This window comes from Neovison vison, chromosome 13, assembly GCF_020171115.1.
Source record: "Neovison vison isolate M4711 chromosome 13, ASM_NN_V1, whole genome shotgun sequence".
NCBI lineage: Eukaryota > Metazoa > Chordata > Mammalia > Carnivora > Mustelidae > Neogale > Neogale vison.
The window spans coordinates 61,423,253-61,495,341 of record NC_058103.1 but is presented as its reverse complement, the minus strand read 5'-3'; the positions used below and the strand labels follow the sequence as shown (position 1 = coordinate 61,495,341).

The window sequence follows — 72,089 nt, the reverse complement described above, 5'->3', positions numbered from 1 at the left end:
ACATTTGGAAGTGTCACAGGAACATGACCCATTCTCTGCATTTTGGACATGTCTGTGGTGAAATGTCCCTGCCCTTTACTCTTGCCGCTCCAGAATGTGTGGACCATATGAAATTTTGAAATTGAAGTGTCTCAGCACTCTCCGTAGTTCCAAGAAAATTTGGAAGAAGTTGGGCAACATCCACTTTGAGCAAATGGCAGGAGATCAGAAACAATGGGGCACCTGCATTCCTTTTGCAGTCCCAGTCCCAGTGATGATAAACTCAAGGATCAATCACAGTGGGTTCCTCAATTCTGATAAGGTTTATCTGAGTTTAGTGATATGTTCTTTAAGCATAATTTGAAGCTTTTAAAATATTGTAATGGCAGCTCTTGACCTTTAAAAAAAAAAAATCACATGGAGCAAGAGGTGGTGAAAAATGTTTATTTACTCTGCATTAGTGGCTAAACTCCTGTACCCTTCTAGAACTGGTAGTTCTTTTATACTGGGGAACTCATGCATGTCACCCCTATTCTTCCAACCCGAACCAGACAGGCCCACTTGAGCTTTAGAAACAATGGCCTGCAGTCGGTCCTATGCCTCAGTGAGAAACAACAATGCAGGCCTCTTGACGGACGCTGGCGTTGCGAGTAGAATCTTGCAGTTCAACATGTCTGCTGAACAGAAGTTGGAAAAAGAAAAGATCATCTTGTAAACAATTAATTAATGTTTGTCATGAATTATCATTTTTACTTCCTTCTCAAGAGGCTCAAAGGGAATAAAAAGGCATTTTTGCAGGTGGTGGCATTCAAAGTAAGGGCAATCAAAGGTTTGAGAGCTGAGGCACAGCACTCTGAGTCTCTAAGGGTGAATGGTGCCAGGATTAGAGCACAGCGGGGGGCTGAGGGCTTCAGGTGTGAAGCTTAATGTTTGTGATCAGCAAAAAAAGTCTTGAATTTATCTAAACTGCTCTTCTGCTAACAGTACTTCTAGCACATAAATGTTCTGAAACTGACAAGTGTTCTCATTGCTCTTCTAATGCAAACATGATCTGCATTTGAAAGATTCATCCCTTTTGCCTAATTTAGAATGTGCATCACAAAGAGCGTTAGATGATGACCCCACAAAGAGATCTCACACACACACACACACACACACACACACACACACACTCTTCAGATGTGCATGCCTCATGTGAATACACACATGCAAACCGCCTCTTTCTTACCTGGATCTTCTCTGAAGCTCCCAGCAAGGATCCTGCAGGATTTTTTGTGGATTCCTAAACCAGATGTTGAAAACTAGGAGATTCAGTAGCCTTCTGACCAGTGAGTTTCTGTGAATGCTCTACAGGAATAATTCCTTTTCATTTGGTTTGGATAATTGCCTAGAATTTATCATGCTGCATTTTAATTTGCAGTCCCTCTCCTGCCTTCTCCCCACCCCTTCTATCAGGAGCAAGACATAAAAGGGTATCCAATATGTAGAAATTTTAAACATGCACACACATACACACACAACCAATGATACTAAAATTTCCTAAAGAATTCTAAGGAATATTGGCAACCCCTAGAACTGGTTACCAAGGCAGGCATTGTTGATGTTTAGAAGGTTGCTAATGTCCATGCAAATCTGATTGCTTAATGAATCCTTTCTATAAGTGCCATGGAAGTCTAACTAAATACCCATTTCTCCATATATATATCATAGATAGATGCCACCTACTTGAAGAGCTCCAAAAAGAAATACTAAGTGAAAGGTTGATAAGACAGGACTTAGTGAAAATCAGTCATAAGGAAAACTTGGAAAGACCAAGATGGATTTGAGATTCTTGAGTTAATTTTAACTCAATGGCAAAATTCTTTGCCATCCCCTTGGTACTCACCCATTTTCTTTTCTGCGTTTGTATTTTGTATTGCTTTTAGTATTCACTTACTACAGTCTGACAAACACAAGTTCTTGGGGCATCAGGTCTCCTCTTTCTTACTGGAGGCACTGAGATGTCTAAGATGACAAAGGGAAATGTAGGCACATGCTTGCCTCGACTCCTCTGGAGCTAACAAAGCCTAGTGTCACCCTGAGCTTTGTGGCCACCATCCTAGACCGTGTCATGGTGTTTTTCCTTGAATCCAAGCATGTGATAGAAACCTGTGGGTTAAATTTAGGGAAAGGTCCCTAGAAACTATAGTAAAATTTGGGCAGAAAAGACCAATCTGGAATATCATCAAGTAAGAGACATGAAAGGAGTTTAAGAAGGTTTAGAAGAGAAAGGGCCCTAGAAAGAAAAAAAACCACCACAACGTCTGAGACAGAATGGAGGTGAAGGAGCCCCTTTCCTGAAATTTCTGGCAACATCTGGTTTAAGTTAGTTTTGAAGAGTGAATAAAATGACTTACCAGAAAAAGTAAATTAATTTATCATAGTTATCACAGTTATTCAAACTCAGAAGTCTATCAAAGTATTGAGTTCGGCTCCATACTTTTTGTAAAGATGTTAAAATACCATTAAAAGCCTAATGGCACCTGCTTCAGAATCACATATAAAAATTGTACAAGTAGAAATGCCTGACTGGGGCACCTGGGTGTCTCAGTGGGTTAAGCCTCTGCCTTCAGCTCAGGTCATGATCTCAGGGTCCTGGGATGAAGCCCCACATTGGGCTCTCTGCTCAGCAGGGAGCTTGCTTCCCCCCCCCCTCTGCTGCCTACTTGTGATCTTGCTCTCTGTCAAATAAATAAATAAAATCATTAAAACACACACACACACACACACACACACACACACAAACTGCCTGGCTGCCTTGGACAATGCAACTCTTGAGTCAGTGTGCAATTCCTGATCTCAGGGTTGTGAGCTCCAGCCCTGCATTGGGCACAGAGTTTAAGAAAATTGTGCAAAGAAACTAGAAATGGTTGTGCTTAAACTGAAAAGGAAGAGAGTTCATGACCCCTAGTACCTGGTATGGAAAGGAACACCTCAAACTGACAGGTCTGTGGTTCTGCTTGGTGGCCTGGCCCATGCCCACAGTGTCTCTCTGAATCTATCCAATCTCCTCTAGCCCCTTGCTGAACGATGCTCTGGATGTGTCACTATCTCCAAGACCAATAATGTGGGGAGAGGAGGCCCGTCTTTATTCCATGCTTGCCTCATGTGAGGCTTGATGTCACACGCTGCCGTTCATTGTGGCAGCTTTGTGTTGAGATGGCACTCACTAGGGCTTGGTTGGAGGGGGTGGTGCAGCTGAAAAAGGGAAAAATTTAAAACCTGTGTGGCTTTTTATTGGTATTGGATCAAGTAGTCCAGATCTAACTGGAAAATGTTTTAGTGTAGGATGTTTTTACAAAATTAAGAGCATTTAGCTTTAAAATAAATGACATTGACAATCCAACCGTAGGAAAAAAATGTGCAAAGAATTATCAGTCTAATTCCCTCTCCCTGCCAGGAAAGACAGAAATAGATGGCAGTAGTTTCTCATATTCTTTTTTTTTTTTTTTTTTTCTCAAAGTACACAAATAGATTCCCCCCAGGTGTTTAGGGCCAAGTTGTGCTAACCCAGAGCAACGTAGTTTGAAAGAATGTTCCTAGGAATATATCTACTTTCTTCTGTAGCAGGAAAACAAGGTTTTTGAAATAAAGTCTTCCTTTAAATTGCTAATAAATGCCACCCCCAACCACCCAAGAATGAGTTGATGATGAAAGAATTAAAAATTACCACTTGAATGGCTCTCCTGGTTGGATCTCTCTTTTCCAAAGGGACTGACCTTTCTAGGACTTTTGTCTTCCTGAGAGGTCCCACCTACCCTGTTACTATTTTAAGGAGATCTGTGAAAGGCTCCTTCTTCTGCTTCCCTACCCCCACCCCCATTATGCCACCACTGTGTGCTAGTGCTTGAAATTAATCAAGGGCCCCTTCTGGGAAAGAGATTCCTCTTTAAGAGAAACGGAACTGGACACTTCTCTGCCTTCCCGCGTCCTCGCGCCTTGCCAGGACCTGCTCCCCAAACCTCCCCCAGACAAAGCCTCAGAATTCTGGGGGAAGCTGCTAGAAGCCTCAGACCTGTCTTTGCCAGACAGCTGCTGTTTGAACCCAGCTCTGACCGTAAAATCAAAAGTGGGTCCGAGGGAAGCGGTAAACACTGTGCAATGAGCCTTTTGAAGGCAGCTGATGCCTCATTTGGGGTGACATGTTGTGGCTGATGAGTGTGGATGATGTGGGGTTTTCGATAAGTGCCTCATCAGTATCCTCATCATGCCCGTGTTGCTCCGCCGCGGCGTGTGCCCTGACTTGATTGTAATTGCCCGAATCTGCTCCCGCTGCTCAGGCGCGCACAGTAATATGCAATAAAACAGCAAGAAGTGAATGTTAACCATCTGAGTTCTGACACGGCGGCTCTGCAGTTCAAGATCTCCATTAAGGACCAAAAAAAAAAAAAAAAGGCCTGTAAGAAAAGAAGGAATCGAAAAATTCCCAGGGTCTGCTTCTGTGATCAAAGGGAAAGTCTAGAAATTAAGGTGTTTAGCTTTCCTAGTCCTCCCAGGTAAAGCTCACAGATAGCTTGTTGGTGTTTGTACTTTAATTACCAGGTGCCCCTGTTTTGGGACATTCGCTTTATGAGTGGGCACTGCTGTTGCCTTTTTCCCAAGTGTCCACAAGGTCTATGCTCTTCAGGGCGTGAGAGCCCAGATCTGTCAATGCTCAGGTATGCAGTGGGTTGTTTCAGATGCTGAATTCCTCAGACCCAATTTTCAGCAACTAGAAGAGGCAGACACCTGAAACAGTGCTTAATCAAATCGCCCATGGCTGAATGGCTTGGTTGTCCACATCATTTCCATGCAGAATGACCGAAGTTGTCCCATCTTGCTTCTATTGCTGCACACCAATGGAGGCCCCACTCAGTACTTTTGAGATGAAACTCTGATAGTGTCCCAGGCAGCTGGGAAACCCAGTGCTTGGAAGGGTTAGATGAACCCCAGGACTGTGCATTTAGTCTTCAATTGTAAGAAAGACCGTCTGGAAAAGGAGACATTGGTCAAGTGTGTGTGGACTGAGCACCTTTCCCTTCTCAGGTGAAGGGTGGGTTGTGGTGGTGGTTGTATTTATTTTTAAAGAAATAAGTAATTTTCATAGCTACGTTAAGTTAGATATCATTTTCAGCCTGAATTTTAGCATAGGTCTAATGATAAATATGCACACTTAAAAACATAATTGTCATATTATAAACCTTCTTTTCTTATCCTTTTCTTCTACCCTGGAATGAACAGCAATTGCTTATCATTTGGAAGGAAAAGCTACTATCCAACCTCTTGTCTACTTAGGAGCATTTGTTAAAGCGTCTCAAAGAAGATATCATATTCTTGGCAGTTCCCTGTTAATTGAGTCCTCTGGAAGCCAGTGACAGTGCTAACTTCAGAATGAGATTTTAATTACATATGGAAACCTTTACCATTGTTTTTCATTTTAAACACAGAAGGGTTTGCTTGAAAGCATTTTTTTTCTCCCCATTTCTAGTAGCAGTGTCTTTTCAGAACTTTACAAATACTGTTTGTTCGAAACTGTGGGTTTTTTCCTTGCTTTAAGAAGAAGAAGAAAAAAAAAGCCTCACATCTGAAATTAATGAATTCAGCCCGCACTCTCACTTGCAAGCTCCTATACAGATGGAGTTTCATTAACTGTTTGAATATCTATCAGTAACTGCTCAAGAGAAACAGTTCCTGCCCACATGGATAATTAATAGAGCACTTCACAGGAAAAGACCATCTCTTACTGAAACTACCGGCCCTTGCTTAGCAGATCTGTCAGGTTTCACCTCTTCCCGCCTATGCCAGTCCTTCCCAAAAGTAGCCAGAAAGCTTCTCTTCTTTTGGAATGACTAACCGATCCCCTACAACTGCGGCAGCCCACCAGCTCTCACAAATGTTCCCAGTAGGTTCTACTTGGGTCTGTACAGAGAGAATGTAATTACCTTGCAGCGGTACCCTCAATAATGCTGTAGGAGGCAGCCTTTTCTCCCTGTGAAGGACATGCCCTAGCCTGCTGCTAGGCAGACCCTCTCTCTAATGATGGCCTTATCCATCTTTTATTGTAAGTATTCAATCTTGAACACTGAATTTTTGGTTCAGATTCATATGTAGGGTCATTGCATTCCAGCTTTTAAGCATCCCTTTTCCCCCTTCTTACCTTGCAAATTCAGGTAGAGAATTTCCATTTCTTGCCTGCCCAGGTGTGCAATGTTAGCAGCACTGCGCTTTCTGACAGCTGCTGCTGTTTATCCAAGGAGTGGCTGAATTTCAGAGGTGGGTGATTCCAGGATAGAGTTCTGGCTCTTCTAACTAGGCATTCTCTTGTAGTTTATAAAAGATACTCCCTTAACAGTTGACATACAAATAAAAGAGATGTAGGGTTTTTAAACTCTTAAAGACAGACACATTAGATGAGTTAGTTTTAAAACAAGGGCTTTTTTGTTTTTGTTTTTTGTTTGTTGTTTTTTTAGGGATGCCTAGGTCGCTCAGTCTTCGGCTCAGGTCATGATCCCAGAGTGCTGTGATAGAGCCCCACATCAGGCTCTCTGCTCAGCAGGAAGACTGCTTTTCTCTTTCCCACTTGTGTTCTGTTTCTTGTTGTCTCTCTCCCTCTGTGTCAAATAAATAAATAAAAACAAAAGGGTTTTTTTTTTTTTTTTTTTTTTTAGATTTCATTTATTTATTTGAGAGAGAGAGGATGAGCACAAGCGGGTTGGGAGTGAGGCAGAGAGAGAAGCAGACTCTCCACTGAGCAAGGAGTCTGATGCGGGGCTCGATCCCAGGATTCTGGGATCACGACCTGAGCTGAAGGCAGACAGATGCTTAACTGACTGAGCCACCCTGGGGCCGCTAAAATAAGGTTTAAAAAAGCTTAAAGAATAATTATTAGAGAAGCAAGAATGGAAAAATGAGTAAATATACCATTTCCAGTGAAAGTAAGAGTACTCTGAAGAAGGATACTACAGGGAAGAAAGTTAAAGCAGAAAATGTTATCAAATATATCAAATGTTACTTGGCACTAGCAAATTTCTTCACAGAAATTGATGTTTGTGTCATTTTTTCAGAAGCTGATAATAAAGAATTTGCAAATAAGTGACTTATAGAATATTTTGGTGCAGAGGGGGTTTCTAAGGTTCTGTCCTCAACCAATATCAATTGGTTAATATGATAGCCCAAAGAAATGGTAAATTGTAAAGAAACGACATAGAATTTTCTGGATGTAGAATATGAGCTTTAAAACGCTTATTCCTTCTAAGTATTGCATGTATGCATGTGCTTACATAGTGTGTGTGTGTGTGTGTGTGTTTTCACATAAATCGAAGGTAAGAGTTTGCAAGAGAGTTTGCTCCCAAAAGTAGTTTTCTGCTATGGCAATTAAGAAAAAATAGTGAAAGGAGGAAAGTGAGTTTTGAAATACAAAAACGCTTTTGTTAAATGGCAGGTTTAATCAGTAAGAAAGTATAAGTCAGCTTTTAGATGGTGTGTCTCAGAGAACTTGATTGGATTCAGGCTGGTAAGTTCCGGCTGTGAATTCTGCATAAGTTGAAGGATGTGCAAAAACTGCAGCATCAACAGTTCATTTCAGAACTGTTCTAGGAAAACAAAACAAAACAAAACAAAAAACCTGCAGTAACCTTTCAGCATTAATAGATGGGGTTGCCATGGGCACCAGAGAGAAGCTCAGGATCAGGACTGCTGTCTGAAGTTACTTGTGGGGGATGGGCACAAGCAGGAGGCACAGTATATGGGGTCTGGCCTCATCAGCTGAGCAGAGGTTTGTTCATTCCATGGGGCCTCAACGAATCCTGTGTACTGTTGGTCAATGGAAGAGAATGGCTCGATATGCTTGTAATATGCTTGTAAAGTGAGAAAAAACTGGTGCCCTTGGAGTTATAAAGAGAGAAACTGAGATCCCTTGCCCAGGTAATGGGACAATCACTTGGTGATCTGATTCAGTTGCCTCGATCTTGGTTCTGCTCCTAAGTGCGGTAGCTTAGGGAAGTGGCTGGCCAGATGTCCTTCCTGATTGCAGGTTAGCTCAGGGTAGAATTAGCTCCCAGCTGTAAATATGGACAGAATTCCATAAGCTTCCTTCATGCTGGGCCAAAACCAGCAAAAAAGGGAAAGATTTAGATTGTTCCAGAGTCAAATCTGGAATTTGACTTTATTCAAGAAGAGGTTTAGGGGGCCTGAATAAATCACCCCTCCTGATGGTTGGGTCTTCCTGCTGCAGCCTTGATTGACCCCAAATGGCCAGAAATATTTATATATCCTCAGATTAGAACCACAACCCTGGGGTTGAAAAGAGCAGTTCAACTTACTGTATTCGATTACATAAACATACAGAAGGAGTTTTCTTGATTAATGGTAAATTCATAAGAGTCTTTTAGTATTAGCTTCAGAAGGAGAGAGTCTTAAAGACAATGAAAATGGTGGTGGTTCTGTGTGCAGCAGAGAAAATGAGCAAATATGGAAGCTGATGACTAAGACATTCCCATCTTTCCAAAACTTGGGTCAAAAGAAACTAATCAAGGATCTGATTTTTATTCCTTTCTTTTAGCCAATAAGGCGAATTTTTTTTAAAGAAGATGAAATCCATGGAATAAACCAGAAATGTGCCTTTAGACAGACAAAGGGAATGCAAAATTAAATTCTTGATGTGAAAGGGAAGGCACAATGAAGCCTTCTAGATGAGATACCTTTGGAGAAAATTTCAATTTCACTGTTTCTTTTCTTGCTTGCTTGCTTTATTTTTTTCACAGACATGCTCTGTGGAACACCTGAAAGCCTTTTTATTATTTCTTATTTTCTTTTTCTATTACTATGTGGTATACATTTATTTTTTTATCTCCTTTCCAGTGTTGAAGCAGTTCCCATTTTTCTAGTTTTGTTTCTGACACCTAGCTGTGACCAACAATACCTTCCATTGAATCTTTTCTTTCACCTGCTCAGTTTTTCTTATTTCCCTCATCTCTCCTTTCTCTTCACCTCCTACTTACCTCTTATTAACTCTTGGAGTTCCAGGCATAGTGTGACTCTAGTAAAGATCTACTTCTCTCCCCTCCTCCCCCTGGCCTCCAAGCCTAACCTGTTTTTCTACATACACCCAAATTTCTATCCATGATTCTAATTAACTAGATTCATGGACTCAGTCTTTTTAGCAAACAGGGAATTCTATTAATTTATTATATATTACATAGTTTTGTATTTTGTTTTGAAGGTGTTTGTAAAATACTGTTTTCCTTAGAAGAATAGAGCATATTGTAGCCTGGGCATACAACAGCTCCACAAAATATTGTGTAACCTTGCTAAGACACTGACTTCCAATAATACTGAATTCTAATAATACTGGATTATGATATGATTTGAAATTGACATGATGTTCTCTGTCATTTTTTTCATATGGTTTTTCTTATGGGAAGGTGATGACTATACCATTGAATGTCACTTATATCAGGAAAACAGATCTTTAGGAAGCTAAACTTACGAGAGATGAACTAAAATTTTAAATCTGCCAGATAATTTTCGTATCTTAAGCTTTTCTTCCAGACACATAAATGGCCATGCTATTTGGGTGCATTTATAATTTCTCACCATTAAAATCCCAAATTTATGAAGGAGAGTTATCTCATTTTCAGTACCTTCCCTATTTGTGGATATTTGCTTTTTTATTGTATTCTTCCATGAGTTCGTATTTTGATGTTTATTTTTCTGTACAACGCTCTGAAACATAAGGAAAAAAATAGTGTTCTTAAAAACTAGGGAGTATGTTTACTTGTGGATATAAAAGTCATACTTTTTAAAATAATAAAAGTTTGAAAAAATTTTAAAATAAATAAAGTCAGAGAAGATGTAAAATCCCAGTGTGATTGTTTATCAAAAAAATGTTTTCCTTTAAGTCTACCCAGAGAGGATTTTTTTAAAAATTTATACTTAGACTAAATATTCAGAGTTTGTATAACACAAGAATCTCTGCAAGTTAGGAGTTTATTGAAGCATTGATGAATGGGACAATATATTTTGTATCAATCAACAATGAATTTTTTTACACACTTGGATATTTCTTTTTGGTGGTCTTTTCCACTTAGAAGTAAGGCTTAAGGCGAGCACTTTTATTTTTTTCTCTTCCAAGGCAAGACTTGCTTTTAGTACGACATAGAAGTGAATCTTTATTTTTTTTTAAACATTTATAGAGGTAAAGCGTTCAGTGAATGGAAACTTTGAAAAACTTAGGGAAAAACTTTCTGGGTGTATCTCAGTGACAAAGGAATGTTATTTTTGTAACAATACAGTCATTAATTCCACCCAACTTACTTTAGGTCATTAAGTAGAGCAAATTTAACAGAAATGAAGTAATTGATCTTGAGGAAAAGACGATAATCAGAATTGAATTGAAATGTGAAATATTTACGAAATCGTAGAGATTTTATGTAGTATTTTAAAAAACATTTTGAAAGTTAATGCAGGAAATGCATTCACTCTGCAGGCTCATGTACCCCTAAAAATCATAGAATTCAAAACTGATCTCCACCACACAATTTTAAAGTACTCATAAAGCCAAAAATAGAGTCATGCATCCAGAATCTTTTTCATGCATCTCATATGATTTTTTTGATCCAAGTGGCATATTTAACGTCAACATATGTATTTTTAAAAAGTTAGTAGAAAGTTATGGCAAATTATCTCTTTGTCTTAGAGACAGTTTCATTTTTCATTTTAGTATTCGCTTCCTGTATTTTCTTAGTTGTCAGTTACAGCGTCAACTTTCATTTTCATCAATTGGCCCTAAACAATAATATTTTTATTTCCACCATGTTCCAGGAGGGATTTTTAGCATAAATGAATTGCAAAGCTTGAGTTTGGGACATGGCTTTTCTTTTATTCATGAATTCGGAGGTATTGTTCCAGGAAAATATGCTTTCAGGATTGCTGAAGATATCATATTCTCTTAATAGGCAACAGTAATTTTCTCCATCTACATTATGTCTCTCTGTGTCAGTCTAATAATTATATGCTATCAGTTTTGTGTCATTTCCTCTGGGATTCCCTGTCTCCTGTGCACCACTTTTGGCTGTTTCACTTCATTCAGCATACTCTCTAATTGCCATATCAAAGGTTTACTTGAACTCATTTTTAAGTATAATGCATTTGACCATAAAATCATGCTTTTGCAGTTGAGTATGCATTTATATCAAACTTATAGCTTAAATTTCACTTAGGAGAAAAGCCTCATATTTTAATGCAGGTTTTGAATGCAGATTTACTATAAAATAAGTGAATAATAATGCCAGGTTATTTTGGAAAGTGTTCTTTTATGCAATTGCTGCATTTAATACAATCACAAAATGGCTGCCCAACAGGTGGTCTTTTCAGAATGTTAAGCCACAACAATCAGAACAAAAAGGACACCAGAATCTAATGTTCTTCAGAATTTAAAAAGCTGTTCACTTTCTTTTGTTAATTTTCAGATTTAGCCATGTTCATTATTGTTGAGCCCCAAATGCAGGACATTCTTTTTTGACATTTTGCCCTAAATAGACACTGACCGAGGCTGACTCTCCAACTAGCTGTTTTGTCACAAGCAAGCGGAAACTAGTCGTGAACAATGAGTGTGCATTCTTGGTACTTAAATGGCTAAGGAAAGGACCAGTTTTGACATGCTGCAAATCTGGCAAAGTCTGGGTTAACAAAAGTGTGTTTGACAAAAGATAAAGTTTCTTTTCCTATATTTTCCCCAGAAGTAAGTATTTAATTATGTCCTAACACATTTTCCTCTTCTTTGCCGGGAGGATTATATGCCTTAGTGACAAGCTCATTCACCCTCTGAGGTGATCGGCTGGCTTTATGGACCATACCATTCAAAAACCTTCTTAGGAAGAAACTATTCTTTAACTAGTCATTATTCATGTAAGGGAAAAGGATTACAAATACATAATTTCATTGTGGAGTTAGCATTACGTTGTGGTTTTAGCATTTTATAAGGTAAAGTTATTGGAACTACACATAAAATTGATGAATACTGCGACCTATTTTTCTAAGCATAAGTAAAAGATGAAGCTGTATTAAATACGAGAAGAAAAACATTCCAAGGATTTTGCATTTATAAATACTCAAGTGAATAAAAGAAAATAATTTTTAAACTTAAATGCTAGACTTAAAGTACACCTTAGAGGAAGTTGTTGAACATCTTATCTTTCCTGTAAAACCTGTAGCCTTTCAAAGTGAGGTTTTAAATATTAATATGTACAGAACATGGCATTGTTTATATTGCCATAAAGCTAAATAATCCTCCTTCACTTAGAGAAAGAGGCTAGTTACAGGTGTTCACAAGAAGGACATAAATATAGATCTTAGGATATGAATAAATTGAATTAATATATATTTAATAAATTTCCATTCATCTGCAGTAACTAGTAGGAAAGTTAAAATAACCAAAGTGTTTTTGTCTGGGTACTGTCACAGAAAGAAAGAAGCAATAAAAAAAAAAAAATCTTGCTTTTCAGGGTTTTGTTTAAAAATACAACATAAATGTCATGGGCTGCTCTGGATTCAGCCAAGTCACCCTTACCTTCTGCATCAGTTGTACTATTTAAAGAACACTGATGTGCAGAATGGTGAACAGCATTTAGAATTCTGACTTGTCTGCACAGTCATCAAAAAAAGATTGCATTACATCTGGTAGAGTTTTTAAAAACCTCTTTACATTATTGTATCTTAATCCTTGACACTCTGTAATGCATCATAAGTAGAACTTTCAGTTTTTACGATACACAGTCTTTAAAAAATGGGAGTTTATTGTGATGCTCATAGCTTTTATTAGACTGACCTAAACAACTTTAATTCTTTAAGGATTCCAAAGCTTTCTGGTTTTGAGAATGTCAGCCTAAAATTCTGTCTGGTTTTTAAAGTAGACCTACGTTTCCCCATGTTTATTGGATTGACCTCAGAGAAAATCTGGTAAGAAGAGGGTTATGCCAGAACAGAAAATGGCTCACATCATGTCCATGCCTTATATAACTTCTACCCACCCACATTTCCTTACCCAGAACTCATTCGCTTGATCCCTGTCTAACTGCATGGAGTCTGAAGAATGTAGTCTTCCCTCATGCCCAGAGAAATAAAATGATATTGGCAAATCTCTGACAGATCTCAGCCACGGGGATCTTTAGCAAAAGATCAGGATCATTTGCTTTTCCTCTTCATCACTTAGGGATACACATTTCACATTTCCAAACTTGGCGTTTTTGTGCACACATCTTAAGTGTCTTGACATCTCTGATCTGTCTCGTAGACTGAGTTGATTATTACCACTAGAGGAGAAAAAATTAAAACACCCAGTTTTTCCAAAGCATTTTTAACTGCTCTGGATTTTAGGGAAACCCCTTTAATTAGCATGGAGTGGCATAAAGAAAAAAGTGTCCTGCTATTTATGTAATAAACACTGACTCTTAAACTTATTTAGATTTATCCAAATACCAAGTCTAAACACCGGGGGGGGGGGGCGGGGGAATACACACATACACACACACACACACGTGTGTGTGTGTGTGTGTGTGTGTTTGTTTAGGAAAAAAACAGTGAAATGTTCTAAATAGACATTGTGGTATTTCAGTGGTACTAATTGTAACTCAAAGCAAGACTTTAAAGGTGTGAGGTTCAACATTACTAAAGTAGGTAAAAATCTATTCATTGAAAAAAATTAGAATCACTGCTATCTGTGAAGTATTCTAGTAGATTATGGCTCTCTGGATTATCAAGTGTATATCTCTTTACTTATTTTAAACAGATGATTATAATTTTTTATCCTCTGGTTTGAAAGTGTGAGAAGTGTAAGTCTTCAGTGTGAAATTTAATATCACGTAGCATTGGAGATGACCTTTTATTATGCTCTTGTAAAGTTTGCAGTCTATTGTAGAACTAGAACGCTGTGCCATAATTAATTTGGGTAGCTAGTCCAGGCGCACAGACAGAAGTAATTCACTTGCACTTATGAAACTGATTGGTAGAGGGAATCTATTTTACTGCTGAGACCAAATAGATTTTTCATGATATTGTTATGCTAAGTTGAACATCACACCTTTTATGTTCTCTCCATTTGGCCTTGAATAAACATCAGAACAAAATTAATCTAAATGGTTTGCAAGTGGTCATAAGCAGTTGCCCATCTGCTTTGGACAGAATTATACAAATCAATTACATGGACATAAAAGCCAAACAACTGTAGGGGAATCAACAACAAAAATAAAATGGATGAACTCTTAAGTTTTGTTCATCATATATAACCCCTTTAGTAACCAAAGATGGGTAAATTACACTCATTAACCTTGAAAAATTAGGTGATTTGTACATAATAGGTTTGAAACAATACCCTTCTATTCCTGATTATGATGAGTATTTTGTCTGTGACACAACATAGTTTAATGGGAGGTCTGCAAAGGGAATTGTTCTGATATGGTTTGTTCCTTCCCAGAGAATCTGTTCCATAAAACTAGCTTGTTACTTGTTTTTCCCTTTAGAACCCAAGCTTAAAACTTCAGTTGCCTAGGTGAAAATGGACATTGGCTATCTAGAGTGAAGTTCATATTTAGTGTAAAGAAATCAGCACTGGGGCGGCTGGGTGGCTCAGTTGGTTAAAGCGTCTGACTTCCTGATTTTGGCTCAGGTCGTGATCTCAGTTTCGTGAGGTAAAGCCCTACATCCAGTGCCATGCTGGGTGTGGAGCCTGCTTAAGATTCTCTTGCTCTCTTTTACTGTACCTCCACCCCTTTCTCTCTATAAAAAAATAAAAGAGGAAGGAAGGAAGGAGGGAGGGTGGGAGAGAAGAAAGAGAGAGAAAAGGCAGGAAAGGAAGGGAAGGAAGGGAGAGGGGGAAGGGAAAAAAAGAAATCACTGACCTTGCAGGCAGGGGCTTACCTTGAAAGAAGTCAAAGGAAACACTGTTTAATCTTTCAACTGGGTTTTGTCAAGAAAGTCTTAAAAGTGTTTATCACTGCTATGAAAAACCTATCAATGAAGAAAACTTGCAAGATGGTATGAAGTTAGGCAAAATCTGAAACATTTAGTTTTTCTGAGGCCGATCTTCTTCCATAAAAGTAAAATTTACTGAGATTACTTTTCTAGCCATGAGACTGTTGAAATCATTACTAGAGAGCCCTGAGGGACAGATTCTGAGTCCTGGTTCTCTCTTTTAAGATGAGACATTTCAGTATCACTGCATGTTGGTTGTCCCCGCCCCTGTCCGGGAAGCCTCCAATTTACGGGATCTGGACTGAAAATTCCAGAGACCATCTTCTCAGAATGCCTTTGGAGGAAGCAATTGGCTATAAGTTCTCCCAACTGAGAAAAGCCTGTGCATTAAAACACACACACACACACACACACACACACAACAGGGCTGTATTACAGAAAGAGAGTATTATGTTGACATAGGAAGAGTGATTTTAGTGCTTGACTGATTAAACGGAAATAAGGCTGTGTAAGTCAATAGTAATACTGTGATGGTTAGTTCTGTGTCAACCTGACTGGGCCAAGGCATACCCAGATAGCCAGTAAAATGTTTTTAGGTATATCTGTGAGGCTTTTTCCTAAAGAGATGAACATTTAAATTGGTAGACAGTAAAGATCATCTTTACTATTGTTCGGTGGCATCATCCATTCTATTGAAGAGTTAAAAGATAGGGGAAGGGCAAGTTTGTTTCCTGTTGAGCTGGTAAATCCATCTTCTCCTGCCTTTGGACATCAGTACTTGGGTTCTTAGTCTTTTGGGTTGGGAGAAGAACTACACCACAGACTTTTCTAAGCCTCTAGCTTGCAGAAGTCAGATCATGGGACCTCAGAGATACTCATCAGATGTTACCGACTTGAACAAAAAAAAAATGCCTTTCTGTGCTGCACTTCTACTTAAAATGACGATGGAAAAATTATTGTTTCCATCTCCATCTTTTGTCACTATTTTTTATTTGTTTCATGCTAACTTGTTTTGAGTATTTACTCTATCCTAGAAGCTTTGCATCTTTCATATGCTTCATACCCTCCTGCCTCCCACACTTTCTTCTAAAGTGAGATGTGATATAAATCTAGCATATTCGAAGACTTAAACTTTTAGTGTGTTCTGACATTATGTCTGGGCAATCTTTCTCATTTCCATTTGCCATCTTTCTGCATTTTTTTTTTTATCGGCATCTGCACACATCTTGATTTCTTAATCACCCTGGGTTATTGCTTACCATTGTTATGTTTTCAGAGCTCTTCATGCATCAGGAATAATCCAGAGGACTTAAACTTGGCACTGGGGGAGTTAAAACACTTGAGGAGTAGTGTACGTTCTTAATTAATACAGAAAGAAGAATCACTTATAATTTATTAAAAAATATCCAGTGCTGATCCAAATACTATTTTGGAGTAAATGGGTATGTAGTGAACAGTCTTCCAAGGTTCCTCATTCACTGATTCTTCCTGCTGGTGTGAGGGCTGTTCAAAATAGCACTTCACTTTTTGGTTTATTTATTAAGATCCTGCACTCAACTCTAAGAAATTAGCCTCCTAGAGGTGAATCACTTCCTACACAGCCAAGGAGAAATCTGTTCCTATAGCAAAGAAGAAAATCCTGCATGCATTCCTGAAACAGACAATAAAGAAAAGATCAAATAGATTTATTGTATAACCTGTTCCAAATGTGAAATATGGCAGCCTGATGTTTAAATAATGCGGACAGTAGCATCTGAAAGAGTGATCTCGTTACTACCCATTAGACAAGGGGTATGTCCGAAATAGGAACATGATGGGTTTTTTGGTGAACTTTTAAACTCAAAGCTCTGTAGTAATTGAAAAATGAAATAGCTCAAGGAAAAGTGTTTTTCCCCACATAGGATATTCTGAAAGCTAATAGCATAACTGCACTGGAAGAGACATTGAGAGAGCTCTAGTCAAGCCCCGTGTCAGGTGTGTTCAAATCATCCTGCTGTGAGTCAGTCTTGGCTTTAATTACCTGCAAAATGCTCTGGCAGTGGGAACGTTTCTCTTCCCTCCTGTTCTCATCCAGGGTACCGGCTGTTGGTTTATTGAATCAGAATTTTCAAAGACTTCCCACTTCCCTTTCCAGGTAGCTAATCCCAGTTAGATTCTGAGTTTCTCAGAAAAAAAATGTATTCCTCAGTAAAGTCCACCTCGGGGACAAAGGTGTACTGATTTGCCCTTGACTTGCCTGCTTAAGTGGTTCTGTCCCCAAGCCCAAAGAGGCCAGACAGGGGCTTAGAGAATTACTAAATTTTATCTTGCCTCTCTTCCCCTCCTCCTCTACCATCTTATTTTCTTTGCTTCTTTGTCCATTATAATAGAAGGACAAAAAAAAACTACCCATATTTAGAAGAGTATTAAAAAATTTAAATGAATAAATTTGAAGATCTAATTGGGTTTATTGAACGATTCATGAATCGGGCAGCGTCTGATCTGGCAAGGAAAAAGATGCTCTGAGGAGCTGTACAAAATGGATAGCTTTTATAGGTAGAAGAGGGGGAAAGAATGGATTGTCTCAGGAAAGATCATTTTGTTTTAGGGGATGAAAAGGATAGCAGATACCTCCTAGTGCTGACCAGGAAATTCCAGACTGACCCGTTAAGGTTATGTTCTTGGGAGGGACTGATGTTGTAATTAGGTTAGGTATTACTAAGTCTTGTGGAGCTCAGCACAAGTGACTCCATTTTATTTTGGACCTGTTGTTTCTTTTTAACAACAACAACAACAACAACAACAGAAAAAAGCACTCAACATAGCTCACACCATGCCGCATGGAAAGGGGCATTTATATATACACACATATATATAAAACTTACACTGCATCCTCACTTTGTTTGACTAAGCAGTTTTCTGCCTGTTTAGATATAGGCAGTAGAAAAGGTGTTAGTGTGAGGGCTCTCCCCTCATCCCTACTTCTCATAACACTTCAACAATTATTCAAGAAACACGGAGGGACACCTGGGTGGCTCAGTGGGTTAAAGCCTCTGCCTTCGGCTCAGGTCATGATCTCAGGGTCCTGGGATCGAGCCCCACATCGGGCTCTCTGCTCAGCAGGGAGCCTGCTTCCCCTCACCCCCCATGCTCCTAGCCAGCCTCTCTGCCTACTTGTGGTCTCTCTTTCTGTGTCAAATAAATAAATAAAATCTTTAAAAAAAAAAAAGGAAAGAAAAGAAACACCGAGTAGTGACTGTGGACAGAGCATTCCATGGTATGTTGAATACACAGACCATCTTCTTTACCTCAATAGCTTCACCTGCCTCCTGGCTAGCTAACCTTCTCTTTGAGATCTGTTGCCCTGCGCCAGCATTCTTCCCTTGCACCCTCCCTGTCAGAGTGCACCAAATCTCTGTTCCTTCCATTTCCCATTGTTTTTGGTAGGTGATTGGCCAGTTAATGAGTTAAGTGGGTACCGACACAACTATGCATATTAATCCAAGATCTATACCAAGTAGAGATTTCAGGAAGGAGTCATTGCCTGTGTTCCTCAAATCTTAGTATGTGAGTGACCATTGGCTGCCTAACTGGCCCCGGATTACACTGTGTCTTTGAAAGGACATGAAGTCATGCTACAGAGTGACTAGATCTCTCTCCGGAAACAGTTGCTGTCTTAGAATGTTTGACAGAAACCTGGATGAAAGTTTCTTTTGGTGACAAGAGACCCCTCTGTTCCTTGTACCAAGGAGTGTTACTTTGCCAGGCAACCGAATCTATGACGAGTAGCTGGCTTTCAGGGGTCTGTGTGCTGATCAAGCTTTCTTGGCCAAAAGCAAATACCAGGCTAGATGAGAGGGGTTGTATTAAATAAGTTAATAAGTGGATTTCTTTTCTATAGCATTTCATCTTTAACATGAGCACCTCAGCAAGAAGGCTACCTCTTGAATTCAGTAGAAAGTATGTTTGTGGTTGTACTTGTGGTATTCCAAAAATTGCAAAGTTGACATTTTCATAGCTTTATATCTCTCCATTTGGGAAGCAAAACAGCCTTTTTTTGTTCTTATCAAAAGGACAATTACTCAATTTTATTTTTCCAGTTAATTTTTTGCCTTTGCTCTAGCTGGCCATTTTCACTCTTTATTCTATTTTTATTCAAGGTTACCTCAGCCTTTCCCCTACCCAGCTGCTGTCTAACTTGGCCCTACCGTTAATATATTTGCAGCTTTTTGTAGAGGCAAGAACATGGGCTTGAGAGAGCAACCCTCTCTCAGGTTAACCAACCCTGCCTTATATGGAGGGTAGGACTCACTTTTCTGAGTCTCAAATCCCTTATCTGCAAAGAGGGGTAATAATACAATAACCTCTCATCTTATTATAAAAATTAAATGAAATAACGCATGAGAAAGCCTTTATCCTTTGTGTGGTTTGAGGAAGTACTCACAGTTGTTAGTTCATGCCAGCTTTTCCTTTTTCTTCATTCATTAGTAGAAATTCACAGGATTGAATGAAAATGCAGATGTTTGTTATACAGATAGTAACTTTAAAAAGTGCATTTAAATAGACCATGATAAGATATTTTAAACAGATCTACTGTGGTTTCTTCAAAGGGGTCCTTTTCTGAAATTTTTACTTTGAGGCCCAGAGGTGAAGGTTATGACCCTGTTTATAACAATAACTTCTTAATCAAGTGTAATGTACCTAAGCATAGTAATCTCTTCTCCACACTGTAGCCAGAAGCTAGAGTAATTTTTTCTAACCTGCAGGTCTGATGGGGCCGTCCCTCTGCTCCTCCCACGGGCTCTTTAAACTGATTTACCAGGCCCTTTGGACGTGAGCTCTTCTTCCCTTTCAAGGATATCTCTCCTACCCTACCCTCCTCAAGTGCCTGACAGTGCTCTGCACAAGGTGGTTACACAAGGACAGTGTGTTGAATGAATAAGTAAACGAATGAATCAACAAAGAACAAGGTGGGTGGTTACTTTTTCTAGAGCGCTTACTGAACTATAGAATCCAGCAGATGGCCTTTTCGCTGCTGCAGAAAAAAGTTTGTTAAAAAAAAAATATGTATTTGGGGCATCTGGGTAGCTCAACTGGTTAAGCAACTGCCTTCTGCTCAGATCATGATCCTGGGGTCCTGGGATCGAGCCTCGTGTCAGGCTCCTTACTCAGCGGGGAGCCGGTTTCTCCCTCTCCCTCTGCCTGCCACTCTGCCTGCTTGTGCTCGCTCTCTCTGTCAAATAAATAAATAAAATTAAAAAATATATATATGCATATATATGCTTGCTTTCAAAGAAAGGATCTAATTGGGAAACACCACAGTGTTTGAATTTTTTTTAAGGTAGTTTTCCCTCCATGGGAATTTTCTATCTTGACAGTTATGTGTCTGGTGCATTTCCTGGAGGACAGACTTCTACAGTTTCTAGCAAAGGGTTAGCTTTAAATGGGAATCAGTCACATTAACATATGTATACATATGTATACATATATAACATATATACATTAGATACGGAAGAATAGTAAGAGCGAAGAGATAGACATACCTAGTTTCCCTAAGAGTTTTCATGAAAAACTTCCAACTGTTTCAACTCTTCAGAACAGTGGAAAAGAAATATGCCAAAAAAATAAAATTCTTTGACCACTAATTCAATCTTACTTTTATCTTGGAACATGATTTTCCGCAGACAGTAAATCTGATATTTAAGTAAATTATGTAATTGGTTAGAAGAAACTGAGTGTTATGAGAAAAGAAAAATAGAGCAGGTGAGAGGAATCTGGAGTCTGCGGGGAGAGGGAAGACATGATATACTTGGATGGGTGTAGAACCCATTGTAGGGTTGCTAGATTCAGAAAAAAGCAAAACACAGGATTTCTAGTTAAATGTAAATTTCAGATAAACAATGAAAAGAAATTTTTTTTTTTTTTTTAAAGAGAGAGAGAGAGAGAGATCACAAGCAGGCAGAGAGGCAGGCAGAGAGAAGGGGAAGCAGGCTCACTGCTGAGCAGAGAGCCCGATACGGGGCTCGATCCCAGGACCCTGAGATCATGACCTGAGCCGAAGGCAGAGGCTTTAACCCACTGAGCCACCCAGGCGCCCCATCAATGAAAATTTTTTTAAATATATGGTCTTTTCCATGCAGTATTTGGGACACACTTAAGCTGAGATGCTATTCATTTCTTATCCAAAATTCTGAAATTCAAATGTAACCCGTGCCTTGTTGGTTTGCTGGCCCAACTGACCCCACTCCCCACATGAAGAGTGAGATTTGAGCACAGATATGAAGGGGCTCTGGGACACAGTCTAGCGGAAGGATGTTTCATGCTAATTGGCAGGAGTATGGCAGATGCATTCCGGGCAGCAAGGTGCTGAGGAATACTGAGGAGATGAGAAAGAATGGAGTGGGCATATCAGGGGACCTTTAGGCCTTTGGAGAGATTTTGCTGTCTCTCTTGAATGAACTAAATAAAAATCCATGGTAGAGTTTTCAGCAAAGATGTGATGTGAACTGAATTTTTATTTTAAAGAATCACTCTGGCTGATGTAAATACAGAACAGAGGGGCAAGGGCCAGAAGCAGGGGGACCCCTGGAGGACTTGGATGTAATCTAGGAGAGAATGGTGTGGGGTGTCTCATACTGAGGTGATAGTGATGTGGGAATGTTGGAGTTCAGAGCAAATGGTCAAGAAAGAATTCCTGAAGCGTCTTCCATGCAAAAGGTGGTTTCATTAAAGCACAGGAACAGGACCTGTGGGCAGGAAGAGCTGCACAGGGAGGGGGGACAGGTGACTGATTATATACTTTCAAGTTAGGAGGAGGTTCAGGATAGCATAAGTCTCTATGGAATTTTGGAAGCAAGATTTCCGGGACCTTGAGGGGGCTTGCTGTTGTTAGGAAAACATCATTTCCTATCACCTATCCATCACTTTTCAAAGATTTAAGGTAAGGGGTGATAGATTTAAAACATTTCTTCATTTTTTTAATCCTCCTGAAATCCAGGAAAGTAGGAAGAGTAGTTTTTCCTACACAAGGTCCTGTCTAGAGAGATTTTTCTCAAATTTGTCATTGAGGGTCTTATTATATATAATCCTTTTTTTTTTCCCTCTTTTTTTTTTTTTTCTTTTTCTTTCTATCTTTCTTTTTTGTAATCCTGTTCTTTTTTTAGATTTGACTTTGGCTCTTTCAGAATCAGGACATAAATAGAATTTAAAGTCAAAAGTGTCTAGGCCAAGGCCTGCTAGATTCTGAGTTTATATGAAATATAAAGCAGTTTCTAATAGGAGAGGTAATAGGACCATTTTTAAAATTTTATTATTTATTTATTTATTTATTTGATAGAACCATTTGAAAAAAAGCAACACTTTGAACCTAATATATCTAAGGCCCTGAGATTTCAGGGACCTAACAACTATGTCTAGGTTGAAAAAGATAAGATCTAAAAGATGTTATATTTTTATTTATTCACAGGAGAGATTCCAACTTTTTTTTTTTTTTACAGTTTTTTAACTAGGTTTTTAACAGTATCAAATAATTTTGAGTTACATGAAAGTTTGTTAAATAGCTCCAAAAGCATTGAATTAGGACTGAAGTAATTTGACTTTAATCCTGATTATTTAACTACTTAGCTGTAAAGTCTTTGGGCAGATCTTTTAACTTTTGACATGTCCCAGTTCTCACATTTAAAAAATGAGGAATTAATTTCACAGCTGTTTACCCCTTCCTAGACTAAGAATGAGATATAATTCAGATTAACATATGAGAAAGCACTTTGAAAGCATAAAGTACTCTACAAATTCAAGGGATTATTTCCCTATTGTCAGCTGTATTATTTAATCCAAGAAGAATTCCTTCTAATCATCCACATAAAACGTAAAATTTGGCTATTTGCAAAATATAAAACAGTCAGGAATGTACTTGTATTTCTTGAAAGAAGAAAGTGTTCTTTTGGTAATGGTGTTTCATTGATGAAATGAGTAGGAGTTTAAATATTGAGTGATGGCTAATTTCTGTTACATTTCCCATTTGGAATTTTAGATTTGTAGTTATTTTGCTGAGAGCAAGAAATTATCAGTAAGACTATTGGGGCATAGACACCTCCCAACGTTGATCTTGTTTCCCAGTAGCAGATAGCTAGTGTAGTCTGCTGGGAACACTAAAAACAAATTAGTCGATCAGTTTATTAACACAGAGATTTAAATCTTGCATCTATATCACTGTATGCATATTCCTGAGCTTTACCTAATACTTGGCCTTTGGTTTGTTTGTATTTGTCTTTTCAGTTAAAAATAAGAGAACATTTGGCATGTGTGTGCTCAATATTTTTTTTTTAAAGATTTTATTTATTTATTTGACAGAGAGAGACACACGCAGAGAGAGGTAACAGAAGTAAGGGTAGTGGGAGAGGGAGAAGCAGGCTTCTGGTCAAGCAGGGAGCCCAACATGGGCACAATCCCAGGAGCCTGGGATCATGACCAGAGCTGAAGACAGACGCTTAACGACTGAGCCACCCAGGCGCCCCTGTGCTCGATATTTTTAATTGAACTAAAGTAGTCTAAGCCAGGTATGGAAATGTAATTCCCCTTGCCAGTGATTGGTTTAGGAAGGCATGGGTGATACAGTTCTGGCCAATTAAATGTAAGAGAGCATCTCATAAGAAAAGAGACACCTGAAAAGAATTGCTGCCATTGTCCCACAATGCTTCTGCTGTCCTGCTGCAGATGTGACACCTGGAAGTATGGCAGCCATGCTGCCACTATGAAGACTTGAGGTGACAGCAGGGAGATGGGAAGAATCTAGGTCTTCAGTAACAGTTACTGAACTAGTGCATTAAGCAATCTTAATTTTTTTCTTTGTGTGTAATCATAAACCCTCATTGTTTAAGCCATTTGAGTAGACGTTTTCTGTAATTTTTATAAAAAGATTCTCTTGATTATGTTAGTTATTCTTCTTGAGCATTTCCAGATACCCCTAGTTTTCTTGAAAAGGAGCAACTGGGGCTGTTGTCAGTGCTGTGGAAAAGGGCATACATTGGTTATAGCTTGAGGGCAGAGATTCCATCAGTTTTATGTATCTGTGTATATGCAGCCCCACTGTAGTGCTTCTTATTCAATAAATGTTCAGTGAATAAATTTTCCATAATTCATTTTTTGTTATTTTTCCATCTTTGTACACTGGACTGACAGCTTCAGATGACAGGGTAAGGTTAAAAGAATGCCCTTTCAATTCTCTTTTCCCAACTTTACCTTATAAAGGCAAATAAAGGTCAGAGGCCAGAACTTTTCAAGCATCAGTCATTTTTTTTTTCTCTAGATTTGTTCATTGGCATGAGAGTTCATCTATGCTTGTCTTTGTATTGAGATCAGGATTCCAACAGCAAGAAGAAGAAAAAAGGCAGTGAATAGCAGCTATTTAATAGGCTGCTACATGAAGGCTAAAGTTCTTGAGCAACAGTGAATTTCAAAGCACACTTCCCATGCTATTAAGCCCTAAGTGTTAAAATCAGCCGAGACAGTACAGGAAAGAAACAGAATTGTCATAGTTAAACATGAACATACATTTTATGCTTCGTTATACTTTCCTGTCACCTGCTAGTTATGTCCAGTTCTGTCTGTAATATTTTTATTTAGAAATAATTTGCATCCCTTTTTAAAAATAACATTCAAGTAAACCTCTAGGGTAGCTCATTTTCCAAGGTAGGAAGCTATGTGCATGAAAAGCTACCACTCCAGAAGTTGCATTGCAAAGTTCGGGGTACTGTCCAAGAACTAAAAAGAGAAGCAGCAATTTTGGTGTCCCTCATGAGGTTCCCCAAATGAAGGACACAATCTAGTTTACATGTACATTTGCAATGTTAAATCATAGTTAAAATAGGCAAGATATAGTTACAAAAATCAATGTGGTTAAAACTCAAAAACAGGGGGCACCTGGGTGGCTCAGTGGATTAAAGCCTCTGCCTTCGCCTCGGGTTGTGATCTCAGGGTCCTGGGATCGAGCCCCGCATCAAGCCCCACATCGGGCTCTCTGCTCAGCGGGAGCCTGCCTTCCCCCTCTTTCTCTGTCTGCTTCTCTGCCTACTTGTGATTTCTGTCAAATAAAACAACAACAACAACAACAACAAACAAACCTCAAAAACAGTGTTCAGTGAAAAGTAGAAAATACAAGGATGATACAATTAATGTAATATGTTAAAAAACAGTAAAAAATGCATAAGAATGATGCCTACGAAATTTAGGATTATGGTTCCGTCTGATATAGAGACGGAGAGAGGGAGGACAGAGGAAGGAGTGAGGGGCAATTGGGTTTTGCTTTAACTGCACTTGGTCTGTTCCTTTAAAAATAAGAAGTGAGGGACACCTGGGTGGCTCAGTGGGTTAAAGCCTCTGCCTTTGGCTCAGGTCATGATCCCAGGGTCCTGGGATGAGTCCCACATTGGGCTCCTTGCTAGACAGGGAGCCTGCTTCTCCCTCTGCCTGGTGTGCGCTGGCGCACTCTCTCTCTCTCTCTGACAAATAAATAAATAATATTAAAAAAAAAAAAATATATATATATATAAACTTGATATATATAATGCAAGTGTTACATCTGTTAAAACTGGGTGGTGGTTTGATATTTATTATTGCCTATACTCTTCTGTATGTTTGAAATAGTTCATACTTTTAAAAAAAAAGAGCTAATTCCACACTTCTAGAGTAGCAAAATCTATAAATAACCCTTCTGTTTGATAATCTAAACTTATATCAATATTCATGCTTTTAAGATAACTTGGGGGGGTGGCTCAGTGGATTAAAGCCTCTGCCTTCAGCTCAGGTCATGATTCCAGGGTCCTGGGATGGAGCCCCGCATCAGGCTCTCTGCTCAGCGGGGAGCCTGCTTCTCTTTCTCTCTCTCACTCTTTCTCTCTTTTTCTCTCTTGCCTGCCTCTCTGCCTGCTTGTGGTCTCTGTCAAATAAATAAAATCTTAAAAGAAAATGACTTGGAAAAAAATTATTTTCTAGTGATTTATAGCAGTGTAAAGGACATCCTAGAAAGGCCATTTAAAGACACGAAAATAGTACTCACAGTAATAAATTCCTCTGACAGTTCTGTGCTTACCAAGAGCTGCAAGTTATAAGAGGTAAGTAAGAACATTTGAAGCATTTTGTCCTATAAGGATGGGTTGTTTTTGGAATGATCCCAACTTTTTACACAGGGAAAGCAGTGTGCCAGCTACTTAAATTACTTTTTTAAAAAGCAGAAGCATGCGGTCCTCTTGCAGTCTAAGGATTTTCTCAGTTTTATTCATTCCTTTTTACTAAAAAGTTTCCTAGAAGTGTGTGAGGAAGTGATCTCATAGGTCTTAAATTTCTTGGAACCATTTTTAAAAATTAAATCTTTGAAAGTAATTTTAGCTTGCCCCTTGCCTATGTATATGATTTTTTTTTTTTTTTTACTTTGGTATCATTATAAGAAATTGTTAGGCATATATGAATTTTACAAAGATCTTCAGATTTTAAAAATGCAGCTTAACTTTCAATATACCAGGAAAAATAATCATTGGCATTTACCATCTGGGTCCAGTGAATCTTCAAATAAAAATAAATATATATATATTTAATTCATTTAATAAATAATTTACCAAGTATAAGGGGGTAGTTCAATTGATAAAATTGAAACTTTAATAAGAATTTAAGCTATAAACACAATTTTTATTTCATATATTTTGGCTTTGAAGATATACACACACACACACACACACACACATTTTAGAGGCGTATGTATATGTGAAATAAAACATATATATATATATATATATATATATATATATATATATATATATGCAATGTCAGTTGAATGTGACCAACCACTCATCACTTGCCATGTGTGAACCTGGAATATATCCAGCTTATAAATAGTAACTCCAGATTTCAAATACATTTTTATTAGGTTCAAGCTTATTTCTACTGCTGGTTCTTCTTACACTTGTGTCATGAAAATGCAGAACTGATGACATGATTTTGTTGGAAGAAGGATAGCAATTATTGATAGCAATTTAGATTTATAAGCAATAACACTGACCAGTCCAGTAATATTTTCATTTCCACATCACTTGTTTCCTTTCAGTCACCTTTGTATACATAGCTGTCTTCAGCATTTTTCAACTTAAGAATTGTATCAAGTAAATTTTGGTGCATAAACATCATAAAAAGTGAAAGAATATAGCCACACTGCTCATTTAGCAAAATTAGATGGTCCAGGTCCTTGTAAAATTTGCATGATGAAGCCCATCCCGTTGAATAAGTGGATGGGAATACCAGATTTTCTAACTGTCCTTAGAAATATATGGTTCACTCATCCATTCGTAAGTTTGAGAAAACAGATTTAGAATATACACTCTATGAATATACTAAAAATAGGATAAAAATAATTTTTTAAAAAATAGAGTATACAACCTAGACTTCATAGTCTGAGATTTTGCTTACATGCCAATCTCATCAGCAATATTAGGGTGTCAAGTACTGCCCTCTGTCTCTTTGCATTTACTTTTTGATTCCTTTAATAACTGTAGAAATTCTGTTAATTTCCTTCTAGTCGCCACTGTCAAAACAAAGAATTCTAAAGTATTAACTATAATCAACCAAAAGCCTTAAAAAAAAACCCAAAACAATAAATTCTAAAGATCGTGTCTCTCCAAATTTTTATATCTTCTTGAAATATAATGCAATACTTTGGGCAATGCTATATGAAAACTGAAGGATGATCATTTATTTTACTATTTCATACTATTACATTCTTCTTCTAGGGTATTCCATCATTTTTCCATTTCCTTACTATTTTAGTCTTTTAAAGTCTAGTTAGAAATAATTGATTAGTAATGATTAAATAATTCCTGGAATGATGAAATAAAATATTTGAAAATATGTAGGAAGAATTAAATCACTGAGATCCCATAATGTATCTTAAAGAGTTATAAAAGGGTCCAGTGGACCTATATGGGAATTAAAGGATATTTTATTCTGTTTTTAAAAGCACATTTTCTCTTTATTCATTGGAGAATATTAAGACTAAAAGTAATGAAATACCAATCTTTATAAAGTTAGAACGGCTCAAAAAAAAGAAACCCAGAGCTAAAATTTTGTTCAGTGGACCCATGTAGTATCTCAGATAAAGTCATGGAGGTAAGGGAGTATTTCTTAGAGAACTAAAAACTTTATAAAGCCCTAGATCACAGGACTTTTCATCAGCCTGGATCACAGGGGCAGAGTTTTGGCCCATGCTTTCTTTGCTGGAAGTTCCCCTCATTCCTCAAAGGACTGGGTGCACATGCCTCTTTTTGTTCTTAGATATCCTAACACTCAGGCCACAGGTAATTGGTGCAGGGGTAGACAGTTTTGAATATAAATTCCTCTTTTTTCAGATTTTGAATCATAATAAACAAATATGGGGCACCAGAGCCAAAGAGCTAGATCAGAGATAGCAGCACCACAGAAAACTAGATTGCAAAACAGCATAAGACATTTTCAGAGAGGTCAAGCAAAATGAAAAGGATATTCAGAATCCAGACAACATGACCCAGTGAGGGGGAGATGGTGACAAAATCTGGCTGAACTTCCTACAACTTTAATTACTCATTCTTTATAACACCCCTTTACTTAAGTTAGAGCTGGGTTTCTTGAAAACAACAAATTCCTAAAACAGAAATTAGTGCTAGCAATGGGATTGCAAGTAATAGATTCTGAGTGAAAAGGAAGAACTAGCTGTGGAGTCAAGGCAGAGGGATGGGGCAAAGACAGGAGTGGCAGAAAGGATTCCCTATTCATGGAAAACTGGTAGAATGGAGGTAATAGACAGCACAGTAGCTAAGCAATTGTCCCAAAACTCTTGGGACCCCAAACCACGTCAGTAAAGACAAAGCTTCAGATTTAAAAGTTGTCAAATGTCGAAATGTATGAGTGGGTTAATTCCCTGTGGGTGTGATTAAAATGCAGTGGTGAAAAGTCTTCTATACCAGGTTGTGTGGCTAAAAGCAGATAGAGAAAGACAGGGCTTATGTATCTGTTTCATAAAGGGAAGTCTTTTCTACTAAGACTGTTGAAGGTGAGGTTCAGATACTCCTCATGAATTTGGAGCAGCTCAGGGCTCAGGAGCCTAGCAATTGAAGATATCTAGCAGTAACTACAAAAGCCTGTGAAACCTAGCCCTTTTCTGCAGGATAAACATGTTGATTACTATCACCCAAGCTAACTCCCGACCCCTAGTAAATCACTTCCTTAGATTGGAATGTAATCTGTGGAGGGAAGGGATTTTCAGGGCTAGACTATGGAAGAAGTGCTTCCTTTCTGCAGCCTTTTTCCACTTTGCCTCCTTTATTCTCTTGAGGACAAAGCCATTAAGAACAATGGGTCTAAGAAGAGCCAAAATAACAAGAATCCTGAGGGAATGGTCATTAGGTAGCCTGGTAATCAAGGAAGCAGGCTTAACCCTACAGAAATTCCTGGCATTGCCTTTTAGTCAAGGATGTACTACTCAAGAAGGACAATGACTGAAAGCTCACTAAAATTCTGGGGCAGTTATCAGAACAAGGCACCTATACCAACTCAAAGCAATATGGTGTTGGTCCTAGTCTCTTTTGGAGGTTCTGACTCAAGTAGAAAGAATGCTGGTCCCAGACAATACTTACTGAAGTGGAGAGATGTCAACTCTAATGCCTTTCAGAAGGCCTGAAGGAAGATGGGAAAAGGAAATCCTTCTAATGGACAGATCCTGGGACCATCAGGCATGATTTAGTAATTTATTCTAATGCCAAGAGGGTCAAGAAACAAACTGGGGACATTTATTTAAAGGCAGACTAGAGACCACTATTTGATCCTTTTTTCTAGATTTTTTTCCCTACCTCTGTCAACCTTTTTCTCTAATTGATAGTTTTTATGACGTCTTTCCTATTGTATCTTTGGCGTGGTGGTAGTAAAACGTGCTGATACCCCCAAGAGGAGGCCATTCAGGCAGGATGGTGATTACGACAACCAGATGGAGACTTGAGGAGCAGCCGCTTGTAGCTCACCTCTAAAACTGGATCACATCAGGCGAGACTGTGTCTTGAAGGATGAGTTGTTCTGCAGAGAATAAAGATGTTCAGGGAATATACCTAGTCCACATCCACTTCTTGGGAATGATTCCAAAACCCCCATTTTCTACCAGGTGACTCCACTGTCAAGGCTTCTGCAAATGCTTACGTGAGGTTGCATGCATACTGCCTATTTCTGTGAGAAGGTCCTGCCCCGTCATCCTGGCCACAACTGCCTGAGACCCCTGATCTCGCTGAGTGAGCTTCAGTCTCAGGAGCTGAGCTAAGAGATACCAAGAGGTAAGTGGGTCAGTGGAGTTGTGAGATTCTACAGAGCTGGTTCTACAGAGCTGAGTTTGCACCATGGCAACTCAAAGGCATGAATGCCAAGGCTATGGAGACAGGGCTAGCATGTTGCCCTGTGTGGAGAAGCAGTGATGTAGAGGCCTTCAGAGGAATGAGTCCACATAGAATAAACCAGACGCATAGATGCTTAGGTGTAAGAGAAAAAAGAACAAAGGAGAGAGAGAGGGGGAAAGAGACACAGGAAGAGGGCGAGCAAAAAAGAAGGAAGGTAGGAGACAGAGACAGAACTAGACATAGAAACAGCCAGAGGCCACTGCAGACACAGAGAAAGAGATGAACTATTGGTGACCTCCTAGACACCACAATGTCCGGCTATACTTCTTGCAGTTAAATTCCAGATTTCTGATTCTTCAACTTCCTATTTACAGGCTTTTTTAGGTAGATTTCTGATCTCTTGCAGCCAAACAATTCTTGACCTAAATATCTGCTCCTTGACTTTTTTAATTAAAAAGTTAATTTGCAACTATGGAAATACATACACTGACATAACTAAAAACACTAAAAAAAGTGAGGCTCTTGAGAGAGGGATGTTTATGACAGCTAAAGACTTTCAAAGACAGACTTGGTTTTATACAGTAGTAACAGCTAACGTTTACTGAGCACTTCCCTTGGGCCAGTTTCAAAAGCTGTGCATGCATGATCTCACCTGTTCATGACAACTCTTGGTTTTATTATTACTCCTGTTTTGTAGATATGGAAATTAAGGCAGAAAGAGATTAACTTGCTCAAGAACACACAGGAAGGGAATAAAGGTGGGATCTACTGTTTATTTACATTAAAACTGACATTTAAAAAATGTATGCATTCATTTAATATTCAGTTGATAAATTTTTGTGAATGCCTCTTATGTACAAAGTTGGATTTAAACTAACTGGTTAACGCTGATGTTACAAATATAAAGTCCTTTTAAATATTATTATTCAAAATAAATCTTGCTTTATGTGGTACACACACACACAGACACACACACAGATGTGCTTTCACTTTAAGTTTCTCAATTTCCAGAATACCTCCTTTGAAACAGAAGGGAACACATACTGACAATGCTGTTTCTAATGCCTAACCATTTCAAAATCCACTGGAATATCTGAAGATAACGTGCTGCACGCTGGACTCACATGAAAAGAAACACTGCCTCCCGAGGGAAGCTACACTGATGACCACATAGCCATTGAATTAACTGCAGGGTAAGTTACACGTATATAAAAAGTCAAGTGACAAGAATGAGAAGAGTTTTTCAGGGAAGGTGGTGAGTAGCCAGGGATTCTGCTTCTCTTGATTTTCTGAGCAGAGCTTGTTTGAGGGCACTAATTTTTTCATCAAGTTCAGCCAGTGAATAGTTCTGCTGTAAACAACAAGAATAAGATTGCTAAATATGACTCTGAAGTATCTTAATGCAGATAAAGTGCTAAATGAACTATATCTAAGATATGGTAAATGTCTTTTTTTTCCTTCATGAGAATAATTTTTAAACTGAACTATATATTTTGACTATATCATAAACTTAAAAGAATAAAATAACTAAGGTTATTAAGTTATTGATTTTAATAACTTAGTATTTCTTTCTCTTTTCTAATGACAAAGATCTGGACCTCTCTACTCTCTGAAAGGACTGTAAAAACTTTTTCTTTAACAAACTATTCTCATAATCAGCAGTAAAAAAATTAAACTTTAGGATTAGCTTAACTGCTAGAAATTCTCTTTTGATGGGTCAACTGCAAATCAATTAACTCTCCTGGAAAAAATAGATGCTCTCAAAAATATACTCAAAATTCTACAATTAAAATAATAAGTAGTATGCTACTCTTAAAAAATAAATCAAAGGCGGGGCACCTAGGTGGCTAAGTGGGTTAGGTCTCTGCCTTCAGCTTGGGTCATGATCTCAGGGTCCTGGGATCTAGCCCCACATCAGGCTCTCTGCTCAGCAGGGAGCCGTCTTCCCCCCTCTCTCTGCGTGCCTCTCTGCCTACTTGTGATCTCGGTCAAATAAATAAATAAAATCTTTAAAAAAGATAATCAAAGGGGCGTCTGGGTGGCTCAGTGGGTTAAGCATCTGCTTTCGGCTCTGATCAAGACCTCAGGGTCCGAGGATGGAGTCCTGCATCGAGTCCTCCATCGGGCTCCTTGCTCAGCGGGGAGCCCGCTTGTCCCTCTCCCCAGGCCTGCTGCTCCCCCTGCTTGTATTCTCACTCTCTGTCAAATACATAAGTAAAATCTTTCAAGGAAAAAATAAACAAATAAATAAAATTTTCAAAGTCTTCTCCAACTTTAATTTCACATTACTGCCGTTTATAGCTACCAGAACCTTACTATTTAAGATTCAACTAATTAACATAGTAGTACTATGGAAAGTGGTGGGCTGAAGTCAACATCACCCAAACACCCTTTTTTTATTTAGATGCGAATTGGTAGTGTCAGCAAAGCAGGGAGGGGGACAGGATGCCTGGCTGGCTCAGTAGATAGAGAATGCAGCTCTTGATCCTGGGGTCCTGAGTCTGACTGCCAAACTGGGTATAGAGATTACTTAAAAGGTTGGGGGGTGGGGGCGTTGTGCAGCAGGGTGCTGGGGCATCTATCAGTTAAATGTCAGACTCTTGGTTTTAGCTCATGTGATTTCAGGGTCATAAGATCAAACTTCACGGACACAGGGCTCTGGACTCTGCTCTCAGCAGTGGGGGTTGGGGGATGTCTGCTTGATATTCTCTCTCCCTCCTCTTCTGCCCCTCCTTCTTGTGCTCTCTTTCTATCTCAAATAAACAAATAAATCTTTTTTAAAAAGCGGGGGGAGTAAATCACCTGAGCATTTACTGTTTTTCAGCATTTTGTAACTGATAACCTTTTGCTCCAAGTAACAGCTAGATAGACACTTTCATATCTGGCCCCTCTGAATCATTCCATGCCCCTCAAATAAAATTTTTTCTTTAATTCAAGTTCATAAATTTATGCTGCCCCCCCTTTCCCCCCAGTCCTAAATGCCAGATATGATCTAAAAGCAACCAGAGTAAGAACTTTTATTGAGAAGGGAGGTATAAAACTAATCAAACTGCTTCAGAAGCCACAAAGAGAATTCAGTAACTTACCTGAGGTGGTTGAATTTTTCTTCTTTTTCCAGAAAAGCTCTAGATTAAGAGTGAAAAAAAGTAAGCAATCAATGCTTAAAAAATCTACACAATTTTCATTTACAGACTACTGAACAAAACACAGAGAACTCTGGCAGAAACAAAGCCCGTAAGTCTGAGCAAGCACTAGCTTCCACTAACATCTGCCTTCTTGTATCTTGGGAGGTACCCTCCAAACAGTGATATTAAAAGTACATAGTAGTAACACTGAAGCACTGTTTAAGTCACTTTGAGTAAAAATGTCTGTAACTTGAGCGGACAACATTCTCGCTGACATGCTGCTGAACCTTTTAAACCCTGACCAAGTGAATTTTTTTAGATTTTGTCCTTTGTCTCACAGAACCACAAAATTCAGAATAGCAAATTAGCATATTGGTATATTTGACAAAGAAACTGCCAGTGTAGGTGGCAAAATGTTCTCATGAACATTTCTGACCACTGGGATTTAGAAGGGAAGGTAAAAATTCACATTTCCTTTTGTGTCAAAAAGTGTTTCAAAGAATTTCAAGATATGCCTCTTATCAGTAGTTACAGTAAGTGGGAAATCATTAAGTGCTGGAATTATTAAATATGGGGGGAAAGGTGCTTATATAAACAGGTTCCTTCCTTTGCCAAACTGATCTGGCTACCTGTGATGGGGCCCACAGGCAGGTTAAGGGCTTAATGTTTAATTTTGGTCAGAAGGCTTCTCAGTCTTCTACCTTTCCAAGAGGTGTCTTTTTACACACCTGATTAAAATATACTTCCCCTTGTTTGTCTAAGAGTTTATAAGATATTGATAGTTTCCATGTCACTGAGCAATCAGATTATTATCATATCACAAAACCAAACTGAGAAGTATAAGAATGAGGAGAATAAGGACATCAATGATTCAGTACCTTGAAAACAGTAAAATGTGGTCTTTGGGGCTTATTTTAGGTGTAGTGTCTTAAATATTTCTTCCCTTTGAGTCCCATCCCACCACCCTGATTCAGATCTTCATTTCTCCCCAGTGTGGACAATGATATTTCCTAAACTATCTTCCTTGATTCTAATCTCTCTCCAACTCAGAGTTCATAATGCCACCATACAGGAACCTAAATTGCAGGTTTCTTTTTCTCAGAAACTTAATTGTGCACTAGTGACACTGGCATTATAAACTGGTTAGTGTGCCCTTCAAGGCCCTCCAAAATCTGTTTGCAATTTAATTTTCCACCCAGATCCAGCTCTCACCTCATGTTTCAGGCCCACCACGTACTTGGACACGTGGGCCTGTGCACATGCAGCTGACTCTCCCCTCCCTCATTATAGACTAGAGCTAAGAGTCTACCTAGTCAGTGCTTTGGAAGAAAGTTAACTGACCTTCAAAAGTCCAACAGTGAATTATCAGCCAAATGCTATTCATTTGTACATTTATTCAATGCCTACTATGGTCTCTGTGTTCAAAGATGAACACATAGTTGCCCTTCAGAGGTTCAAAATATAGTGTGAAAAACAGATGTTTAAACATATGATTATAAGTGATAAATGCTACAAAATGAACAAAGTACTATAAAAATGTACTTGTGAACATGTTATATTTACTGTTTCAAGGGTCATAATTTAAAATCAGTAAGTAATTCTTTGGAAATAAGTCATAAGGATTGTATGTTTTAAATGGTTTATTAAGTCAGGCCCTTAAAAATGTTTAAACATTACCACATTCAAGTCTTTCCATGTTAAATGTGAAGAGTAAAGTTCCTTAGAATGATTACATTAAAAGGTACAACAAAACACTAATCTTTGTTATAATTCCTGTTTTATATACATTTTTTTGGAGTTTTATGTCTGTTTCATAACTGAAAAGAAATTCATATAGTCAGTCTGCTTTTGTTCTATGAACCAAATACAATTTATTTTTCCTGTTAGCTTTTCCCTTTTCATATGCTATGCTTTAATGTTACCCATAATAACAAATCTCTATTCAACTATGAGTCTTCCCTGTGTTTAGAGTTCACCTACATTTCAATCTGAATTAAACACATTTCATTTAAAATCTTTTTTAGAGTTCAGAATTCAGTTTCTACAAAAATTCAATCCTTAAGAAATTCAATGGGCTCAAATTTTCCTTACTAACTTTAGAAGCTAGAAGACTGTACAGCCTATATAGTCTTTTCTGCACACCTTCAAAAGATATGTAAAAATATGTAATTGCCACACGTGTACTCCCAGCATGAGGATAGTAAGAGTGATAAATTACATGTTACGTCTTCTGCAGGGTATGTGTATAACTCCTCTCTTGCGCATGGACATTCCTAGTGCTGGAGCTACTGCAAGCAAGGAGTGCAGCTTCTAAAGATGGCACATTTGTTCTCTAATGGATGGGTGACTATGAGATCTTCCTTCCCTTTGGACCTGTGCCATATTTATTCAGAGGCCTTGAGGACAGAGTTAATCTGAATGTTTAAAGCTTTTCAGTGTTTTGTGCTTCCTTGCAGCTCACTATTGACTTGACATGTCACTTCCAATACTAATCCAAAAGTGATTCTTCTAATAAAATATATATTGTTTAATAGAATTGGAACTATTTTTTTAAAGTACCAGTTTTATTACAGGTATGGTAACCCAACACATCCAGGACAATTCTGGTTGTTTTTGTAATGCTAATTTTTGAAATGCTAATTTGTAATGCTGCCAGCTGCTGAAGTTACGCTGTCACTGAGTTGCAGACTTCAGGCCTCTGATAGTCTTAGTGTTCTTACCTATTCTGTGTTTAAATCGTCAGCTCTACAGACTTTCCCAATTATACAAATCCTACTCTTGAAAAGCTTACCTGATATTTCTATCTGCATATCCTGATAGGACTTTAAATTCACATCCTCCCCAAGTATCTCCTCCTTCAGATTTTATTTCTGTCAATGATGGTATATAATTTTTCCAATCAGAAAGTGGATTCACCCTTGCTCTATGTCTTTTTCCACAGCCAATCAATTATCAGTATTTGTCAACTTTATTTCCTACTATCTCCTGCATTAATCTTTTCTATTCTCACTCTCTTGTCCTTAGTTCGGGATCTCACTTCACATCTAAGCTAGTTTAATACTGTCTCCTCAATCTTAGCCTCTTCCTTCTCATCTACCTTCCAGAACAGTATTAGATAAATCTTCCAAATAATGTGCTCAAGTTACCTTCCTGCTCAAATGCTTTCAACAGCATTTAAACTTTAAATATTTTAAACTTCTGGGTATAGCAGTTAAGGTCCTCTATAAGCTGACTATTTTACCTCCAACCAAATACTCTAAACATTTTATGCTGTGTATAAGAGATCCCCCAAAAACAAGATAATGATTTGAAGGGCTGTTTTTTCGCTAACCAAGTTCAATAACAGGTAGATGTTAAGCTTTGTAAGTCAAAATCAAAGAGATTAACGAAGAAGCAAGATCTCTCTGGGGGCATCTAATACTGTGATACTTTGCTTTCTTGTAAGATCAATTCTATGTTAACAAGGACTACATTAACAAAGTATGAAATTGAACTAGAAAAGTAACCTGCGTAGGGATTATTTAAGGCAGCTTGAATGGAACAATGTTTAGTAGACTGTTATAAGAAAAAGCATACTTCACCAAGTTTTCTAGAAGATACATTCAAAGAATAATACTAAAATTGGAAAGATCTTTGTAATTATTTAGTACAACCAAGAAATCTAAATTAGATGACTGAGAGCCAGAGGAACTGTATGATCTATCTACATTTATATAGCTACTTCATATGTGGTTTCTGAAACTAAATAAATTTTTTTTTTTTGAAACTAAATAAATATTAATGGTTACTGAGGTTTTACCATGTGCTAGGCAGCATGCTAAGTGCTGGACTGGTATTATCTCATTTAATCCTTGCTTCAGCCCTTAGAACTCTAGTAAACCTCATTTGAGGGGAATAAATTACTGAAACTCTTTCTCTAAATTTTTCATCTTTGGGTTTCACTGCTCACCTTTGTTATATTACCTGACTTCTTCATCTGGAAATACTTCTTTTCTGTACCTTACTCTAATACCCAGTTTGCCACTTTGGAAAAATTGCTGGTACACTAAAATAATTTTAATTTTATTTTTACCAGTGACTTATAACTCATGCTAATGAGTTACTTTACATAGTTTCTCAGATAGGAGTTTTAGTAAAATTTTCACTAAAAACTTAGTAAATTAAAACATTTTGTTCCCTTTTACATGATTTAGTTTTTTAACATGGTGCTGCTTAAAAAAAGAAAGAAAACCAAAAATAAAGAAATAAAATTTAAAAATAACCAAAAAAAAAAAAGAAGAAGAAGAAGAAAGAAAGAAAACTAATCCTCAGAAAAGGCAGGTGTTATGTATAATCACCCCAAAAGATTGAGGAAAATAACACAATCAGCTCAGGATCGCTTGTCTAAAACCTGCTGATGCGACAAAGAGAGACTTATCAGCACAACATTGTTTCTTAATGTCCCTGGAAAAGGGAATAAGAATGAATGAATAAATAAATGCTAGAATGAGGAATTAGACAAATATTGACTAGTCTTTCAAAAAGTTTGGTGGTTAAGGTAAAGAAAAAGATAGGGTGGCAGATTCAGGTGTTTGTCTAGTATGGAGAATGCAAACATGTGTGAGCTGAGGGAAGGAGTCTGTGGACAGGGAGGGATTAAAGAGACAGAAGGATAACTGACAGAGCAGGGTCCCAGAGGAAGCCTTTGTTCTACAAGACAGCATGTTCATAGTGACAGGATCGACAACTACCTAGGCTGATTTATTATGCTATGGAAATGGCTCCAGTTTGAGAATCTGGGTAACATAAAATAAATATGTTTATTTATATTAAATATGTTATATTTAAAAAAATACAATTAAAAAAAAAGTGAGTCTACAAATAATACAATGTTTAGAATCACATTTTTAAAAACTATTTTTTAAAAAACTAGGTAACTCCCTACATAGGACTATGTTTGTTGAATTATTAAAATGGCGTTTCACCTGTAAGCAGATAAATGAACATGATGAAGCATCGCAAAATAAACTATATATATATAAATAGATATAGATTGTTTTTGAAGGACACTTATACTTACTACAGATTGGAAATATTCAGGAGAGATTCCTTCCAGTTCCAGGATTTTATCCTCAAGTTTTTTAATTCTCTGATAAATGTCTCTTGGCACTGGACCACCTAAATACATTTAAAAAAATTCTGAAATACTACTGAATAATTCTTCTTACAAATTCTGTTCTTAAAATTCCATGCAGGAGCACTGGATGGCTCAGTCAGTTAAGCAGCCAACTCCTGATTTTGGCTCAGGTCATGATCTCAGGGTCCTGGAATCGAGCCCTGTGTCAGGCTCCCTGCTCAGTGGGGAATCTGCTTCAGGATTCTCTCCCCCTCTGCTCCTTCCACTGCTCTCTCTCTCTCTCCAAAACAAAACAACAACAACAACAACAAAAAAAAAACGTGCAAAGAAGATTCTTATGCAGAGGAATGGGGAATATTTAAGCTTGAGAAGATAATGAACAAGAGTAAAAGAAAAAGAAAGAAATCCTTAGTTCACATTTTCAATATTATACACCATGGAGTGTAGTATTCTTTTGTACCTCTCCTCCAGCCCCATTTATGCTTCCTATTTTGCCAGTTTTACTTGTAAATTCATTACAAGCTACTGAAGAGTTCCTGTATAGAACAGTGTGTACTTCTGATAGATGTGGATAGTTACTTGAGAGGAAAATGCATAGGGACACCTTACAGTCCAATTCAGTGACTGCTGTATGTATTTCTCACTTTAATTTCTGTTTCTCCTTACATGCCCCATTTCCTCCTTTAACCTAAAATAGTATTAAAGAGGAGCTTTATCATAATTCTTACCTAACAACCTTTCTGTGGAGGGGAAAGATGAATTAAGGTTACTCAAATTTCAGTTTATGATTATATTCCAAATCCTCTTATTTCTCACACCACAACATGACCATTCTGTCTAGACTTCCACCATCTCTTTATAGATACCACCATCTCCAAATTGGTCTCCGTGTTTCTACCTTGCTCTCACAGCCTATTCTCAATACAGCAGTGACCCTTTTTAAAACGCAGAAGTCAGAGAGTGTCATTTCTCTGTTCAAAACCTTCTAGTACTTTTGCATCTCACTCAGATTAAAAACCAGAGCCTTTACAGTAGTATCCAAGGTCCTCCACAATTTGGACATTCTCTCCACACCCTTATCATTCTAGCCACTTGATTCCTTTTTTCTGTTATTCAAGTAGGCCAAGTACTCTCACACCTGTGATTCCTCTACCTCCATATTCACAAGGCTTGCTCTCACCAACTTCAGGTCTGGGCTCAAAAGTTACCTTATCAGCAAGAACTTCTCTGGCCACCTTTTAAAAAGTACTAATGATACCACCTATCCCACTGCAATCCCTATCCTTTCTCTTATTTTTTTCAAACCATTACTATTACCTGACAGCCCTATTTTTTTTTTAATTTATTGCCCATTTCTCCACTTTAATATAAGTTCCTGGAGGGCATAATTTTGTTTTGTTCATTAGGTATGGCTGTGCAGCTTGTGCACTGCACAAACCTAGGAACCATCAGTTCACAAACTACACAGGTGCTCAATATTTACTGACAATACATAATTAGAAAACCATTATGCAATTAAAAGATATGGACAAATTTCATATCAAAAGTATCAACTTGTTACGTATGAAAACTCTAGAAATAGATTTCTTTTTTGAGAATGTTTATTTCAGGATCTGGGTCATTCTTACTCTTGAGTAAGGTAAAATGAGTAATGTATTTAATTGACTTTGCTCTTGCTGCCTCCTTTACCTAGAATGCTCTATGCCTCATCTCTGTATCTTTCAAGAGCCAGTTCAAGCTTCATTGAGTCAGTGGAGCATTGCCTAAAATGCCTTCACATGGAGGCTCCTTGTGCCCCACCATATATGCTTCCTTCATAGCACCATAACATTCTACTTCAATATTATTCTTTCTTCCAGATAACAAGGTTCTTGAAGCTAGGGACTACAACTGTATCATTTCAGTATCCCGTGTCTGAAATAGCATTTGGCACACAGCAGGCATTCAAAAGATTTTTCATAATTAACTACTTGATACTATCAGACTTTTAAAAATACATATATAGAGAGAGAATGAGAGAGCCTGTGCAAGAGGCAGGGGGGGTAGGGTGGGGGGGAGTGGCAGAAAGAAAGAGGTGGCTGGGGAGCTGGGGCGCAGAATCCCAAGCAGGCTCCATGCCCAGTGTGCAGAACCCAATGGTGCTCAATCTCATGACCCTGAGATCATGACCTGAGCCAAAACTTGAGTCGGACGCTTAACCGACTGAGTCACCATGCCCTGATACTATTAGACTTAATAAGCTAGTCCATCCTTTTACACAGTTCTTTTGTTAAAAATGCGTTTTGTTATTGGGGAGAGGATTAATTTTTAATGCTAACCTCTTATTACCCTTGAAGTCTTACTTAGTCTTACCTTCTTCTACTTCCACTCAGGAAATACTCCAGCAAGACTGGACTCAGAAATTCCTTAATTTATGTGCCCCAGTGCTTTTTGCAGATGTTGTTCCATCTTTTTGGAATAATTTGCTCCTGCCTGCTGACAAATTCCCAACTAATCCTTTAAGAGTGCAAATGTCGCTTTACCAGGGATACCATCTCTTGACTTCCCCTGAGAGAGCTAAACACTAACTTTGTGTACCCACTGTACTTTGCGTATCATGTGAAAAGGTGAGATGAACAATTGTTCACTTAAAAACTCATGAGTACCTGTTTTGTACCAGAAACTGCACAAGCACAAAGTTAATGAACATGACTGTCTGCTCTCGCAGACCGTACTCTCTAGCAAAGGAAACAGGTATTAAACGCACACAACTGTGATAACTGCTGTAAAGGATGACAGGGAGTACCAAGTGCTATTGAGACTACATGAAAGGGGAGTCCGTATCATCTGGGATCAAGAGGGGAAAGTGTGGGCAGGAGAGAAAGCCTGGGTCAGGGCCCTAGGACAGCCAAATGAGTGGAAGTGAGGAAGCCCAGAGATGGGGCTGGAACTATAGATGTAGATCATGCTACTTAAAATTATAATCCCCTCCCATCCCAAGATCCCTTCTCTTCACTTTATCAAGCTGCTTTATCTGTAGCTCTTCTTGTGTAGCATATAATTTATATACTAGAATTTTTGTTCACATGTATTCCTGGTGCCTAGAATAGCACCTGGCTTATTTTTGTGGAATGAATGAATAAATACTAAGTTTGGTATGCATATAAGGGTAACAGGAAACTATGAAAGAATTTTTAGCTGGGGAGTGGCAAGATCAGCAAATCAGAACTTCAGGAAAAGCAATTTGGCTACTGGTATAGAATTTGTCTTGAGGAAGAAGTCTAGTGGCAGAGCAACCAACTGATATCCTTTTATCAGTCCGAGGTAGAGAACACAGTGACTTCAACTAGAGTAGTAGCTGTGGAAGTAGAATTGGGTAGATCTGAGCGATATTTAGAAGATAGAATCAACAGGATCTGGTGACTAAATGGGGAGGGAGACTCAGGCTTTTTTGCAGCCAGTTAAGACTGAGGTTTGATTCCTACTTGTCATTACTACTTTGGGCATGGTGCTTGAGGTCTCTGAACTCATTTTTATTATCTGACAATAATTGCACCAACAACTCACAAGGGTACTGTTAAATATTAAGTGAGTTGACATGGATAATACTCTGAGAGTAACTGGCACTTAGTATTATTCAATAAATGTTAGTTCACTTCCCCTAAGGCATTTACTGATCTATATGCTTATCCTGACTGAAAGATCCTTGAGGACTAGGATCACACTTAGTAATACTAGCACAGTGAGTGATCAGAATAAGACACAGTCATTAAGTTAAGAAATTGGTGGCAGGAAAAAGATTATGTTAATTTTCAGCTGTGACTTAATAAACTGAGAATGTCAGGATCTACTTGGAATCTATTCCCATTCTACTAACAGTCTCAAGTTGGTTAGAAGTGTAAGAGTAGGAAGAACATAAACACATGAACTGTAGATTCCTTGAGAGTACGGGCTATGCTTATTCATTTTTGTACCAACCAGAGCAATGTTTTGTACATGGCAGATGCTCAGTGGAAACTCTTTAACTAAATAAACTGAGTTTAACTACTTGCAAAGGTACATTTATGGGGCACCACCCAGCACTCTGCTTACCTGTCTGCAATCGCAAGTGAGCCTCAATATTTTGTAGTCGTTCTTCGACAGCCTGATTGCCACAATCTCGGAGCAAGCTGTTAGGTTTATGACCTGACCCCTGAATTCCTTCAGGTCTGGTCTGTGGTCCATATGTATTCACAACTCTAGAAACTATATTAAGAAACTTTTGAAATATAATTTAATAGGCTTAAAAGTCAGAAATTCTAACAGTATTTCATATTCTTTTCATAAAATCCATCTGACCATCAACCCAAGTAAGAAGGCAAGACTTTGTTTTAAAATATACAAAATTTAGATAGGAAGTGATATCTATTTCATTTTGCTTATAATTTAGAACAAGCTTCTGTCAATGATGAAGATACATAGTGGGTTCTTACCTTTTACATGACTTTTAAATCCCGGGTAAGGAGTAAAAACAGCATCAGTTCTTGCACAACTGTTTTCTAAGGAGAATTTAGATGAGTATAAGTATATTCTTAACATGAAATGTGTGAGATTTTGATAAACTTCTAATAATTCATATTAACATACTACTAGTAAGAGAATTATCATTTTAAATAATAGTAATTAAATAACCATCTCATACAGGATAAAATACAGTGAACTTCCCCCTCTAAAATTTATAATCTTTAATCTTACCTATCTTCAGATTTGCATACAGAAAAGTCCTTCGCACTCAATGGTACAATTTAATTTTTTAATAAATACCAATATTCCCCCAAACCATCTGGGTCTTTAGAGAAAATATTTTATTTTATAGAGAGCACTTAATTCTCTATATGCCAAAGAGACATTATTCCATTTATTTCATCACAGAAATAAATTGAACTCATTACTTTTACTGAAAAACCTTTAAAAAATTCAGCATTTTAATATTATTTACTGATCAAATTAAGGATCATCTAATAAAGATTAATTATACATTTAACACATTTTTATTTCAGAACTCCACACAAAAAAGATCTTAAAACCTCAAGAATAACATATACTTTTCCACTTTACTTAGGTTTCCAATGCTAATTTTAAAAAATCTCTACCAAAAGTTAGCTATATCTTTCCAGACCACTCTTTTCAAAAAATGCAATTTTAGGAAAAATAAGTTGTAAAAATTTGTTCCAATTTTTTTCTAAGTTGAAAAGTGTATTTTTTTTTTTTCAAATTAGGTATCAAAAGATAAATTACAAACCCAGGGGGAAAACTGGAAAAATGTTAACATAATATAAAAATGTTTCATAATATTTAAAATGACATTAAGTAAAACCATGCATTGCAGTAAATTTCCTGAAAAATTCCCTTGATTTTTAATAAAAAATAGATGGTAAAAGAGATACTGAAAGAAAATTTTTTCCCTATGGAATTTTTAAAAAATCTATTGTTTATACAATAGATAAATTCCTTTGACAGGTATCAAAAGAATACACTAACACATGACAATACATTCATGTGTTTTTCTTTCAGTCTGAGTTTCCTAAATAGGTCTGCTGACAAATCAAATTGTGTGAACATAATTCTAAATTCATCTTTTATATATAGGTACTAAAGAGAATCATTTTCTTCTTCTTTCCTTTTTCTTTTGAGACACCTCAATATACGTTTAAAGGGCCATCACTTCTCCATTCTCTTTCTCCCATTTCATGGGGCTAAGGGTTAAAAAAAGAAGCTATCATCCATTCCAGAGTTATATTCCAAGTATATAGATTAACTGACCCATCAGTGAGAAATTCAGCATGGTGTGAAGACAGTGAATGTGTGAGTGCTAGTCACTCTCCACAGCAATTCTTGCTAGCACTGTTTTGAGCCAGCAAGGGATTGAATGGGCCAAGGAATCCTGCTGAGCATTTCAATTCTTGTCAATTTCTATCCCCTGGTGGTTTATAATAATAGAGTTAGCAGGGAGAGCAGAGGAATAACATTAGTGACACATGTGCTTGCTCCCTCAACAAACCCTTTCTCATGGGTTGCCTGCAGTTGGATGGATTGTAGTACCTGAGATTGTGCCACTACTGTACCTATTCTGAAAAGCTAACAGGAAAATAATACTAAGTCTACGCATGTATAATGTTAGTAGCAGAAAAGACTGAATTTAGGACCCACTTGAGCCTGTATTATTTCATTATTAAGAGAATCAGTGTACCAATGTAAGAGTCAATTCTAGGTTCATTTGACAATTCTGTATTCGTAATAATTAGCTAAGAGATGTCAGAGGCAACAAGAAAAATGTTCATTCCAATTAGGAACTCTTTTCCATAATTTTTTCTAAGAACTACTTGTTCTGATTATTACTATGATGCCTGAGAAAGATCTATGCCAGTGCTTTGCAGTATTTTGTATTCTACAGCATACCTACAGATCTTAACTACACTATAGCATCAAGTAGAGAGGAAAAGGAGAATCTTATGAAAAACAGCAAATGTATACACTATGAGAGAAAGGAAAAAAGCATAAGACATCATAGTCTTGATGACAGATTGCTTTTATCATGACAAAACATTTCAGAAAGCTCAGGAGTAGTGAGAAAACTGCTCCCTCTTGAGGAGTATTAACTTTACTAAGTTTACTTATATATTAACATAATTTCAAAAATACATTTACAACTCAAAATTTATATAGCTTAGTTCCTTCTTATTAGTGAGACTAAAAAATGCTGCCACCCATACTTCATCTCCATTTCCCAAAGGAACTTTAAAAAAGAATCTTCACCTGTGGTAAACATTAGCCCTTTTATGTCCACATTTATTTGATTTTGGCATAACCAAAACGAAACCCATTTTTGCAATGTAGTCTTATTAAACAGAAAGAATTTCCACTGCCTTAGTTTCTAAATAAACCTGTGAAATAAATTGTGACTTAATGTTATTCATTTTTAAAAACAAATGAAAAATCAGAGCAACTCTAAAAACTGTGCTTAAAAGCCTATGAAAATTAACTTCTTCCAGGTAGTTACCTTGATTACAATCAATAACATTGCAAAACTCCCTGACGTTGTTTTCATTGATTTCGGCTTGCTTTCTTTCAATAAATGCAGATATTCGTCTGTCAATCTATAAACAATAAGTATGCATGTTTTAACAGTTTGAGCATAAGATTTAAAATAATACTTCCCCCCAAATAAAACCTTCTTACTTCTGCTTTTCCAGCCTTTATTTGAACTACTTCTGGATCATAATGGATCTGTGTCTTTTTCACATCTCCTAAATCACAATCTTTGTGCTTTTCTTCCTCTTGTAGGTCACTAATGGGAAATTTGGCATTTACTTCATTCTTGTTCCCCGTTTCTGTTTTTTCTATCTCTCCAACAACAGTTGTATTCTCCTCTTTAATCAGAGGCTGCAGCTTTGCTAAAAAAGGCTGAGAAGAACAGAATTCCATCTGCAGAGGTTCAAACTAATCAAAATCAATTATACATTTAACATTTATATAAATTTCTGTTAAGTAAATGCAATATTTAATATCAATTATATATAAAAAGTTAGCATGTCAGTATACATAGATCTGATCACGTGTAAGTGTTTGCTGTTCTCTGCTATTGTGACCATTATCATTTGGTATAAATCTGTTAAAAAAAGATAGAAAGAAAGAAAGAAAACCTGAGGAAATTTAAAATTTTCTTTGAGGGAATCATTCTGTCACTCATCTTTTATTTTGTGCCAAATCAAAGCCTCAGCCTCTGGCACCAATGCCACTTAATTAACATGTCATTCAAATGCCTCCTCAGAACACTAAGGCTTAGTATTTTTCCTCCTTAACATGAGAGCCAGTGCTCTCACTCAGCAAAGCCCTGCATTATCACTGTATCACTGGAGATTCTCCACTTGAAACTGCAGTTGGCCAAAGTGAAGGAGAGAGCATAGACATGAAATATATAGGTGTTATGCTGAGTGAATACTCGGGCTTTTCCTGACATGGCAAGATATCTTCTTGGGTCATGAAATTAAATTTTTAAAAAAGAAAATGAACAAGGGGAAAAAAAAAAAAAAACTACCAAGATCCACAGCTGGGAAGAGATATATGCCTATCACTATAGTAGAGTGGGTTAAAAAAACAACAAAAAACAACCCAATTGTATAATGTAAATTATACTACTCAAAACCACCCCCCTCTTAATCAGGCCTCATTTGAGTTCTATCGCTCATTATTTCTGTCCATTAATATCAGGGTTAACTATTTCAATATGAAACAGAGTTAAAATTTCCCATAAAGTCACTAAACAGAGGGCTTAAAATTAATGTTTATTTCATTAATCAAAACACATCCATAGTTGTCAATGTTCCAGTTATTTTTTTCATACCTATAATTTTGCTTCTGTTGTTTACTCTACCAAGTACTCTTCTGGAACCTTAGAACATCTTAATAGCAGTAAAATGACCAATGCAACAGTTCTTTCACTTACCTTTTGACACTTCATATTTTACACTTTGATTAGAGATAAACTGCAAACTTAACAACAATTATAATTGCAGAGATGTTCAACTGCAAACCAGCAAGGTCATAATACTGTTCAGTTATTGAACAGGAATATTTAAAAAATATAACAGTACTATTATAAATAACTCAATGTTGATTTCTAATATAGAGGATGAATTATTTCAAACTGTTAAGAAAAAGAAAAGATAAAATAGTGACTGGCTACTTACTAAAATGAGACATTAATGTCACAGAAATTACTTTCTTTTTAAAAACTATGCTGAAACTGTTTAATTGCAATAGACACTCCAGGATGTGTCATGCTGGGATAATGCCACTTCTTGAACCACTGAAAGCACTCCATGAGCCTCCAAACTCACCCAAGGCATGGAATCATTATCATAGCATGACACACACCTGCCGTGTCTTATTGCTTAATTATAACCCACCATAGATGCAACTGTATTGAATTTTCAGTGCAAGTCTAGAATTGAATAGAACTGCATTCATTCAGTCTTCACAACCACATCGGCCTATTGGACTATATTCCTGAGGCCGTCCAGATCAGTATATAAATTAACAGATTTGGATCTAATCTGGCTGAAGTAACCATTTATTGATAACACTGTTAAGTAAGACAGTGTTAAGTAAGACAGAACTGACAAATACTCTAGTTTATAATTTAACTACAATTAATTTCTATTCTCAATACTGACTTAATGTTTTTAACAAGAAATTTACCTGTAAATATAAAACATGTTGTTCAAGTGCACTAAAGAGCAAAGCGGGCTGGAATGCCGAGAGGCTCTGGAGCTTGTTCCAATCGATTGTAATTTTCACCACATCATCTCTGAGGTTAAGCTTCAAAGGGGCAAACCAGCAACATCACAAAAATTACATGATTAAGCTGTGTATATGGGATGTCACAAAAATAATACTTTAGAGTAACGTGCCTATTTAGCTCAAAGTTACCAGATTTTTTAATGATACATTAAAATGCTCTCATTACCATTTTAAACGGCCAAGAAAGGTGTAATCTTCATTAAAAAACCAATGACCTCTCATTCTAATTCTGTTCTTGGGTCTGTGTAATGGGACCATCTTGCAGGTGAAACCATCCATGAAAGATAGAAAGATGAGGCTTTTTTGACACTTCATTTTCTAAAACCTTTGGATGAGGGCCAAGATAGGCTTGCCCTATTCAGTACTTCTAGCTCAGACCATTAAACAGAAGGGGAGGCACATTTATGAAACTTCTGGTATAAACATTCCTTTTTGTTAAATAGGTACACAAAGACATAACTGACATATATCACTACTCTGATGTTTTCTGAATCACATTTTTATTATTTTCAACTTTAAACAATTTTAAAGTAATTTAAAAATCAACATTATTCATACATATTATAAAGTCTAGGGATAAATGGCAACATGTTTATCTACTTCAAATAAAAAACTACAATCTAGCTGTGGAAATCTTAAAGTGAAAAACAAATACTCTTCCACAATAGTGAAATAAATGGTCAGAGACTGAATAGAATGGCCAGATCTTTCACTAAAAGTATTTTCTAATACTGTGTGAGGGCTTGTCATATAAAACTTCTTATAAGTTGGCTATGTGTGACCTATTAGAATAAAATTATATATAGAAAACTACCAAGAACCTACATATAAAATTAATATTAAAATCATTGGATATTTTAGAGGAAAAGCCTCCATCTCCAGGCTTTCAAGCAAATAAAAGTGAACCTCAAGAAAAAAAAAAAAAGTGAACTCCAAAAACTTTTCTAGGGATATGCATTTTTAGCATACTATAAAGATACAATGCATGGTAGGATTAAGTTTATTGTTTTTTCAGAAATCTTTTATTAAAAGTCATGTTTTCTAAAACAAAATAAAAGCAAATAGTACATTAGTTCAAATATAGATGTTATGAGTTGTGATTATAAAACAAAAAGATGAATCACTGACAAAGAACCAGAGATCCAAAGTTACCAAAAAAGGTACTGTACTGAATAAATACTATATGACAAAAATTTACCACCCTTTGCATAAGACAAGACAAGAAACATTTAAAGTACATATCAGATAAGTATAAAGAAATAGGAAGTTTCGGATAGGCTGTACTGGCAAAGATTAGTTTATAATCACTACGGTTTTACATTAGATTACTGCATTAATCTTAATTTATATTAATGCTCATAAAAATTTCATTAGACAACAACTTACATATGGAAGTAAACTATTACTGCACCTCTACAGTCCTCTAAGACTATTAAAATCAGTTGATAACAAATTTATGAATAGAGTTTAGGGACAGACAAATCCTTAACCAAAATAAAGCATCAAATATTCTAGAGAAAATAATAACTTACAGAAAATAAATCGTAATGTTGGGATCATACTTTCCTTTCAATTTAACATAATTATGTAAGCCTTTCAAACACAAAGATACTTGGTTTTTTAAGAAAACCACATAATAATGATACAGATTAACTTTAAAATTGTCCCAATATATCCAACTATTTATTCAACAAATTCCCTATTAGTAATGAGTTCTCTGCACTTCTACCTTTTGTACTTGTAATTGTAAATCATTCACTCAAAAATGTATTAGTCTCACATTAATATGGACTATTTAAGTATGCATTTTCAGTAAAAACTTAAAATTAGTATGAAACTCCAAGCTAACAATAAAAAATGCTTCCAACTTGATAAAATGAGCCATGCAGAGGCAAGCAATAATGTTAAAATCCATAAATTTGAAATATGGAATACTTTTTAACATTCAGTTTTAGGCTTCCTATTGAGGAGAGCCAACAATATAATGATAGTATGCAGAATGAAATTTAGGCATATTGAAACTTTTTTTTTTTTTTAAACTTACATTTTAAAAAAACATCCTGTAAACTTGTTGCAAAAGTAAATAGTGATTTCCTCCAGGGGCAATTTTATTAGTATTGTGGCTTTCATTCTTATTTTTAAACAATACATCTCAAAATATAGAGAATATAAAAATGGTTAGTATTTAATTAATGAGATTTAATTTCTTGACATTTGTACAGATGGTTCCTTTACTGTGTCACGTAAACTTTCCAAATACTTACTCGAAACATTTTTGACAGGTGACATAAGTGAACTTAAATCATGAAATATATATATATAAAGATTTGTAAATGAGATCTAAAAATTCAGTATTTAATTTTCAAAATAAATGTTTAAATTGTTTCTTAATGTTACTTTAAAAAAATATCTCACCACTGAAAATAAAACTTCCGTAAATTATAGGTGAGCATAAACTTTTTTCATCCTGACATTAAAACACAAATATACCTTAACATTCTAATCTCCAGCACATAAAACGTTCTTAAACTATGAAACTATTACAGGTCTTGGGTGATAAAACTAAAATATTAATGTCCCAGGTCTTTAAAAAATTTTAGTAAGTCCGTGGCAAACAACTGAGTTCAAAAGTTAGAACTTTTAGCAGATCTATTAATAATTGTTGTTACACCAAACAAAATTTTAACTTAGAGTAATGACAAACATATTAGGATTTTTAAAAATATTGAAGTAACGTTTTAAAAAATGTATTCTCCATCCACCCACGGCTTTAAAATTTTTTTTTTTTTTTTTTTTTTACAAATCAGACAAATGTTCTGCCTTCATAAAGGAAGTTAACACTGTGCCTCCTACGGGCACTAGTAGTAATCCCGTAACAAACTTTTTGAACTGGAAAATATTCCAGGATACAAGAGAAAAGATTTCCTTTTTAAAAGCAAGCAAACTTATTTTCAAGTTGTTTCTCATTTATAGTATGCTTTCCATTTTACTTCATGAAACAAAATAGTGACTTGATCGGAATAGAGTGTAAGGAGTACTTTTATTTAAATCCAATTTATTATGACATTTCTGCAGAAGCTATTTAATCAGCCAGTTAAATTAGTTAATACTTAAATGACGATTAAACAACAGTTCTGATGCAAACTGTATCAACCATGGATAACTCGTCCAACTTTATGCAAGAAGTATCTACATTAATTCCTTTTATTTTCCTCCCTCTATGAAAGGATAAAAGATGCACAAAATATCCAGAAGGAAAAAAAGAAAGAAACCAAGTGACTCCTAAAAGCAAGTCATCAAAAAAAAAAAAAAAAAAAAGGCGGAGAGACCTTTTCCAAAACTCTCAGATCGTACGAACCTATCAATTTCTATAATGAATTCACTGAAGGAAAGGGGATCGCGAGCGCCGGGCACCTTCCAAAACCCACAAAGCTTTTTAACATTCCTTCTCTCAAAGCCTGTTCTTCTCGGAGCCAGGTTTTTCACTTACACTATACTCTCTCACTTTTGGGGAGAAGAGTTGCAAGGAAATCTGATCTGCAACCCATCCTGAACTAAGCCCGTATGGCGATCCTCACTCCGACTGCAGACGGCTGGGCTCGGGCTCCTCCTCCGGCCTCAGACACTGTCCGGGTCCCCGGCAGCCCTCCGCAGCCCCCCGCCTCCGCTAGAGGAAAAAAGGGGGGAGGGGCCGGAAAATTTCCATACCGCTACTCCCACAGATCACCACTCACTTGTCCCACCAGGCCATGCAGAGAGCGAAAGATTTCGCAGAGCACCTCTTGGGAGAGATTGGGGCTGCAGCTCCGCTCCAGACTCCTGTCACCACTGCTCGAGAGACTAAGCTCAACGGCAGCAGCCATGACACCTTCGCAAGCTACCCCGGCCACCACCAACTTGTGCTCACAAGCCCCCCTCCTGCTTTCGTCGCGGGCAGATGACGTAAAAACACAGCGTCTAATTTAGAACAGGCCTTTGAGGCCCCGCCTCTCATTATGACTGACAAGCCGGTGCGCCAATCAGGTGCAAGTATATCGTCACGCCAAAGACTTGGAGCAGGTAATTGCTGATCCGAACGAAGCTGGCGTATAGTATTTGGGATGGTGGTTGGAGTGGTGGTCTAGTGAGGGTTAGCATCTGAAGCCTATATTGATTTTTAGAAGTTTCTTATGAGCGTTGGTAAGAGGAAACTTAAAGTTAAGTGTTAGAATTTTAGAAGTTAAAATTTCGAATTATAAAAGTTAAAATTTTAACATGGCACTGTGGAGTTGTCTGAGGAAAGACTGCTGCTCGGGGATGCAGCAGTACCCACACCTGCTTCTAAACTTGGAAAACTCTTTCACATAGAATGGTCATACTTAGAACATTTTCACCTCTACAGGGTTGTTTAAAACTTAGGTAAACTAATGTCACTAATTTTTCATGTGAGAGAGCGGAGAATATGAAAAAACGATAATATGCCCTACGTTTCCTCGTGTACTATCAAGGGAATGGCATTAATTACTTTAAAATATGTTACATTTTAAAACATCCGTCAGTTGCTACTCTCTGGGTGATACTGTAGAGACGCTTACCCTAAAGCTTTCAAAGAAGTGAGACACATCTGTAGGTTCTAACAGTTTAACCCAAGTAAGTCATTGCATGCAACACAATCTTTGAAACCAGAAGGAAGACAAATCTGAAGTGAAATTTGGCAACGTACTCATCAGATTTATTAAAAGGTATTTGAAGGATTTTTATGGTATAGTCAGACTAACATTAAAAAGTTTTGTTGTCCAACTGAAAAAAAAAAACTTTTGGAAGAATTTTAAATGTTAAGCTCTATTCAGAAATAAAACCCATCAGTTTATAGATAAGGGAGGAAGTATTTAAAATTCTTAACTCTTAATAGTCTAATGCATTTACAGTAGAGGCAGCAAAGGTGGAAACTTGCATAATATGTATTCTTCAGTTTTAGAGAGGCTGAATGAAAGGAGCAGAATAGGCATCAAGGAACTGGAATAGGGGCAGTAGGGATAAAAGAACTCCTTTGACCTGTCCCTAGGGAGCCTCTTAATTAGGCTTTCATTTCCAAAGATCACCAGGCTTGACAGGATCTTGAGAAATCTTGTCTGTTCCCTTGCTCACAGCAAGATATACAATTTATAATCCGCCTATGTCTAGAAACATCCAGAAAAAAGATTTCACAATATGTAATCCAAAATCGAGCAACCTTCTCATTCAAGGCGCTCATCTCCTTATCTAACTAAAATTCATGATTCTTTGCAGTGGAAGCATATTTTCTGTCCCTCTGGTTCTCTTTTTAGAGAATAATTATAACAGGGTAACTAGATTTTTTTTTTTTGTAACAAGTTAGCAACTGGTTTCAGATCATTTGTTTTCATCTAGGTGTGAAGGTTTTTTTGTACCAGTATTCAGGACACTGGTAGGAAACAGTTGGGGACATGCTTTGTATAAGAATACCGTCTTGAATAAGGTACTGCTCATTCCTGTCTATGGAAAAATCACTGATTTTGAAATTTCAAGTTTTACTTGTTTCCTTGAACTTCTGTTATAGAAGCGATGGCCATTTGACTTTTATATGTTACCTCTGTAATTCTGTGTTTTGATACCCAGACTTCCACTTATATTTTAGTATTGCTTACTGAGATAATACTTGGAATTTAACTCTTTTATGCATTATTTCTACTTTCCAGGGATCTTTCTGACTCCTTCCTGATGCTTACTACCTTCATTTTGGAAAATTTCTCATTTTCTTCTATTTATTTTAAATAGAAGAGTTTGTAGGCTGAAAAAATGTGGATTTCTTTGGGCTAATTTTAAATAGAGATATGTAGATAGTAATGTACAACAAAAATATGAAAGCTATGACATTTAGAAAGGGAATAAAGGAAATAATTTTCCCCCTATAGAAGACTAAGTTTAGTTTATAAAGTGGGTTCCTGAAAAATCTGCTGCCTGGCAGAAATGATTCAAAGTGTTGGTCTTAGCATTACCAACAGAATTAGAAATACTGTCCTGCAAGTTTATGATAAGATCAATTGAAAGGATAGAAAATATAAATGAAATCTGGCCTATCTGTCTTAACAACAAAAATGTCCTTTATGAAGTGCCTTTAAGGTACAACCCCATGAAATAATCCAGTGCACAGTAAAATGCATGCACTATTAATAGTGCTCAAGAGATGTTTGTTCCATGTATATAGTACACATTTTAACTAATGCAGCAAAGGAAAAATCTCTGGCTCCGCATAACCTGATTGATAAGTTTAAGTTCCTTAGAATGGCATCTTAGGCTCTTCTCATGATTTGGCCTTTGCCTAAATTTCCAGCCTCATTTTCTGCCACAAACCACCTGGTGCTTAATGCTCCTGAAACTGTTCTTAGTTCTTCAAAATTTTACTATTTTTTGCTTCCATGTTTTTGTTTTTAATTTATGCCCTTGCCTCTGGTCAGCTTAAAGAACTCCTATTCCTCCTTCAAACTCCAGCTCAGAAATCTCTGGGATGTCTTCCTTAATTCTTCTCATAAAGAGTTTATCCTTTCTGCTAAACAACTCCCACAACTTGTATATACTTTCCATTATCGTACTTATCATATTGATAGTAAAATTTCCCTGACTCTGAGTCTGTCTCCCCACTGAACTATGAGCATTTATACATATCATGTTTGTATATTCAAGGTTTGCTATAGTACCTGGCATACAGCAATTACTCAATATATTCTTATTGAGCTGAATTATTTGCCTGTTTAGGGTGAACAAAAATGTAAAATGGGACAAAAACAAGTTTCTACTCTTGAGGGGAAATTGTAGAAATTGTACCACATGGGAAGAATGATATACAAATTCATTTCAAATAACAAAGCATGTCTGTTTATCCTCTTCTTGAATAATACCAAATTCAAAGTGCTCAAATTTTTCTTAATACATATAGCTAGCCTCTGTAACCATTCTCATGAATGATAGCCATACCAATTAATTGTATCTTGTATATGCCAGACACTCTGATCATCATGAGATATATAAAGAGGAATCAGACAAGGACTCTCACAAAGAGCTCCAACTTTAGTAGGCTAGGCATATATGTAAACAAACAACTATGATATAATGTGAGAATGATCATTTTAGAAGTATGTATAAGGCAATACAACCAGTTAATTCCTGTGGGGAGGTGTTTGGGTTCAGTGTCAGGAAAAGCTCTAAACACTTGATGTATAACATAGATTGAGGATCAAATGATGAGTACATTTCTTAATTTAGATAAAGCATGAGCATCAACTTGAATGTACTTAATGTGTTTAGGGAGGATTCACTGAATAGAGAAGTATGGCTAAGCCAGCATTTCCCAAAGTTTGTTCTGCTGAACACTAGTCCTGTGAGATGCTTCTTTTAACAAAAGTTTCCATGGCCAAGTAAGTGGGAGTCATACTGACTAATTGTGTTACCATGTCATGAAATGGATCACAACATTCCACTTTCTACTAGCAAGGAGCTTACACTATAATCAAGTCCAACAACACAACTCAACAAATCCCAGAATCCCGTCTTCGAGGATTTGTTTACTGGGACTCTCCATACCAATTTCTGAGTCAGTCAGGGTTTAGTTAGAAAACAGAAACCATACCTGCTATTTGAACAGATAAAATGTTAATAAAAATTGTTATTAGGGTAAATTGTTAAGAGATGGTTAAGCCGCTGCCTTCAGCTCAGGTCATGATCTCAGGGTCCTGGGATCGAGTCCCGCATCGGGCTCTCTGCTCAACGAGGAGCCTGCTTCCCTCTCTCTCTCTCTCTCTCTGCCTGCCTCTCTGTCTACTTGTGATCTCTATCTGTCAAATAAACAAATAAAATCTTTAAAAAAAAGAGAGAGCTAATAAGAAAACAATACTAGATCACAAAGATAGCAAATTCAGGAAGCAGCTAACCCCTCTAGGGCTGGGGGAACAAAGGGAAGAATTTGGAATTATTAAAATTTAGGAGCTGAGAGGCACATCCCTGTAGAGTCCCTCACAGAAGGGAGTGGTGCTCTCCTGGGATTGATGTCTTAAGAGGTGAGGGGACGTGATGAGGCTGATTTGGCAAGTGTTTAAAACTGCAAAGAAAGCATCCAAGCACTGCAGAACAACACCATGCAGACTAACATACATGCAACTGAGATCCCTGAAGGAGAATAGAGAGAGATGAGAGCAGAAGAAACATTTCAAAAAATGATGGCTGAGAAATTTCCAAAAATAATGAAAGCATCAAATGACAGATCCAAGAAACCCAGAGAACTCCAGTAGTATTGTATACTCCTGTGTAACAAATTCTCCCAAATTTAGTGGCTTAAAACAACAAAAATTTCTTGTCTCCTAGTTTCCATGGGTTAGAAATTTAGGAGTGGCTTTGCTTGGTGGTTCTGTCACCCACTGTGGAGAAAGCCAGCAAGGCAGAAGCCATGGTGCCTTTTAACACCTAGTCTTTTAAGTCACACACGGTCACTTCGATCTGATTCTGTTTGTCAGTAGCAAATTATGGTGGTTGGCCCATACTCAAGAGGAGGGAAATTAGGCTCCACACCTCCATTTCAAATATCAAGGAGAAATGAATATTTTTTAATGTAAACAAAACAAAGATACTTGATTATCAGAGGACTGGACTATTAGAAATATGAAAGGAAGTCTTTCAGGCAAAAGGACCATGATACTAGCGAGAAATTTGTATCTAGAGGCGCCTGGGTGGTTCAGTGGGTTAAGCCTCTGCCTTCAGCTCAGGTCATGATCTCAGGGTCCTGGGATCAAGCCCCACATTGGGCTCTCTGCTCGGCAGGGAGCCTGCTTCCCCCTCTCTCTCTGCCTGCCTCTCTGCCTATTTGTGATCTCTCTCTGTCAAATAAGTAAATAAAATTAAAAAAAAAAAAACAAATTTGTATCTATAAAATTTAAAGATCTTAAGAAGAAATTAAGATCTTAAGAAGAAATTAAAGATCTTAAGAAGAAATAAAGATCTTAAGAAGAAATTAAACTAAAAGATCTTAAGAAGATCTTAAGAAGAAATTAAACTAAAATGACATATATCATATAAAAGACATTTCTTTCCTAGAGTGACTGGGTGGCTATGTCAGTTACATGTCCCACTCTTGATTTCAGCTTAGGTCTTGATCTCAGGGTCATGAGTTTGGGCCCCAATTTGGGCTCCACACTGGGTGCGGAGCCTACTTAAAAAAAAAAGGATAATTTTTTCCTCATTTTTACTTGTTCTGAGGATAGTTAACAGTCTAAGACAATAATAGTTGCAAATTTATTGTGGATTTATAGCATGTATAAAAAGTGTGTGACAACAATAGCAAAAATTGGGAAGGAGGAATTTTATGTGTACACTTGTAAGTTTTCTAGCTTGTACATGGAACAATCTAATATTTGAAATAGACTGTGCTAAAGATGTAAATTATAAGCCCTAAGATAACCACTAAAATATTTTCATAGAAATATAGTTAATAAGCTAATGAAATATGAAGGAATCATAAAAACAATTCAAAAAAGAGAAGAAGAAAGAAAAAAGACATGGGGCAAATAGAAAATAACTAATAAGGTAGTAGACTTTAATCCAACCATATTAATAATTACATTATATTTTTAATATCAGAAAATGTAGGTATCATAAGAGCAGTATGTAAGGTTAAAAAGGTCAGTTCACCAAGAAGACTTGTTTGTGTACCAACAACAGTTCTTCCAAAATACTTAATACTTCCAGAAAAACTGATAGAATTGAAAGGAGAAAGATACAAATCCACAATTATATTTAGAGACTTCAACACCCTTCTCTGAATAATTGGTAAAAAATATAGAAAAACAGTATATAGGCTGCTAAATTTAGTGGAAATACATCAACTTAAACAAAATGGCTTATTCAAGGGAAGAAAGGTACATTTTGCATTTATTCTTTTATTTTATTATAGTTATTAATCATCTTATTTATTTTTATAAATGCTTACCTTATATTAAAAATGTTTTTCCTTGAAAATCATATAAATCAAGCTTTACAAATTCAGTTTCATGTTTCCCCTTTGACCTGTAACTTAACTTCAGAAACAGTCTTCATTTCTAATTCATTTTCACAAGTCAGTAGTTCTTAATATTTAAAATTTAAGTTTCTCGATAAATGTACAAAATCTATATGAAGAAAACTGCAAAATGTTTCTGAGAAACACAAAGTAGACAAGTAGACTTGAAAAAAATAAAAGATCTACATTCTTGGCTAAGAACTAAGTATCATGAGGCTGACAGTTCTTCCCATATGAATGTATAAAGTTCATACAATTCCAATAAAATATCAAAAATATTTTTTTCTGGATCTGGAAAGTTCATTTTAAAGTTAATATGGAAAAATAAAAAGAGAATAGTCAGAAAAATCTACATGTTGTGCTACCACAAAAATTATTCTTGAACCTTACACTGTCATTTATCCTTTAAAGAACACAAAAAATATATATTTTATATTAACCCCCATATCCATCTTCTGCTGCTCTTCATTCCTTTGTGTGGATCCAGATGTTCATCTTGTATCATTTCCCACTTGCTTGAAAAGCTTCTTTTAACTTTTCCTGAGTGAAGATCTGTTGGTAATGACTTCTCTTCAGTTTTTGTTTTTCTGAAAAATTATTTTGTTTTCAATTTTTCATATATTTGCTGGACAAAGAAATGAGTTTTTTTTTCTTTCAGTACTTTAAAAATGTGTCTCCATTATTTTTTTGGTTTGCATCATTTATTGAGAAGTCTGATGTATATGTTCCTTTTTTCCTTTGGCTGCTTTTAACATTTTTCTTTTTGCAACTGGTTTTCAGCAATTTTGTTAATACTGTGCCTTGGCATAGTTTTCTTTATTTTTATTTCTACTGGAGTTCATTAAGCTTCCTGGATCTGTGGGTTTATAGTTTTTATCAATTTTAGAAATTTTAAACTTTTATTCCTCAAATATTTTTTTCTATCACCTCCTGTCTCTATTTTCCTTTTGGGACTCCAGTTATATATCTGTTAGTCCACCTGGTATTATCCCAGAAGTCTATTCATTTCTTTTCTAGTCTTTTTCTCTTGGTTCTGCATTTTGGATAATTTCTGTTGCTGTCTTCAAGTTCACTGGTATTATCTTCTGAAGTGTTTCATTTGTTTTAGATCCCTTTCAGTGTACTTTCATTTTTTATATTGTATTTCTCTACAGGTTCCATTTGAATTGTTTTTATATCTTTGATATCTCTTCTCATCATGGTCATGTTTGCTCAGATGTTCTTGAACATACAGAGTATATTTATATTAATTATTTTAAATATCTTTGTTATTTACATCATCTCTTATTTCTGTATCTGTTTCTACTGATTTATTTTCTTATGGTTGTGGGTCATATTTTCCTGATTTTTTTGATTGCCAGACATAGATTTTACATTGTTGCTTTATGGATTTTGAACCATTTGTTTAAATAGGATTTCATTTTGATACACAGTTAAGTTACATGTAATTGGTTAGATCTTTTGAGGCTTGGTTTTAAGCTTTGTCTTGGCCTGTACAGTAGCCTTAGGGCAGGGCTAAATTAGCCCCACAATGAAGGTGATACCCATTCTGAGTGTTCTAGTTAATGTTCTTATATTGCGAGAGCTTTTCACTCTTGTTGGTGAAAACAAAATATACTTAACCCTTTCCCTCAGTGAACCGTGGGAACTGTTTGCCTATAATTTCCAGTCTTGATTACTTTCCTCTCACATATACCTGAATCAATACTCAACCAAAGACACAAGGAGACCCCTCTGCAGATTTCCAGAACTCTCTTTGCAGAACTTTCTTTTCTTTAGTACTCTGTTCCACCGACTCTCACTGCCTCCTCAAACTCTGTTTGCTATCTCCTCAACCCAGTGAGACAACCAGACTTTATTTGCATTCTACCTCCCGGACCGGCAGCCTGGAAACTGTCTATATACAGTAAATTGGTACAATTATTGGACTTAACTTGTTCGTTTCCTTTCTCTCCAGGATCACGGGCCTATACTTCCTATTATCCAATATCTAAAACCAGTTGCTTTTTGTTTGTTTGTTTGTTTTAGCTATTTTTTCCCCTAGATTTTTAAGTGGAAGAATAAATCTGGACCTAATTACTCCATTTTGGTCAGACGTAGAGGTCTGTCACTGCTTTTATTAGGCCTTTTGATTCCCTCATGGGTCATGCAGTGGTTGTGACACTTGGCACAGGTAATACCTTTCAGATGAGAAAGCCAGATTTGTGCTAAGCCATTAGTACCAGCAAGGCTACATTTTCATGTAGGGAGTAGGTGTTGGGCAAAGCACAGATGATGCCCAGATGTCCCTGACAATGGCACGACCTCTCATTTTCTACTGTTCTTAAAAGTTCACTCTCTGACTGATTTAATACCCCTTAACGAGTGGTTCTGTTTGTTTCAAGAACTACAGTTACAAGTCTACTTCTCCAAACCTTTTAAAGGGAATATCTGTGTGTGTTAAACTTGCTGTATTCTCATATGTCTGAAAAATCTTTATTTTGTCATCCTACTTGAGTGATAATTTGACTTGCCAAAGGTTTCTAGGTTCAAAGATTTTTTTTTTCTCAGTATCTTGAAAGTATTTTTCTGGGTTTTGTTTTTTTCCTATTACTGATTTTACTGATGAGAAATATAATGACAACGTTTCCTCATTTTTTCCAGTATTAAATATTTTCTCTTTGGAAGCTTGACAATATATTTTACTTTCTGCAAGTTTCACCATGAACTTAGATATAAGTTTTTTAAGCTTACTTTTGACCAGCATTTGATAAGTATTTTATTTTATTTTTATAAAGATTTTATTTCCTGAGAGAAAGAGAGAGAGCACAAGCAAGGGGAGGGGGAGCAGAGGGAGAAGCAGGTTCCCCGCAAGGGGCTCAATGCAGAACTTGATCCCAGAACCCTAAGATCACGACCTCAGCCAAAGGCATACACTTAACCAACTGAGCCACCCAGATGTCCCTTGATAAATATTTGAAATCTGTACACATGGGTCTCTTAAAAAGAATTATGCCAAATTGTTAGTCATTTTATTTTAAGACATTGCCCACCTACCGTTCTCTCTACTTTTCCCTCCTGAAAATATGTAATCTAGTGTCATTTCTCATATATATATATTACATTTTTCTTTTATCTTGGTGCTGGGAGCTTTCCTCATTTCCATCTTACTACTCATTAATTTACTTTTCATCTGCATTTTCTCTGCCATTTAGCTCATTTTCTGAGTTTTTAAAATATAAAATACAGTTTTTATTTTTGAGCTGTTTGGTTATTTTTCTTAACTATTAGGTTTCTTAACTATTAGGTTATTTGTGTGTTTCATCACCTATTTTTATTTGTTGATTTCCTCTTTTATCTCTTTGAAAATATTAAGTGTATTCATTTAATATTTAATTCATTTAATATTTCTAACCCAGACTTCTATATTCTGTTAAGCATTTGCTGATCAATTTCTTGCTTGGATTGTGTGGGGATAATCCCACTGACTTCATACAGTTGGATGAAATTAGATAATATAGAAAATTCACAATACAGTCATAGCACAAGCAATAAACCTACTTTTTTTTATCACCTTTCTCATCATTTGACTATGTTCTGTTCTTTGATTCTCACTGATATTCGCATTTTTACCCCTTCTTTTTTCAGTCATTAATTTCAGAAATTAAAAGTGCACATGTCATTCATTCCTTCTCCCAATTGTTTTCTTTTTCCATTTTTGATGTTCCCTAATTGGAGATTCTATAATATCCCTCAAGCTCAGAAAGTTTCTCTTGGTATATCTCCTGGTTGACTAACAGCAGTTTTTCTTATATTCTACATTTATTTAAGGGAAGCCTATACCTACTTCCTGTGTTGATAAATTGGCTCACTAAACCTAGTTGTTGAAGTGAATACTCATTTCTTTTCTCAATTGAGTAATTATCTTTATTAAATTAATGCATGTAAAATGCTAGCACACATGCACATAGTGAGTTCTCAGTAAAGTTAATGATCATTATTTTAACTTCTTTATCTTTTTGGAAAGAGAATAATTTAAAATTGATATTTTAAAAATATGTTATTATACTAAGATAGCAACTAACTTTTCTTTATTCACTAGAGAACGTAACGAGAAGAGAAAACAAAAACTGATTTGAGGGTTTCTGTCTTATTTAAGGGAGATGCAACTAAAACTTTTTATAGGTTTTTAAGGATTATAAAAATAATATTGTCCTCAAAGGCAATAACATTGACTACATAAAATCAAATTCCTTCTGATCCTTTCCCTGCTTCTAGTATTTGGTAAATGTAATCTTGTCATCTATTCTAACAAATTATTCTAAAACACAAAGTTTTTTGTTGTTTTTTTTTAAAGATTTTATTTATTTATTTGACAGACGAAGATCACAAAGAAGCAGGCAGAGAGAGAGGAGGAAGCAGGCTCCCTGCTGAGCAGAGGGCCCAATGTGGGGCTTGATCCCAAGACCCTGGGACCATGACCAGAGCCAAAGGCAGGGGCTTAACACACTGAGCCACCCAGGTGCCCCAAAACACAGAGTTTTGAGCATAAGGATATCCAAAATACCTCTCTTTCTTTCTTTCTTTCTTTCTTTCTAAATACCTTTCTATTTATACGTGTTTAAAAACTAGAAGTATCCAGGCACCTGGGTGGCTCAGTGGGTTAAGCCTCTGCCTTCGGCTCAGGTCATGATCTTGGGGTCCTGGAATCAAGCCCTGCATCGGGCTCTATGCTCAGCAGGAACCCTGCTTCTCTCTCTCTCTGCCTGCCTCTCTTCCTATATGTGATCTCTCTCTTTCTCTCTCTGTCAAATAAATAAATAAAATCTTTAAAAAAAAATAAAAATAAAAACTAGAAGTATCTTGTGAATTTATTCAGATGATACTTAAAGACTCAAACAAAACGGGAACATGCTTGTAATGTCAGAAGAAAAACATAGGATAATAAATTGTAAAGATTGTTAACTCAAATATTGGAATAATGCACAGAAAAAAGACTGAAAGGAAATTCATCAGAATATTAAAATGATTGGTTTAGAGTGATATTTTTTTTGTATACTTTCCTGACATTTTTTCCTATAATTTTCTACAATGAATGAATTGCTTTAAAAATCAAGGAAATAGGAAAAAAAAAATCAATGGTCTGGTATTAGCTGCATGACTTAACTTACAAGTTGTTCAAATCAATTGAGATAGAGTATGTGAAAGCGTGTTGTAAACTATAAACTGAAGTAGTAAGCTAAATTATTGTTATTATCAATAACTGAGGAGTAATATAATTCATCTTTTGAACTCTTCATATGGAGAGCTCTCTTTTCGACCAATTTCGTCTAATTTATTTTTGTCAATACAAATGGGGTTCCAAAACACTTGGAAAATCTCCCTAAGGATAATAAACTGTTTTATCTTTTTTGTTATTGGTTTGAACTATTACTGTGATAATAATAAACAAAACCCTTTAAGCTTATTTTGCCTCCTGCTTTTTACCTAGGCAGCAGCAATATCTCCCTTAAAAAAAAAAAAAAAAAAAAAAAGGAAGAAAGAAAGATAAAACTATTGACATTTAAAACTTACAACTTTCTCTAAAAGGTGAGTTAGTTAAGTCATGGACAAAGAAAATACCAAATTTACAAGAACAAATGTATGCTTATTAAGCAACAATTAACTGCTAGTGATTTCATATGTAGATTATCTATAATTTGAATGCAATTTTCTAAATTTTTTTAACATGAGTAGTTTCAAAAGTCCTTTGGTGTTTAATAACATGTGCTATTATTAAGACAGTTGTTAAAATGCAGATGTTTTGTTCAGTGCCTGACCCTTTCAAGATACTGCCTAGGAGAATGTTATTACTTGCGATTGAACTATTTTGGTGCCTCCCAGCTTCTTTCCTCCTTAATACCAGTTTTGTGACTGATGCTTTGGTAGACAATGGAGATTCTGCTGTGAACAGGCCAGATACAGATCCATCCTTGGGTTGTATGGAGTCTAGTCACACAAGTATTTGAGTGTCTAGTGTGCACCTAGCCCTATCCTGAGAATTTTAGGGTTCCCAAAGGAAAAGATACTCTGTATATGCTGAAGAGCTTTTGAGTTCTTACCCTGTAGCATGGTATTTTCCTGACTGCTACATACTAGCTTATTTTGACTTTACCTGAGTTCTGAAAGAGAAGAATTGAGAATAACAAGTCAGTCAGCTTCTTTTCATCTAAGACTAGGAACCCATCTAAACTGAGGAAAATCCAGGTGTCAGAAGATTCATTTAAAATGAAAGATACTAAATCTGCCATAGAGTTTTAGAATTGTGATGTAGTCAATCACATCATTTTTGAATAAACTAATGCTGTTGTGCCATATTTTCTTATGGTCATTCCAGATATGCAGATATATGGGATATATAAATTCTGACTAGCTAATGAGCATCACAAATGAACATGGTAATAGCTAAATCAGTAGAGGCTATTCTTTAATTTGTATAAATTTAATGTCATCTGAAAGGATCTCCCATTTATTTTTTAAAAATAATTTATAAGGCTTATAATATGGGACTTTCCACATACAAAATCTCACAATGGAAAAACAAATGTTATTTATTTAATGTCAATTTGATAACATCTTGCATTTAATATTTGTATAGTTTTATGAAAATTAGGACAGGAGTTTATCATAAGAGGACACTTCTGTGGACTTCTGTGGACTGCTTGATATAAATAAAACAATTCTAAAACAGGTTTACTAATCATACAACTATTTCAGAAGTCATGCTAGAATGTGATTTTTAGAATAGGAAAGTTTAGAATATAATTCTAATTCATTTTTTATGGTTTAAGAATATGAGAGAAGTGTCATGTAACACCACATTATTTGGAGGAGAGAAGGTTTGCTTTTAGGGAAGTGAGGAACTCCATTTTGCAATTATTAAACCCCTGTCTTTTCGTCATGCCAACCCTGACCTTTAGTCACCAGCCTACCCCTATATGTTTCACTCATCCTTATCCTGTTCTGTAGAGAATTTTGTTCAAATAGTATTCTTGGAGAAAGTCATATCTGTTCCTCTGGCCCAATGGAAAATCAATCTAGCCTACTCCAACGGGGTTCTCATTGCTTCTTCACAATCTTGATATTGATCTCCCATTTATTCCCCAGCACACTTCCCTCAGCAGGTGCTTCAGATCTTTCTGCTCACACATCTAATTCACTGCTTACGCTTCCCATTCTCGCCAGATAATATCCATCCTACTTTACTGAGAAATTTATAGATACCTAGTGCTCTTTCATTTTGCCTTTTCTCTACTTTAAAGCAGCAAACTTTGAGTATCAACCATGTGGCAGGCTCTTGTGTTTATTTCCGGCACATAGTAGGTGCTCAGTAAATGTTACAATGAATGTATGTGTTGATGAAACGATAGGTTTAGAGGCTGAAAACAGGCTCCTTAAGAAGAGGAGAAGGAAAGGGGTGCCTGGGTGGCTCAGTGGGTTAAAGCCTCTGCCTTCGGCTCGGGTCATGATTCCCAGGGTCCTGGGATCGAGCCCCGCATCGGGCTCTCTGCTCTGCAGGGAGCCTGCTTCCCCCTCTCTCTCTGCCTACTTGTGCTGTCTGTCTGTCAAATAAATAAATAAAATCTTTTAAAAAAAAAAAAAAGAAGAGAAGGAAAGAAAGGAAGCGTGCATTAGATATTATGACCTTGGATGTTCTTTCTTAGTAAAGTAGGATGGTTTCCCCTCTCAAAAGGAAGAGGTGTTTTTTATTTTCAGGGCTAGACTCTTCATACCATTCCTTTTTTTCTTCCTCTCTGAAAGTGATTCAACTCCCTCAAAGGAGGAAAACTTCGCTACATTAAAACACCACTCCCCCCACTGAAACCCATCACCATCATCAACAACTAAAATTCTGACCCTGCTGACTCTAACTATCCCGTTTTCATACCTCCCTTTTGCTCAAGTGCTCTGCGGTTACTACAGTATACTCATTTCCTTGTCACTTGTATTGTCCTCTTCATTCACTTTTATCTGTTTTATTTTCACCTACACCAACTAAAATCTCACCCCGTCCCTTTTTTAAATCTCACCTATTTTTCAAGACTCACCTCTCACACTAAGCTTCCCTGGCCCCTATATCTAGAAGCTTTCTCAAGGGGCCAGCATTGTCTGTGCTGCTCCTATGACATATATCCTAACCTGCCTTCTATTTCTATGCAATGCCATGGGTTTCGTTTCCCTAACATAGTCAGGGTTCAGTAGATATTGGTTGAATGAGCAAAGGTAAGTTGAACACCTTAAGTGGGCATGGCAAAAGAAAAAAATGGTTAATCTTTTTACAAAATAAATTTTTTTCTTTGATGACTCTAATAATTCATTTTAAGTACTGTTTCCATCTGTGTCTTGCCACTCCAGTGACTGAAATTGTCAGGAATTTGGTTAGTTTCAGTTTTTAGTTAGCAGGCTGTTACTCGAAATGGTGATGGTGGTATACCCTTGGTTCCCTGCCTTTATTGCGGGAGGAAACTAATACTGCCTTATATCGTATGTATTACTAAAGTCTACATTTCTCCAATGAAACTTAAAGGGAATTCTGAGACACCTCCGAAAGACTGGTTTCTGAACTGATTACAAGGAGGATTTTTAAGACTACAAATGGGAATTTCTGGTTTGCTTTCAAATGGTTATGATATTCTTCATTTTGTCATGTTTTTCAGCTGGTACTGGTTAGCACTGCACTTTATCAAATAGCATCCCCATTTCAATTGAGAATGAAGAGGTTCTTGGATAAAGAACTTGTAAAAATCAGGTACAATAATAAAGTCGTGGATGATTCTTGGAATTTGCTAAAATGAAATGCTGCATCTAAGTGCGATGTAAGTGCAACATCTTAGCCATATAAAATCATTATCATAAAGTAATCATCATGATTAAAAAAAACTCTAATTGAATCATTATTCTTTCCAAAAGATCTGAATTCTAAGAATACTTCTCAGAAGCTCTCAAACTTAATATGGAGCAGGAATATTGCAATGAGTCCTCAAGAGTGAGAAATAAAAAAACAGTTCTGCTGTTCTTTCATTGTGCTTTTTAAATTTCATTATTCATAACTATATAGTACTTGTGTGTGGTGAAGAATGTAGTCATGGGGAATGCATCTGTCAGCATATTAGTGTATAAAAAAGAATAAAAGTAAAAACAAAACAAGCATACTCAGTAGGTTCTCATATTTCATATTTGATATATACAGCTTCAGCTGTATATCCCTTTTTAAATATTCTATTCCTTTTTGAATATATAGCTTTAGCTGTATATTCCTTTTTAAAACAAATATAAGAAAACAATAAATAAATTTTTAAAGGTTTATTTATTTATTAGACACACACACACAGAGGACAAGCAGGGGGAAGGGCAGAGCGAGAGGGAAAAGCAGACTCCCTGCTGAACTGGGAGCCCAATGTGGGGCTTGATCCTAGGCCCTGGAGATCACAGTCTGAGCCTAAGGCAGACACTTGACCATCTGAGCCACCCCGGCCCAACAATAAATAAAATTTTTAAAGTGTATATTTGTGACATAACCAGGTTAAAGAAACTTTTATATAGTTCAATAAAGCTAGATCCATGATTTCTTATTTTGACTGCATGGATGATACCAATAGCAAAATAATGCCCAAAATATGCATATCATTTTATAACTATAGCTACAAGGACACAAATGATATTTTAACATTCAATTAGAAATATTAAATATATAAAGTTTAAAGAAATCTAACACTAAATTTTGTGATGGTTAAGATTTTTAGTGGAGTCTATGGTCAGTATAAAATTTCAAAATTTCAAAATAATGTTCAGAGATTGAAAGTACAATGGATGTCAAAGAAGAGAAAGAAAAGAGATTATAAACAACTCAACAAGATGTTCAAAGGATCTTTTGAGCTTGATTCTTCACCTACCACATTAAAAAATGAAACACCTAATCCTATATATTTACGGATTCTGTATTAAAGTCTTTTAATTTAGTCATTCTGTTTTTCAGTCTTCTTGTATCTTGGCATTCAGAATCCCATACTGACCTAAGAAAGTTCTTATATCAGGCAGCATAGGCTACACTGCAGTGATGTAGGCCAATGCTGCAGGCTAGGCCTAGTGGCTTCAAACAAATTGGTTTCTTCCTCCTGTTACATGTACATCGTTAGTTGGCTGGGGACTCTGCTGTACATTATCCTCATTTAGAGACCCTGGCTGAGGAAGGAGGTCCACTCTTTCACAATTACTGCAGGAAGGAAAAAGTAAAATGGAAAACAGCACAAAATATTAAAGCTTCTCCCTAAAAGTGATATGTGTTACTTCTGATCACATTTATTGACTAAGGCCACGGATATGGCCATGCTTACTTCAAATGGGGTCAAGAATGATAATCCCCTCATGTGCTCAGAAGGAGAAAAGCCAGAAATATTTTGTGCACTACTGAGTTCCACATCTACCTAAAAAAGATTAGAAATGGCAATTGTTTTAACTCATTCTCTGTTCAAGTCAGATTTGAATGTTGCTTCCTTTTCTAGCTGCAGAACTAGAAGAATATCAATGGATGATAAGTTTCTTCAAGGATTAAATACAAGAGAATGTTATATGGAACATTAGAGTGAACTGTTTTATTCTTCTTTCATTTGTTTATGGACTCATGGTCTTCTTTTTCCCCCGGGGGTGGAAGCATAAATGCTGGCTCCATGAAACAACTGGAGGATGAGACAGACTATCATATCATTCCAGTGAATGGTGATAAGCCACATAATAATAAAATCAAAAGGGCAGATGAAATTAAGTGAAAGACCAGTGTTGAGTGAGTTAAAATTTCCTTGAAGAAAGTATACCTACCATTAGATGGACATGAAATACTAGGTTTAGGTTGATAGGAAGAAGAGAAACATAGCAACTAGGAAGTCAGAAATGAGAATGAGCAGGGAAGAAGCAGAGATGAGATTTGCTCAGCTGGAGTAAAAGCATAAAATTAAAAGTTGAAGTGGCACATTAGGGGTTAGTTTTTTGTGAACTTGAACACCAAGCTAAAACATTTATATTTGACCTGATGGGAAATAGTAAGAAACTGTGGATTCAACCAAAGCCAGAATAAAAGAGTGTTTTAAGTTACAGGAATTTTTAGAGCACACCTAGAGAAGAAACTCCTAAGAGGTTATGTTTTGTTACAAAAAAATTTTTGAGAAAACTGAAGACTGGGTTCCTTTTTGACCTTAAGGAGTTTGAATTTGGTTGGTGAGATAGACCATGCCTTTGAGATAAAAGTAGTCTTTGGTTAAAATTTTCAGGTATAAATTTGGTCACTGATGGAAATGCTTTCTCTAGAAATAGTTAAGAAAAATAAACTCAAATTCAATTATTCAAAAAAGTTTTGGTTATCCTACCTGGGGGTAAGAGGTTGATTTAATTTATGTTACGGTGGTTAAGAAACCCACACTTATTACCATATTTTGTTTTCAAATCATGAAAAAATAAAAATTCATTTTGTCCTATTAAAACATGAACCATGGTTTCATAGGGAAAGCATGGTCTTTGGAAGGAGACATATCCAAAGTCTGCAATTTGATAGAGAAGTAGAGAAGGTTAAACTACTCTACCTTCTAGAACCTCAATTTCCTCAACAACAAAATGGCAATGATAGGGATACCTAGGTGGCTTAGTTGGTAGACCATGCTATTCTTGATTTTAGGTTGTGAGTTCAAGCCCCATGTGCAGGTAGAGTTTAATTTAAAAGAAATTTTTAAAAAAGATTTTATTTATTTATTTGTCAGAGAGAGAGAGCATAAGCAGGGGGAGAGGCAGGCAGAGAGAGAAGCAGGCTCCCTGCTGAGCCAGGACCCCGATGTGGGACTCAATCCCAGGACCCCAAGATCATGACCTGAGCCACAGGCAGATGCTTAACTGACTGAACCACCCAGGAATCCCTAAAAAAATTTTTTAATAAATAAAATAGCAACAATAATTTTATCTATCTCATAGTTGTCATTAATAATGAAACATATAAAGTGCCTAGCACATAATAAGTATGATAGTAATGTCAATGATTATATATAAGCTAACACTAAATATTATTGAATTGAAATTTAAGGAAAATTTTCTTTCTTCATATATTTGTAAAAATTATAAAATTAATAAATTGTAACTTAATGATTTATTAACTAAACTCTACCTCATAATATTATTTTATTCTAGAAATAAGTAAAAAGAAGAAATAAGGAAAAAAATTTTAGATCAGGGAATGCAAGGTTATATTTTCGAAAGTGTTTGTGATCCTTGATTGGTTTGTTCCAGTTAGCCGATGTTCTCTCTTCCTACACCAAACGCAGCAACTTTCATCGGTGACTACTCACAAAACTTTGTGGTAAGCAGTGCACTCCTATTTTTAGATGAGGAAGCTATATAAAATAAGTAGCACTCAAGAAGTTAGCTGAAAAAGTAGTAGTTTAATTCATGGCATTTGGTTTATATCACTATGTTGACTTTGTGGCTCCCCAGTAGCTTCATAGTACCTTGCCTTTCAGAGGAAAATATAGTTAAGAGTGTGTCTGATCTTCAAACTGTATCGCAAGGACCACATTTAGTCAATCTAAGGTCCCTGAGGATTTAATCACTTCCCAAAATTGTACTCCTGGTTCTTTCCCATATCTGTACCATACACTGAGTATAGGAGATCTGAGAGTATGATAATAAATAAAATGAAAATGAAGAAATAAAATAGAAATTCATATTTAACAGCCTTAAGGTGCTGATCATGAAATTTTAATCTGAAATTGTCTTATTAAATTTTAACTTGAAAATGCCCTATATGTAGACTGATGAGGCCTTTGGCTTAATGGAGTATTAACTGGGTAGATAAGAGCAGTGGGATACTAATGTTCTCAATCTAAGCAGTTATGAAGAAATGAACAATGGTAATCAATTTCCTGAATATTTATTTTGGCGGTTCCTCAAGAGATAGTCCAGAGTTTGTGCTTTACTGGACGATCATCTACCCCATTACCACTTTGGCATCACTGGTCACAGATCTTAAAATGGAGTGTGTATGTGTGTGTGAGTGTGGTGTGTGTGTGTGTGTGTGTGTGTGTGTGTAGAAAAAAAAATCACTTACGGTGACAAAGTAAATTCTCTGTTACTCAATTAGACCAGGTAAGTATTTCAGCTTGCGTGTGAAGGGACGTTTGGACAAATGCATTTGACAAACCACTGAAGAAAACAGACCTTTGCTATTAGACACGAGTGCTCTATGCCATACAAACAAACAAACACATCCACTCCTCCTAAAAAAAAAAAAAAAATAATAATAATAATAATAAAGAGAAAAGAAAGGGGGAAAAACAGCACAGCTTAAATGATGGGTTTTGTAAATGTTCTGCTATTTTACAGTTTTTCAATTGAAGGCACAGTTTCCTTTTTCTTCTTTCTACTTTTATACACACAGCCTGGAAGATGGACATTTGGCAAGCCATAATAGACTGCTCCTTTCCCAGGTATCTCCTGCTTGTTTCCTTTATCTGTGAATAGGAAATGGCTTAAAGGCACCTGTGTGATGAAGGTCCCAGGGGCAGCTGCCGGACTAGTGAATGCCTGATTATGTGTTAACATGCTTTGTCAGATATTGGCAGAATCTGTTCTCTTCTTTTGCCTTTTCAGCAAGGGTACCATTGACAGCCTGGCTACCCATTTATAGAAATGTTGTCCATCAAACTGTGAGGAAGGACAATAGTGTTTTTCTGTGGCCAGTGACTGTGGGAAACTTTTCTTTGGCTATTCACGCAATTTTTGTAGCTTGCTCTGAAGAGGAGAGACTGATGAGTGCAAAAAGTACAATTAAGCAAAGCCAGACTTCAATTGAAGGCTCTAGTGTAGTCTGCTGTTCTCATTTTTTTTTTTATTTAGAGGGGGGAAAACCCTATGGGTTTTCACGTTGCTGTGTGGCATTCAGCAGGGGGCTATTACAATCCTAAATTTTTTTTCTAGACCACCTAATTCTAAGTTAAAATTAAATGTAATGAGAGCCACTTGGAGTTCTGAATATTTTAAAGCATAATTCCCACAGAAGGGATTCGACCTAAACTGCAGTGAGCATCAGTTGGCTAATTATAGCTGCATTTTATATTACAGCAGGTGTCAGATGCAGTCATCTCAATAAA

General features: G+C 36.6%; 1 protein-coding gene across 7 annotated transcripts; it reads right to left on the bottom strand.

The window, feature by feature from the left end:
- Window positions 1-31,100: 31,100 nt before the first annotated feature.
- Window positions 31,101-51,849, bottom strand: LOC122894326 (MAP3K12 binding inhibitory protein 1). 7 transcript variants are annotated; one of them, XM_044231974.1, is made up of 9 exons: window positions 51,683-51,845; window positions 47,802-47,921; window positions 45,780-46,004; window positions 45,601-45,697; window positions 43,034-43,099; window positions 42,654-42,806; window positions 38,526-38,623; window positions 33,428-33,466; window positions 31,101-31,692 (listed from the first exon to the last, which is right to left on the bottom strand). In XM_044231974.1, exons 1-9 carry the CDS (start codon window positions 51,764-51,766, stop codon window positions 31,585-31,587), a joined length of 990 nt encoding a protein of 329 aa, XP_044087909.1. In that variant the 5' UTR covers window positions 51,767-51,845; the 3' UTR covers window positions 31,101-31,584. The 7 variants fall into 7 exon arrangements, with proteins under 7 accessions (XP_044087909.1, XP_044087907.1, XP_044087908.1 ...); XM_044231972.1 differs by having other exon boundaries at window positions 51,638-51,844; XM_044231973.1 differs by having other exon boundaries at window positions 31,101-31,689; window positions 51,638-51,844.
- Between the last annotated feature and the right edge of the window lie 20,240 nt (window positions 51,850-72,089).

Excerpts from the sequence above, each read along its gene's own strand:
- LOC122894326 (XM_044231972.1), bottom strand. The coding sequence starts at position 51,766 with ATGGCTGCTGCCGTTGAGCTTAGTCTCTCGAGCAGTGGTGACAGGAGT. Across the intron at positions 43,100-45,600 it reads TGTTATTGATTGTAATCAAG|AAAACAGTTGTGCAAGAACT; the intron begins GTAACTACCTGG and ends AATTCTCCTTAG. Across the intron at positions 38,624-42,653 it reads TCACTTGCGATTGCAGACAG|GTGGTCCAGTGCCAAGAGAC; the intron begins GTAAGCAGAGTG and ends AAATGTATTTAG.